This window comes from Pongo abelii, chromosome 4, assembly GCF_028885655.2.
Source record: "Pongo abelii isolate AG06213 chromosome 4, NHGRI_mPonAbe1-v2.0_pri, whole genome shotgun sequence".
Lineage (NCBI taxonomy): Eukaryota > Metazoa > Chordata > Mammalia > Primates > Hominidae > Pongo > Pongo abelii.
The window spans coordinates 185,054,250-185,115,197 of record NC_071989.2 but is presented as its reverse complement, the minus strand read 5'-3'; the positions used below and the strand labels follow the sequence as shown (position 1 = coordinate 185,115,197).

Sequence of the window (60,948 nt, the reverse complement as noted above, 5' to 3'; positions counted from 1 at the left end):
CGTGGGGTCATCTGATTTCTCCTGTGGGCACTGAGTCACCACCATCCTCGGGAACCCTGGGAACATTCCCAGAAGACCTCCTTCTCCCAAACCTCAGCTGTGCCCAGACCCCCTCCCCACCCACGGCAGAGGCTGCATGTTGTTGTAGGGGTGTCAGGAGCCTTGGGTCCCAGTCACAGTTCCACCATGAGTGTGAGATGTGAGTGCTGGGCCTCTGTTTCCCCGCCCAGAATGGGGAGAGGGATGTCTGTGTTCTCCAGTGGGTGGCTCAGGCCGTGTGTTGGAGGAAGAGCCTCGAGGAAGAGAGGGCTGTGCCTGTGTGGGCAGAGATGGTGGCGCCTTCGAGGCCAGGGCTGACTCCCATCTCTGCTCCTCCTTCCGCTGCTCCTCCAGGCCACTCCTCTTTTCTGGGGGCCCAGGAGGAGAGGTGTCTGCAGAGGCCCTGCGCCCCACACTGGGTCCCCTGCTCCACATGTTGGGAAGAAGGAATTTAAGTCTAGAACTGAGACTGCACTGCCATGATGGTGACTGTTGTCCTCATTGGACACCAGGGAGGTAGCTGTCCTTGGCATTTATTGAGTGCCTGGTGTATGCACTAGGCTGTTCATTTATCTGCAGAGCCCAGGGTTTTCTTGATGGTTTGGCAGAGAGATGCTTAAACTCAGGGCACTAGGAATAGGACAGGCTGTCGCGTTTTCCAGATGGAAGCACTGGCTTGTAGTTGAGTGCAGCTGGGCCGTGGAGCCATGAGCTGAGGCAGCTGTTCCCAGAGTGAGGCTCCTGTGGACCATCCTGTCACTCCAGCCTGCTCCAGACCTCTCCACACTTGCTTAGTGCAGGGCATCAGGCCATGGCGGATGGGCGACCTGATGCCTCATTCTGCCCCTTCCTTTTATGTGTAGACACAGCCAGTGTCCAGCATACATGTTCCAATAGAGGTCACAAGACGAACAGAACGGATTCTGTGGCAGTAAGGTACCAACGTGTAAACAGCACCTGCAGCCATGCCAGGCAGGGGTTGAGTCACACGCCCCTAAACAAGGAATAAACTGTTCTGACTGCCACGGGGTTTCTTTTTCTCTAGCAGCTAAATAAGCACTATTAACAGTCATAGCGCACCACCAGACACTGAGTAACTGGCCCCCAAGCCCTGTTCCACCAGCCATAACTAGAGCTCCAACTGGACGGGAGACCGATTTCAGTAACTCTGTCCCAGGAAGAGACCACCCGCCATGGGCTGGCTCTGGCCGGTTTACAGAAGCTGTGCACTTGTGTGCCTTTGTGTCCTGAAAAGACCTTTTGAGGTATAGGGCCTAATTGTAATACATTTAAATATTACGTCTCCACCCCATAGTGAACATGGGTCCTATGTTACATGTGTGTTTGTTCGGTATGCATGCATCAGGACCATCCTCATGAATATTCACAGCTCCTCCTGTAACCTGTCGAAGGTTTCTATTCAGCCAGCCTGTCCAGCGTAAAGCTCCTGCCCCAACTCCCCCTCCTTCCATGTGCCAGGCTCTGGCCTTGGCAGGAGGCACGCTTCCCAGCCTGCAGGATGGCCACCTTGTGGGCTATAAACTTTCATAAGAAATCACGTCTCTGGTTGTGGCAGAAGCTCCTTGGTTTAATTAGGTCTTATACCAGGCCTCAGCGACACGAAGTACCCATGTAACAAACCTGCACGTGAAGCCCCTGAACCTAAAATGAAGTGAAGAAAAAAGTCTCCTCTTGTTTTCTGAATGTATAAATGTTGTGATTTTTTTTGAGTTAACAGAGTGAATGAAATGCTTCCTTTGTAGAGCAGCATTTCAGGTGTACGTTGGCTTTCATTACCCTGTTACTCCATAACCCTCTGGTTAATTTCCCTGAATGTGTGTGTTTACTTGTCAGTCAACTCACAGTGGCTGAAGCAGCAGGAAAACACACATGTGTCTTACCCTTGACCTGGGTCATACAGCGGCAGGTCTTTTATCTCACGTTTGACAGGTATCTCTGTGCTGGAGATTTTCAAACAGGAATTTGTATGTGGCTTTTTAAACATGTTTGCAATTTCTCTGCTATTCTCCTCTTGAGAGGTGGGCATCTATGCCTCTTCTCATGAGGCCAGGCACTAGTGCTTACTTGTCACTGACAGGTGATGTGGAGATGCTGAGAGACTTCCCAAGCTACGTTTGAAAAAGCCACGAGCCTCTTTCTGGTTTACTCCAGTCACTCACCTGTGGCGCCCTTGGCCACTAAGTCAAGGCTCTGAATATCCAAGGCCGCCCCACTGCTTGGAAGCCCCGGACACCAGAGAGTCTCCCGTAGGTCCTCCAGCCAAGCCCGATGACCCTGGCAGACCCAGGAGTGATGTCCCCTCTGGATGATCCCAACCCCTTGCTGTGGATTCAGCCCCAGCCAGTGAGCCTTCTCTGCAGGCCCCAGACATCAACATGTAGCAAGAAGATATCTTTTCTGTGTCTTGCGTGAATTCCTATCCCCCTGAAGCATCAACAAAAGAAAATGGTTGTTTTATACCAGCATTTTGGGGTGTATATATATTTTTAATAAACTCTCAATAAATGCACCAGGAGTAACACCCTTGTAGCACATTCACAAGGTACAGAAGACGACACACTGAAATCTGGGTTTCCTCCTCTCCCTCTTCTGCAGCCTGCCAGCTCCTGCCTCTGAAAGAAATGGCTGTTTCATTTTTGTACATTTTTCCAGATTTATTAATTGAACAATCATATAGCGCTGACACCGTGACAAAGCTTTCTAAGGGCTTTGCCTACCAATGTGAAAGACCCATCTAGTTTTCATTCCCTGTAAACACTCAGGTGGCAGCAGGAAGGAAAGCCGTTTGCTCTTTTTAACTGTTCCTTATAAACGAGCTGCTTTTTTAGAAGTTGCTTTTGAATGCTGTTCCTCCAGTGAGATGGTTTTATTTTTTTTAATGTATTCTCTATTTTTTAAAACAATTTCTTCCCCAATTTGCATTGGAGATGTGAATCTGTTTTCCAGTTTTTTCTTAAGTCTCACCACTGTCTCTTTCTCTGTCTCATGCATACATATATATATGCATATACATGTATATGTATGTATGTATATATGCAAATATATGTATATTATGTGCAAACAAACACACATCTTTCTGTTCAGTTGTTAACAATTACAATTCTCCATTTAGACAGGTAATATTACTTATTCCTTCCCAAATCCTGTCTGTCACCTTCTCAATTAGGTAATCCTTGAAAAATTGGCAATGTCTGTATTAATGCAGTTTTTATACCTCATCAATGCCCATTTGATTGGATAGTTCTTAAAGCTTGTGATGAATCTGCAGTGACGAAAATTTTCGCTGAACCATTTCATATCTTAATGGGTATCCACTTTGTTTTAAACATGGTAACTCTCTCGTTTTTATTCTCTAATTTTCAGTTGTTGTGTCTTTTGGGGGCCTTGTCAGTTGCCTTCCAAGTGCTAATTCTCATGACGAGATAAGAATGGCTGTGACTGGGTGTTGATTGATGAGCCGAACACATTTAATCCTGGAGTTTGAGATTATCAGAACTCCCCATTTAGAAAATCATCCTTTATGTTTTAGAAAATCATCATTGTATGTTGAACATACAATGCTTCTTTTTTCTTCATCTCCGAGTGAACAGCCAGTCTTTCATGTATACATTCACAGAGAAATCTCTCAAGAACTCAAAGAGATTCAGAAATTAGTAAGTCTGCAACTTAGTTACATACAGAGAAAAACAGTAGATAATATAGATAGGTGATAAGATATTTTATACAATTACTATGAGTTATATTCTTAGAGATCGACTTTTAAAAATTGAATTTAGGCTGGGCCCAGTGGCTTCCTCCTGTAATCCCAGCATTTTGGGAAGCCGAGGTGGGTGGATCACCTGAGGGCAGGAGTTCAAGACCAGCTTGGCCAACACGGTGAAACCCCATCTCTACTAAACGTACAAAAATTAGCCGGGCGTGGTGGTGCATGCCTATAGTTCCAGCTACTCGGGAGGCTGAGGCGGGAGAATCACTTGAATCTGAGGGGTGGAGGTTGCAGTGAGCCAAGATCGCACCACTGGACTCTAGCCTGGGTGACAGAGCGAGACTCTGGTCTCAAAAAAAAAAAAAAAAAAAAAAATTGAATTTATACTAAGGCATTTTAAACTTTCATCTGGAATAAATTTAAAATTGTTGAATATGGAAATTGCTGATGACTCAGGAATAGTAAGATGGGATGGGGATAGTATTTCAAATCAAGGAAGGAACCTCATTTTATTCTGAATGTGTTAGTTTTCACCCTCTTCACGCTGAAATTTTCACTATCAAATATATTTGGAAGGCAGGTCTTTTTTCCTCATTTAACAATTATTTCATACACAGGGAATAGTACTGTGGATGTGGGATTCAGATTTTGAAATGAGGCATGAACTCTGAGTGGCCTCTTGTCCTTGTGAAAGTGCACTGGTCTAGATAGTGACAGTTGGACCCCAGAGTGTGGCACGTGTTCCTGTGTTCATTTGAACATTCTCTGATGACCTGTCGCTGAGGTCATGTGATGATGCGTATCCTGTCTTCCACCTCAACTGCCGCTGGCTGTGTTTCAACTGCCGCTGGCTGTGTTTCAACTGCTGCTGTGTTGGGACTGCCCGCTAGACTACTCACCAAAATGGGAGGCTGCCTCTGCTGCTGTGGTGAAGGTGGGTTCATTTCCCTCTTCTCACTGCAGTTTCTTCAGATGGGCCACTTGTACTTAAAATGTTTTCCTGATTTATTTATTTTTTCCCCACCTCCAGTTTGTCTACAGATTTACAAATTGGTTTTAGAGTTTTATGACTCAATTTGTATTTTTGATTCTGCTATCAAGCTTTCTGCCTTAAATATTTTCCTCTGTTTAGAAAAATGTACTGTTTCCAAGGCCAATTTTATACACACTTCCATAGAATAGACCCAGAAGAAACGCAACAGCATTTCCTTAGTCATATCGGGAGATCTTGATACCGATTACAGTGTGAGACGTTCCGTGAAAGGCAGATGACAGGCCAAAGTCTTCTAAATTGAGATGTGAAAATCTTAAATCAAACGTTGAAACAGCTGGAATCCAGAGATTTTTAGAAAATAAACTGAGATCTTCTGGTGGGAAACACAGTAGCCTAGTTAAGAGGTTTTGAGGGATTGTTTTAAATTAAAGACATTTTAAAAACATAAACACAATCAAGTGGATATACAAAGTTACAAAATAGAAAAAATTATTAGAGGTTATAAAAGGTTTATGAAAATCTTACTTTGTAGTCAAAACTGACTGGGGTAGATAGATTTATTGATAAAGTCTTATTAAAATTAGCTACAATGTTAAAAATACTGTAATACCAAACTAAAATTTTGGTTTAAAAATAAGCTTTTGTTAAGGTAGATAATTTGTTCTCAATGAAATTATAAGAGGTAATAATTTTTTCTTCTGAAATCTTTTCTTTGTTAAACTTCTCAGATTTATACCTCAGAGGTTAGAATTTTTCTGTGTCTCTTTACACCTCAGTTACAGGTCCCACATCATTGCCTTCTGTTTCTTTTCCCCTGGAAAAGGCGCATCTTTATACTTGGCTTTGATGATAACTCTCTCCTTTAAATTTTCATCCGCCCCCACCCAGGTTCTAATTCTGCTGCTGTAATACTAAAATGCTCATTTTAAAGGTCTGAAATACTAATGTTTGTCTCAGTTGTAAAATGATTTTGTACTCTTGGCCTTTTGCTATGTCTTAATTGTTTCAGGTGATCAGAAAGCCTCCCATGCTGTTGGTTAGAGCCAGGTATCCCCCTGCTCAAGTTACTAGCAGTTTGTTTACACTTCTCTGTAATACAGTATTCACTCATGACTGAACACACGCTGTGTCTCATTAAATCGAGTACCCTTCTCATGAGGTGTGACTTCCAAGTTATTCAATAGGCTTCATTTAAGCACTGCCCATTCCCAGGCAGGCCTTAGTTCAGCCTGCTCAGATAGTTGCTCAGACGAGTAGTCAGTGAGACAGTGGGGGTCACAGATTTAATTCATTCAGTCACTTAAGCGCCAGCCCTGATGGCCACATTTTCAGTTAACTGCTCATGCAGGGTTGGTCAGTTGAAGGGAAGTTGATTCTTGGCACAGCCATCAGGTGGCGGTTGGCTTAGAATGTTCTGAGTTCTGAGCCATCTTGGGGACCAAGTAGACCGTTGGTCCCTTGGGGTGGTCACTGGTCATGAGGGTGCTCACCACCAGGCAGCTGGCAGTGTGAAGCTGCTGGGGAACGATGGCCAGACATTTGAATTTGTTCAGGAGGCTTTGTTTGCAGGCAAGTGCCGTATTTTAGGTGAAGAATGAAAATCTAGAGACAGAAGTTTTGCTTTGTTTGAATGATTTGAGCTCTTCTCTGGACTTAGCCCCCTCCAGGCATCCACCTTCCTGAAGAGACTTTGGGGCAGGAGGATTGAGAAAGGGAGTGAAGAGAGCTCCTGGTCAGGGTTCAGGCCATGATTTAGAGGTCTCAGGGGTTCAGGGATCTCTGTCCCTAGAAAACCATCCACATTCTTGTCCCAGATCCATCACTTCTGAGTGCTGTGACTCTGGTCAGTTCACTTCAAATCCCTCATTTCACCTCCCTGAGCTGTCAACTCTGGGCGGCAGCCCCTGCCCTGCTTATCCCTCCAGGCTGATGTGGGCATCACAGGAAAGAACAGAAACTATCTTGAGCTCTAAAGCATCAGGCCCATGTGAAGGAGAAAGAAAATTTCATCCTCTACTGCCCTGGAGCCCCCCAAGTGCCTTCTCTATATTAACCACTGCCAAGGGCCTGGCTTATTTCTTCAGACATGTAATGATTGAACACTTTATGGCACTCAGGAAACACCTGTTTTCTTCAGAATTTACCCTGTTTAATTACTTTTAGCCTTAGAATGTAACATAGGCCATTATGAACATTTCCACACTCAGAAGAGGGAACTGAGGCACAGAAGGGTCTATAGAACTTCTCAGTTCATGTAGCTTCCAAATAAGGACTTGAGCCCAGACCTTTGTGCACCAGTTCCCCGTGCTCTTGGTCACTCCCATCTGCCACCCTTCCACCTTGTCTCATCTCTGTACAGGGATTTGCCTACACAGTCGGTCTGCACCGTTGTAAGTGCAATCCACAGTGCAAATTCTTCCTAACGCCCAACTCAGATTCAGGAGGCTTATCTCTGCAGATGGTGACAGTGGACAATGGATCAAACATTGAACCCAGTGGTCCGCAGCCTTTCTGACACCAGGGACCAGTTTCATGGAACATAATTTTTCAAAGGACGAGGGTGAGGTGGGAGGATGCGTTCAGGATGATTCTTGCACATTTATTGTGCACTTTATTATTATGTGGTAATAATTAATGAAGTAATTCTGCAACTCACCATAATGTAGAATCAGTGGGAGCCCTGAGCTTATTTTCCTGCAACCAGACAGTCCCGTCTGGGGGTGTTGGGAGACAGTGACCCATCATCAGGCATTAGATTCTCATAAAGCACATGCAGCCTAGATCCCTGGCCTGTGCAGCTCACAGTAGGGTTTGCGCTTCTATGAGAATCTAAAGCCGTGGCTAATCTGACAGGAGGTGGAACTCAGGCGGTGCTGGGAGTGGTGGGGAGCGGCTGTAAATACAGATGAAGCTTTGCTCCCAGCCGGCTGCTCACGCCCTGCTGTGCAGCCCAGTTCTGAACAGGCCACACACTATCGATGGCCCAGGGGTTGGGGACCCCTGATTTAACCCATTTCCCATTTGGAAAAGAAAAGTGCAGCTCGCTGGCAGCACAGTGTTCTCGGGGAACACAGGAAATGGATTGAACCGTGAATAAACGATTCCTCATTTCTCTATGGTCTTCTGCAGCAAGATGTCAACAGCTGTCTTTATTTTCTTACATTTCCCAGATAATTGCTGGGATGAAGTGGAATCCACACAGAGAGTCAGAGAGGATGTGTGCCCTGATCATAATTTGCCTCCTGCAGAGCGGCGACGTAGAGGTACTGTGGAAATTCACTCACCCTTGCAAGCATAAGGATTCCAGATTCTTCAGTGTCCCACACTTCAGACCACTCTGACATTGCTACACTGTGTCTTCTTTATTTCCTGTGTGCAAATTGACTAGTGTAGCACTAGTCAATCACTAGTCTGACTGTATTTCCACTTCAAGTTTGGTTCACTTTTAATCGTAAAGAACATCTCAATGCAAGGTTTAGATATTTAGCTGACTGTTAGACATTGGCTAAAATGGAACTCTTCCTGAGATAATGTTGCGCATTTTCAAACAAATGCAGATCATGTGAAACTTGTAAATTCACATAAAAATTGAAATAGTACAGAAAGTTCCCATATACCCTCCCCCCTCAGTATCTTTTTTGTGATCACATCTTACATGAATATGGTGCATTTGTTATAGTGGCTGAAGCAATAGTGATATCTTCTTCTTAATGAACGTCTAGAGTTTGCAGTAAGGCTCACCCGGTGTTGTTCAGCCTACGGATTTTGACAAACTCATAATGTCATTCATCACCCAGACAGAAAAGTTTCGCACTCAAAACATGACCGGTGCTGCGCCTCTTAGTCCCTTTCTTCTTTTCTTAGGATCCCTGACTACCATAGATCATTTATTTTACTGCCTCTGTAGATGTTCTTTCCCCAAATTCTATAGAGTTGGAGTCATAAAGTATGCAGTCACTTAGGACTAACTGATTTCACTTAGCAATATACGTGCAAGATTTTTCCTATCTTTTTGTAGCTTAACGGCTTACTAATTTTTATCAGTGAATCATATTCCATTGGGTTCCTGTAACAATTTGGGTTGGTGCACTCACCACCTGAAGAGCATCTCAGCTGCTTCCAGTTCAGGCGATTATGAATACAGCTGCCCTCATTCTCGTGCAGATTTTGCAATGGGCATAATTTTAAAATGTAACTGGGTAAATGTTTAGAATTTTAATCAGTTGTCTATATAATAAGACTATGTTTTCCCTTGTAAGAATTAGGTAGAATTCAGTAAAATCATTTTTAAAAATGCATTTTTAAGAAAGTTCTTATTGATTTAATTTCTGTAATAGATATAAGCCTACTCACATTATCTGAGTCTCCTTTGGGTACTTATGATATAGTTTCTGCCTTCGAAGGAATTTGTTATTTTTATCTAAGCTGTCAAATTTGTGAGCATAGACTTATTCTAAGTATTCTTTTATTATCTGCTTGATATTAATGGGATCAGCAGGAATGATTCTTCCTTTTATTTACATTATTTGTAAATTGTGTCTCCTAGCTTTTCTTGGTGGTTAGCCTGGCTGGAGGTTTATCAATTCTATTTATCTTTCCTATGAAGCAGCCCTTGGTTTTGTTTCTTTTATCATTTCTATTATAATGATTTCTGTAAATAATTTTTTGTTCTGTTTTTATGTCTGGTTTACATTACACTATAGTTTTTTCTCTAGCTTTCTAAGGTGGAAGGTAAGAATACAGAATTAAGATTGTTTTTAGTTTTGTTTGTTTGTTTGTTTTTTTAAGACAAAGTCTTGCTATGTCGCCAAGGCTGGAGTGCAATGGCACGATCTTGACTACAGCAACCTCCACCTCCCGGATTCAAGTGATTCTCCCATCTCAGCCTCCCTAGAAGCTGCGATTGCAGGCACCCGCCACCACACCCGCCTAATTTTTGTATTTTTAGTGGGGGCGGGGTTTCACAGTGTTGGTCAGGCTTGTCTCAAACTCCTGACCTCAAGTGGTCCACCCGCCTTGGCCTCCCAAAGTGCTGGGATTACAGTGCGAGCCACTGCATCTGGCCTGTTTTTAGTTTTCTATACAGCATTCGGAACTAATGCTCCGAAGTGTGCACTTAATAATTAAAATAATACAGATTATGTATTTTTCACCACAATAATGCTTTAAAATCCAATAATATCGGGTGACTGAAGCAGGAGAATCGCTTGATCCCAGGAGGCGGAGGTTGCAGTGAGCCGAGATCACACCACTGCACTCCAGCCTGGGCAACAGAGTGAGACTCTGTCTCAAAAAAAAAAAAAAAAAAAAAAAAAAAAAAAAAAAAAAAAATCCAATAATAGAGATGATAAGTTGCAGAAGGAGCATATGTAGATTCAGGAATGTTAAACATAGTAACTTTTTTTAAAACAGAGGACATTTTCCAGGCCTCTTTCTGTGAGCAGACCCTGTCGTGGAGTGATGTTGTGCATTTGTGTGCTGCCTGTGTGAACACTGCCTACTTCACAGTGATGAGGGTGGCTTAGCCAGGGACCCGAGGCTGTGTCTCCCAGGGCTCTCCTGATGGTGTCCTTTGCCTGCCTTCACCACCAAGGAGGGTGGCCCAGCAGCAGCTCTGCCCGTGCTCTCACCCACCTCCTCCACACACCCCAGCCCTGTGTCCTCAGCACCCAAGGCTGCCAGAGGTCCTTCAGCAGCTCCCACGGCTGACAGTGACTCTATGTTTCCTAGGATTCTTCTACCGCCTGAAATGGCGATTTCCCTCACTGGATTCTTGGGACCTGATCCGGGCAGCACACTCGGTAAAGTCTTCTTTCTTTGTCTGAGATGGGAATTTTATTTCTTTTGGATTCTTTCTATTTTCTCCGAATTAAGATCTGTCATTCTTACCACGGACTTTACAGATGAGCCGCAGGATTTCTTCGTGGGCAGAGGCATGTGAGGGCCCATTCATTGCCAACTTGGAACTTGTTCCAGATGGCACTCGTAGATGACAGTGTTAGTGACAAACTGCATGGCAGAGAGCATTGTCCTCAGGAGAAATGCATTCCTGAAAACAGCGGTGACTTTGCAACCAGAAATCATGTTTGAAAATCTCATACAACAGTCTTGTGCATTTCCACAAGTGTCTTCTAGGCTTTATTTGGGGGCCATTGCCTCGAGCACTATCTCCCGACCAGTTTTCTAATGTCACCAAGTGGAGAAAAGACCCATGAACACAGGACACAGCATGGTCTGACGCTCACGGTGTGTTCCTTTCTCTCTGCAGACACAGTCAGCGATTGACCTGTACGGTACGTACTCTGGGATCTCCCATTTGATAAGGAAAAATCTTAGCTTTGAGAAAGGTGACACTTTCCTCCCTACTTTTGCTGGAGAACCACCCTGGTTTGAGCTTCCTGCTAGAAATGAGGTTTGGGCAGTTCAGTGTGAAAAAATGAAGAGTTTAGTCAGCAACTGTGGCCATCCACTATAGTTCCCAGAAGCAGTGATGTCATTTAAATAGGAATAGGGTGCATTGGGGTGGGAGGTGTGGAGGAGAGAGTCCGTGTGGAGTGATGGTGAATGTATTTGGGAGTGCGTGCATTTCTCTAGAAAGCATGTTCCTCTGTGCAAGGCATGACCCAAAGATCAATGTTCTAGAAACAAAATTCCATCCCCGCATCAGTCAACACTTCATGCTTTACCACAGCTGTACCTGAAGGTTAGTTTAACATCCCCTGTCCTCAGATTGGAGATGGTAGAGAGATGAATTTCCCAAGCTCTCTATTTCCTGAATGGGAAAGGCGAATGTGAACTCAGGAATGGGTGAAAGGTTGACATGATGCTACTGCGCAGTCCTCACGTGGCCCTGATATAACTGGTCACCGCACCAGGGAGTTCCAGCATCTGTGTGTGCATGTGAAAGTATGACAGCCTAGAGAGATCCCAGACACTGCCCGGCATTGTAAGATGTTCTCAGTGATGGCGAAAGGCAGGGTAGCAATACGGTGGACTTTGGGGTGGCCCTTCATGTGAAACCCACATAGGGGAGTCACAGGCTTTTGGCTGCAGTGGTGGTGTCATTTGTCAGCTCTTGTTCAAAAGCAGAGAGTAATCAGGGATATGTCTTGTTGTATTTAAAGATATGATTGGACCCAATGGGGGGGCTCATGCCTGTAATCCAGCACTTTGGGAGGTTGAGGCAGGAAGATTACTTGAGCCCAGGAATTTAAGATCAGCCTGGGCAACAGAGTAAAACCACATCTCTACAAAAAATACAAAAATTAGCCGGGCGTGGTGACGTGCTCCTATAGTCCCAGTTTCTCAGGAGGCTGAGGTGGGAGGATTGCTTTGGCCTTGCAGGTGGTGTCTTCAGTGAGCCATGATTGTGCCACTGCATTCCATCTGGGAAACCGAGTGAGACCCTGCCACCAAAAAAAAAAAAAAAAAAAAAAAAATCAGGATTATCACAAGCTCCAGCTTAGTAACACACATACCTAAGATCCAGTGTCCAATATGATGTCAAAACCACTTGGGTGTTAGCCTGGTGCCCCTCTTCCCTGCTGAAATCTCAAACAGCTGGGCTAGAGAGGGTCAGCACCCCCACATTCTTCCCCCATGACAGGCTGTCCCATTGTCAAAGCCAGTGTAAGTATGAGCAGTAATGGACTCCATGGACACACACACACACACACACACACACACAGAAAAGAGAGTGGAAGGACAGATAGCACGTGCTAAATAGGAGTTATTTTCAAATGGGAAGAAAACTGAGTATTTTCAAAGCCTTGTTTCATTGCCTTAAAGAAATGGTGAGGAAATAAATAGAATATTTTGGTTACGATTAAGTCTTCTCTCTAAATAAAGGTTGCTAGGTGGGATGATGTTTACAGCAGCACACAGGTGAATTCTAGGGAGGAACTAACCTTGGAAGGACTCAGGAAAGGAGGGCAAGTGAGCTCGGATCAGATTAGGAGGCAGGAGCCCTGAGAGGCTGCGGGGACACACAGCCTGCCCTGGGTGGTGTGCCCTGTTCGAGGTGGGCTATTTCACGTTGATGAGGTGGCCTGGGGATAGAAAGCCTTTCTTCCCTGCTCCTCCCTTGCACCTCCTGACCGTCACTCTTTGTCTTCCTAGATTCCACCGAAGATCCCCAGAAAACGCCTCCATGGAAAGTGAAGGTGAGACCCCCTGCATTTGTCTGAGGAATACAGTTGCTTTCCTGGCTTTATCTTTCTGAATGAGCCTAAGAGATGAGCATCCGACCTTATGTATCATAGGTGACTTATACAGTGTCCTTGGTGGGGAGAATTTAGGGTGAGAGTCTGTTCCCCACTGAGGCTTGATTTTAAACAGCAGGAGAATATGACAGCATCAGCCATGCGCTGTGTGGTAGTCAGCTTTTTCCTTAGCCGCTTGATTGTCTTCTTAGAACAAAATTACTTAATTGCCAAGCAACATGGACTTAGAGGAAACATCCCCCAAGAAAAACTTGTGTCTTTAGCATGAGTCAGTTTGTCCTGTTCTTCTTTTGGGTTCCTTGGACTTGAGCACTGTTTGCCATCTGGTTTTCTAATGTCACCACGTGAGGAAAAGACCTGTGCACACAGGACACGCATGGTCTGGCACTCATAGCAATATGTTTTCTGTTATTACAGGAGGCCTGGATAGAGCAGGAGAGTGGTACGTATGCGGGAATCCCTCCCGTGTGAATGAAGGATCCAGGTGATGAGGAATGTGCCACTGTCTATCTGGCTTTCCTGTAGACAGGCAGCCAGAGTTGAGCTTCCTGTTGTGACTGAGGACCTAGGCTGTGGTGGGAGAAGTGGTTGTTCCAGTGAAGGATCTATGGGCACATTCTGCAGTCCTTGAGAGGAACCGCATTCTCTGTGTGTGGGGCGGGTTTGTGTGCACGGGACTGGTGTGTGTCTGTGTGAATGAGTGTAGTGTGATGCTGACTGTGCCTGGGTGTGTGTGTGTGTGTGTGTTTCCCTAGATACATGTCTCCCCTTTATTAGTGTCCACCTTGTTAATATAAAAATGCCATCACTCTTGCAGCCTGATAAGAGGCACAGGTAATTATTAGTGAAAACGTAAGCTTGCGATGTGTGCAGTTTATTGCATGCAAGGAACACTTCAATTAATCCAAAGGAAATCCTGTCAACACCCAGAAAATGTTCATTGGGTACTAATAGAACAAAACTCTTAGGATCCCTACTAATTCATTTTTATTTTTCATTGGGAATCCCCTTCTAAACCTCATTTTTCAATAAACCTCACCTGGTAACAGGCCTTCCCATTTCCTCCTGGCATTGCAGTGGTCGTGACACCTCACTGTTGCCACTTCCCTCCTTCACAAGCCTTTTCTACTAAAGTCCGCAGAACTGGTCCTCCACGACCCATCTTCAGCATGGATAGTGGGGCGGGGCTTCTTTCTTTGCAGGGAGACCCTGGGGTAGCCCCATGCTGTGACCAGTTTTGGTAGGAGACTGAGGAAAGAGGAGCCTGCAGGCAGGGTTGGGGTAAAATCACTTGACTCACTTCATTGCGGCCTCATATGGACCATCAGATAATGTGACCCAGAATAGAGAACGCCAGGGTCATGTAGAGGCTCAGCCTCCAGCACTCAGCCTAGTTATGGTTTCTGTGTGTTCGGCTCAGGAAACAGAGCAACAGGACAAGAGGACCAAGGGGTTTGCCCAAGGGTCTGAGTGGCAGGGTGAGCACTTACCTTCCTCCTAGCAGGATGTAGGGAGGCTCATGAATTGCAGGTGGGGAAAAGACAGACTCAGCTGTGGGACAGCAGAGGCTCCATGATGCTCCCGTTGCACCCACTGTTGACAAAGTTACTTCTTTGCCTCCAAAGTCCTGTGCAAAAAACAACTCAGGGTGGTTGGTTTCAGTCCACATGAATCTAAAATGAGCCAAATTATGGTTTGAGTTTCTTTGGAGTGTGCATTTGGAAGAAACTTCTTATATGTCATTTGGATTGCTACATAGGTGACAATATTTTTCCTACTTTTCAATAGAATGAGGCTGTGTGATTTTAAAATGTCCCTTGTTTGTCCCAGGAAGTATGTCCTCATAGCCAAATTCCCCTAGTCATCTTTACGCTCTAGAGTATAGTTTTTCTGTGGTACTGAGGTGGCCTTCTGTTGTGTGTGATTAAAGGTACCCGTCGGTGTTACCAACACTGAAGTTCTAAAACCTCATGGCCAGCCGCCCCGTGGGCTCCATGAGAGAGCAGAGCACAGCCTGGGCCTGGGCCTGGGCCTGAAAAGGAACATGCTTTAGAGGAGCAGGAAGAAGGCATGAGGATATCCAAGCCATGGGGGAAAGCCAAGGTTGAAAGGTCAGGAGAGTCGGCCAATGTCGTGCCCTGGGCGCAGCCAGGATGTTCGGGCCCATCTGACGGGGAAGGAGCAGAGCTTGGACTTCAGGGCTGGCATGAGCACTGCCTGGCCATCTTTCCAAGAGCCTGGAGAGAGGAGCTGCTTTTTCATTTGTCTTCTCCATCTTTCCGTGTTAATGGCAATAACGCAATCAGAAATTAGTGAGAAGCAAATAAGAGGAGTGAATTCCCAAAATAACCTGACTTGGACGCGGGGGATACGATGAGCAGGGTTGGACATCAGAGTCAGGCCAGACAGAGCCGTCCTCAGCCCTGCTCTCCCTGTGGCTGGGACAGAGAACAGCATTTACTTTTCACCAGCTTCTGGAAGTCACCTGACAGCTGGTCCTTGTGTAGATACTGTTGGCCAAGGTTGGTCTATCCCACAATCCCATTTACCTGGAGGGAGCCTCACAGCTCCTGGCCAGGGCAGCTGCTTCACACTGGTTGCAGCAGAGGTAGGAGGGGAGCCAGTTCCAGTGCAGGATGAGCTAAGCAAAGGGTGGGGCTGCCCCAGAGGCCAGGTGTTCCTTGCAAATCTCCCTTGGATTGAGCTGCTTGCCGGAAATGAGGTTTGGACAGTTTGGTTGGAAAACATTGAGTCTAGTAAAGAACTGTGAGCATCCCAGTCTGGTCCCTGAGGCAGTGGTGTCATTTAGATGGAAGAGGGCGGTGTGCATCAGGGTGGGAGGTATGGAGGAGGGAGTCTGTGTAAAGGGATCATTAATGTCTTTGGGAGTGTGTGTGCATTTCCCCAGAAAGCATGTTCCTATGTGCAAAGCACAACACAAGGATTACTGTTCTAAACACAAAATTCATCACCATCGTACGCATCACATCAATCAACCCTTTCATCCTGCACGGCAGCTGTATCTGAAGGTAAGTTTCCTGTTCTCGCTCCTCAGATAGAGATGGTGTGGAGATGAATTTCCCGAGCTCTTGGTCTCCTAAATGGAAGAGACAAATGTGAACTCAAGAATGGGTGAAACATGGATGCGATGGGCTACTATTGCGCCTTCATCAGACAGCCCTGGCGTAACTCATGACTGCCAGGGAGTTCCAGCACCTATGTGTGCATGTGGCAGTATGACAGCCTGTAGAGATTTTAAGCACTGTCATTACAGGATGGTCATAGTGGTCACCTAACACCGCGTAGGAATAGCTACATTTTACAGTGGAATCTGGTGTGGTCATTAATGCGAGGCACACTTGCAGAGCTCAGAGGGTTCTGGCGGCATGATGGGTTCATTCCCCAGCTCCTGGTGGAGAGCGGAGAAGAATCAAGGACATATTCTGTTGTATTTAAGAACATAGTAACCACAAGCCTTAGAAATGCTCCAGTTCACTAGCACACGCACCTAAGGCACAGCACCAAGCAGGAGCTCAAGGAGCAACTTGGGTGTTAGCCTGGTGCCCATCTCCCCTGCTGGAATTCCTGCGCAGCTGGGATGGAGAGGGTCAGCGCCCCCACCTGCTGCTTCCAGGACGGGCTCTCCCAGTGTCAGAGCCAGTGAGAGCCTGAGCAGTAGCAGATCCCTGGACACGTGTGTTGAAAAGGGAGACCGGAAGGACAGATGGCACATGTGACATGTCATGTTTAAATAGTAGGATAATTGTGAGTATTTTCAAATCTTTAATTTTCCTTAAAACAGATGTTTGACAGATAAATGTTGTAGAATATGTTGGCTGAATTACGTATTTTTTAAAAGAAGGGCTGATTTTATGATGTAAGACATCTTCTAGGAGGGGTGATCCACACAGCAGCGCAGGTGGGTCCTGGGAGTAAATGCCCTCAGAAGGGACCAGGAAGGCAGCACAGGCCGGGAGCTATGGCTCACGCCTGTAATCCCAGTACTTTTGGAGGCCATGGTGGATATATTGCTTGAGCCCAGGAGTTCGAGACCAGCCTGGGCAACCTGGCAAAACCCCATTTCTACAAAAAAATACAAAAAATGAGTTGGGCACGATGGGGACATCTGTAGTTTTAGCGACTTGGAGGCTGAGGCAAAGGATCCACCTGGGCTTGGGAGGTCGAGGCTGCAGTGAGTTGTGATTGAACCACAGCACTCCAGCCTGGGTGACAGTGCGAGACCATCTCAAAAAAAAAAAAAAAAAAAAAAGTACAGCTTAGCTCAGGTTTGAATAGAAGGCTCCCTGAGATGCTGTTGTTGAAACAGCCACATTGTATGGTGTACCCTGTTTGAGATCAGCTTTCACACAGATGAGGGTGGCTTAGCTAGAGAGCCAAGGCTCTGTCTCCCAGGGCTTTCCTGATGGTCTCCTTTGCTTTCCTTCTCCACTAAGGAGGATGGCCAGCAGCAGCTCAGCCCGTGCTGTTAACCCACCTTTTCCACACACGCCAGCCCCCTGTCCACAGCACCCAAGGCCGCCTGTGGGATTCTTCAGCAGCTCCCATGAGCTGACGGCGACTCTTACGTTTCCTAGGTGTCAAGCCTGTGGCAGCAGAGCTTCCTGGGGAGGGGTCCTCAGAGCAAGTCATTGCCGTTTACGAAGTAAGATCTTTCTTTGATTCAGATGGGAATTGTATTTCTCTTGGTTTCTTCCTATTTCATTTGAATTAAGATATGCAAACCTTACCATGAACATTATATATAAGTTACAGAATTTCTTGGTGGGAAAATGTGAGAGTTCATGACCAACTAGGAACTGGCTCCAGATGGTGTGCATAGATGACACCTTCAGTTACAAACTGTATGCAGATAACATTTTCCTCAGGAGAAATGCTTACTGTTTGAAAATAATGGTGACTTTGCAACAAAAATCATATCGAAAGTCTTAGACAAAACTCTTGTGCCTTTCCACAAGTGTTTTCTAGGCTTTATTTTCGGGCCATTGCCTCGAGCACTATTTCTTGTCTGGTTTCCTAATGTCAGCAACTGAAGAAAAGACTTGTGCACACAGGACACAGCATGGTCTGAGGCTCACAGTGTTTTCCTTTCTCTCTGCAGAGGGACTCAGCACTTTGGGCAAGTGGTATGTACTCTGGGGTCACCCATTTGCTAAGGAAATATCTTAGTGTTGAGAAAGGTGATACTTTCCTTCATGCTTTTGCTGGAGAGCCACCCTGGTTTGAGCTTCCTGCTAGAAATGAGGTTTGGGCAGTTCAGTGTGAAAAAATGAAGAGTTTAGTCAGCAACTGTGGCCATCCACTATAGTTCCCAGAAGCAGTGATGTCATTTAAATAGGAATAGGGTGCATTGGGGTGGGAGGTGTGGAGGAGAGAGTCCGTGTGGAGTGATGGTGAATGTATTTGGGAGTGTGTGCATTTCTCTAGAAAGCATGCTCCTCTGTGCAAAGCATGACCCAAAGATCAATGTTCTAGAAACAAAATTCCATCCCCGCATCAGTCAACACTTCATCCTTTACCACAGCTGTACCTGAAGGTAGGTTTAACATCCCCTGTCCTCAGATTGGAGATGGTAGAGAGATGAATTTCCCAAGCTCTCTATTTCCTGAATGGGAAAGGCGAATGTGAACTCAGGAATGGGTGAAAGGTTGACATGATGCTACTGCGCAGTCCTCACGTGGCCCTGATATAACTGGTCACCGCACCAGGGAGTTCCAGCATCTGTGTGTGCATGTGAAAGTATGACAGCCTAGAGAGATCCCAGACACTGCCGGGCACTGTAAGATGTTCTCAGTGATGGCGAAAGGCAGGGTAGCAATACGGTGGACTTTGGGGTGGCCCTTCATGTGAAACCCACATAGGGGAGTCACAGGCTTTTGGCTGCAGTGGTGGTGTCATTTGTCAGCTCTTGTTCAAAAGCAGAGAGTAATCAGGGATATGTCCTGTTGTATTTAAAGATATGATTGGACCCAATGGGGAGGCTCATGCCTGTAATCCCAGCACTTTGGGAGGTTGAGGCAGGAGGATCACTTGAGCCCAGGAGTTTAAGATCAGCCTGGGCAACAGAGTAAAACCACATCTCTACAAAAAATACAAAAATTAGCCGGGCGTGGTGACGTGCTCCTATAGTCCCAGTTTCTCAGGAGGCTGAGGTGGGAGGATTGCTTTGGCCTTGCAGGTGGAGTCTTCAGTGAGCCATGATTGTGCCACTGCATTCCATCTGGGAAACCGAGTGAGACCCTGCCACCAAAAAAAAAAAAAAAAAAAAAAAAAAAAAAAAAAAAAATCAGGATTATCACAAGCTCCAGCTTAGTAACACACATACCTAAGATCCAGTGTCCAATATGATGTCAAAACCACTTGGGTGTTAGCCTGGTGCCCCTCTTCCCTGCTGAAATCTCAAACAGCCGGGCTAGAGAGGGTCAGCGCCCCCATATTCTTCCCCCATGACAGGCTGTCCCATTGTCAAAGCCAGTGTAAGTGTGAGCAGTAACGGACTCCACGGACACACACACACACATACGTATGGAAAAGAGAGTGGAAGGACAGATAGCAGGTGCTAAATAGGAGTTATTTTCAAATGGGAAGAAAACTGAGTATTTTCAAAGCCTTGTTTCATTGCCTAAAGAAATGGTGAGGAAATAAATAGAATATTTTGGTTACGATTAAGTCTTCTCTCTAAATAAAGGTTGCTAGGTGGGATGATGTTTACAGCAGCACACAGGTGAATTCTAGGGAGGAACTAACCTTGGAAGGACTCAGGAAAGGAGGGCAAGTGAGCTCGGATCAGATTAGGAGGCAGGAGCCCTGAGAGGCTGCGGGGACACACAGCCTGCCCTGGGTGGTGTGCCCTGTTCGAGATGGGCTATTTCACGTTGATGAGGCGGCCTGGGGATAGAAAGCCTTCCCTGCTCCTCTGCTGCACCTCCTGACCGTCACTCTGTGTCCTCCTAGGTTGCACGGAGGATCCCGTGGAAGAATTCATAGACGAATCAGATGAGGATGCCCCAGGACCATCGAAGGTCAGGCCACCTGCTTTTGTCAAAGAAAAAAGATAACTCCTATCTGAATTAAAATAAGATATGAGAATCTGACCATATGTGTCATAGGTGACTTACACAGTGTCCTTGGTAGGGAGAATGTAGAGTGAGAGTCTGTTCCCCACTGAGGTTTGATTTAAGATGGCAGAAGAAAATGACATCATCAGCCACTCAGCAGCTTGATTCTCTCCTTGGGGCAAAATCACTTAATTGCCAAGCAACATGGACTAGAGGAAACATCCTCTAATGAAAACTTAGGTTTTTAGCATGATTTGGTGTGTCCTGTTCTTATTTTGGGTTCTTTGGGGTGGTCTCATCGTGACAGTCAGTGTCCTGGGTCTTCAGTGTCTATGAAGTCCCTCTGCAGCCCTCCTGCCCACTGTCTTGGCATTGCCTCAATTGCTGGTCCCCAGGCTGCAGCGTTGAATCCTGTTGAGCAACCCCGCAGGGTTTAGGAAGGGAGCCCGGCTGAGGTCAGAAGAGTTGGCGCCACCCTGCAGGGAGGGTTCTCAGTGACATCTGGGTCTGCTCTGGCTGCCCCCCTCTGCCCAGGGGCTTTTGCTGCACTGGGGTCTCTGGACATGTGCACTTGTTTTCTTCCTCCCAGATACCAACAAGCCCTCTCCCAGCACCTGGAGAAGTGGAGAAAACCTCTGAGGAGGCAGAAACGTGAGTGTGCAGGGGCGGCATGACCAGGGGAAGGCAGACAATGCCTGTGTGCCCATGGCTGCCCTCACTCTCTTGTTGTCCCATCAGAAAACCTAGTGACCTGAAGGATGAGACTACTGAAGAGCCTGAGCTCACTTGTTGTGGCCTGACCTGTTGTGGCCATTGTACTGATGCTGGAAATCCCTAAAGGCAAGTGAAGGATGGCCTGAGAACATCCTCCAGGGAACAGACACCCTATCCATAGCAGCCCCTGAGCCCACTGGGCTGAGCCCTCCATAGGCTGCTTTAATGAGGGAGGGGATGAGGTGCCGGTCAGGCTATCAGATGCAGGATTCTGACGGCCATGCAGCGTGTTCTTGTCTTCAGTGCCACTTAAGCTCATTTGAGGGGACCCAGCCCTGCTCTCCATGTCCCCAGAAGACAACAGGGAGGGAGCTTCACCAATTCAACGTGAGCAGCCACTGGGTTGATCATGAATCCCCCCGTTGCATGCCTCCTGGGAAAGGTGTGAGAGGGAGGGAGGCAGCCCCAGGCTTCTTGCCACACAAGCAGCCCACCCAGCCCAGCACTGCACACCTGCGAGCACTCAGTAGGTCCTGGCATCAAGAAGGGGAAAGGCCAGGATCCAAGACCTGCTGGGATGTGCCCAGTCCCAGGGATCCCCCCAGACTCCATGGAGCCCTCGGTGCCTGGGGTGGCCTCATGGCCCCATTTCTCAAGATGAGTTTGGAGGCTTCTGTGTGTAGAGAGCTCTGGTTTGGGCATCAGTGGTTCTGTGTCTGTGTCAGATGCCAACAAAAAAACCCTTGAAGACAAGTCAGGGCCATGCTCACTTAGGAGGAATTGAGGGGCAGGATTCAGGAAGTCACTGTTTTAAATGTATTTTCCAATTTGAAATTAACACATATATGAGTGTGTTTTTGTGTATTTTGTATATATATATGTGTATATATATGTGTGTGTATATATATGTATATATGTATGTGTATATATATGTGTATATATGTGTATATATATGTGTATGTACATATATATGTGTGTATATATGTGTATGTACATATATATGTGTATATATATATACACACACACACACACACAGAGTCACACACACCCAGTTTTTTACTCTTTAAAACAGTGGTTTCCGTAATCTTTTTATGCTGGAATGTATTAAGTGAGAAATGTATGTTTTAGCAAAGCATTAATGATTTTTTAAATGAAAATGCATAGACAGGGTTGGTGGGGATGTTGGAAGGATCAAGTCTTATTGGGCGATAACAATGACGTGCTCCAGGAAGCAGCACACGTTTAATGTGCAGCTCTTCTGTCTGGATGGCATGGAGGGTCTGGGTGGAGGGGCAGGTCACAACTCCACCCTGTGTCATCAGACCTCCTGCTGCTCCCAGGGCCCAGGGGTGTGGGGCTCTGCCTGTTGATTCTTGCTCTTTGTGTTTCAGTATCTGGAGGTCCAGTCCCCTGAAGGCGCCCATGTGCGTGCCTGGGCTCAGTACCTCCTGCAGGACATTTATAGACACTCTGTGCACAGACAGCCCCCTCAGCAGAGAGCAGCGCACAGACCTCAGTGCCCTGTGGATGGACTCTGGGGAGGCCAGGGGCCCAAGGCCACCTTCCAGGGCCGGAGGATCCCTCTGAGACCTGCACACCCACCGCAGGGAGCACCCCACCCTCCACCTCTGTGCCCCCCCAGTGAACCTCTGTCTGTGTTGCAGATTCGTCCAGAAGGGCCGCCACCCAGTGGATTTCCCTTGCCCCTCAGCCGTCTGGAGCGTATGAGTTTTGGAGAACCCTCTTCCTCTGTATATGCTTTTGACTTTCCTGGATTGATGTAAAAATACTCTTTTCTTTGACCTGTTTATTTTTAAGACACGATGTGATTGTGTCAGCTTATATTTTATTGCTGAAGTAAATTTTCAAATGTTTTATTAGTTTTTTTGGATCTTCGTCCACTCATTTTGGAGTTTTTGTAATTTTGATAGGTGTTCTTTTATGCTTTGTATTGTTTTCTTAATGACTTTTACCTTAGTTTTTAACAAACCCATAGTACAGTGTTATACCCAAGCGAGTTAGAGAAAACGCCACACTTTGAGACGAATTAAGAGTCCTTTATTGGCTGGGCGCGGTGGCTGAAGCCTGTAATCCCAGCACTTTGGGAGGCCAAGGCGGGCAGATCACAAGGTCAGGAGATCGAGATCATCCTGGCTAACACGGTGAAACTCTGTCTCTACTAAAAATATAAAAAATTAGCCGGGCGTGGTGGCGGGCGCCTGTAGTCCCAGCTGCTCGGGAGGCTGAGGCATGAGAATGGCGTGAACCTGGGAGGCGGAGCTTACAGTGAGTTGAGATAGCACCACTGCACTCCAGCCTGGGCGACAGAGCAAGACTCCGTCTCAAAAAAAAGTCTTTTATTTAAGCCGGCGGCCAAAGAGACGGCTAACGCTCAAAATTCTCTCGGCCCCGAGGAAGGGGCTTGATTAACTTTTATACCTTGGTTTAGGAAGGGGAGCGGAACTCAAATGCAATAATTCTACAGAAGTAAAAACATGCAAGAATCAAAAAAACAAATGGTTACAGAGAGATAAACAATTTAAAAGACAAATGGTTACAAAAAAAGCAACGGAACCAGGTGTGGGGCTCTAAATCCTTCATTAGAGTTAGATATGGATGCTGTGCCAGACACGGACTCAAGGCTTTATGCTGTTATCTGTGAGCAAAACCCTGGGAACTTCATACATTGTTTGTTGCAGTGCCTTATCAGTTAATTGGGCTCCTTTGAAATGCTGAGGATCTGCTTACACAGGTTAACTCCTTGAGGAAGGGGATTGGGTAAGGAGCCCTTAATGTGTTGTAAATCAAGAGGCCAAATGGAGTTTGTCTGGCTTTCCCAGCTAAGGGAGAGTCTTATTCATATGGGAAACAAGGCTGGGTAATTAAGGAGACAAAAGGGAAAATTTAAAAATAGCGAGTTAGAGTAAAAACAAGGTTAGGCATTACAACAGTAAGTTATATTAAGACAATATTTTGGCCAGGTGCAGTGGTTTATGCCTGTAATACCTAGCACTTTGGGAGGCCAAGGCGTGCAGATCACGAGGTCAGGAGATCAAGACCATCCTGGCTAACATGGTGAAACACCATCTCTGCTAAAAATACAAAAAATTAGCCAGGCATGGTGGCGGGTGCCTGTGGTCCCAGCTACTTGGGAGGCTGAGGCAGGAGAATGGCGTGAACCCGGGAAGCAGAGCTTGCAGTGAGCCAAGATAGTGCCACTGCACTCCAGCCTGGGAGACAGAGCGAGACTCCACCTCAATTAAAAAAAAAAAAAAAAAAAAGAGACATAGTATTTTTAATGTTTTTTAATAGCTCATATTCTGTACATCTTTTCACATACATAAACGTTAATGGCTGGGCACAGTGGCTCACGCTTGTAATCCCAGCACTTTGGGAGGCTGAGGCAGGAGAATCACTTGAGCCCAGGAGTTGGAGACCAGCCTGGGAAACATGGTAAGACCACATCCCTACTAAAAAAACAAAAAGTATATGTATATATATAAAATAATCTGGGCACAGTGGCACCTGCCTGTAGTCCCAGCTGCCTGGGAGGCTGAGGCAGGAGGATTGCTTGAGCTCAGGTGGTGGAGGCTGCAGTGAGCCATGATCACACCACCGCACTCCAGCCTGGGGGACAGAGTGAGACCCTGTCTCTGAAAAAAAAGTGCTTATTTATATTAATATGAGTTAGAAGTCTACTTGTTTATAGCAGAATTAAACTGGTTTATAGCAGATATAAGCACTTGGAGGAAAATGCTGCACTTTCATTCCAGGCCCTGAGTCCTTAGTAACTGGCTATGTGCCCTTTGGGGCTCTACCGTTCCTGGCTGAGGAGCAGAGAGATCAATTGCTCCAATGTAACGGGTGAAGAGTTCCTTAGGGAACGGCTGCTGGGCCCAGCTTTGCTATTGTCTTCGCTTTCTAGTAAGCCTTGTGTTGCTGAGGTCCAGCTGCATGAGTATTAACACACTAACGGTATGGCGAGCGTCTCCGAGCACGTGCAGGCAATTGGCGAGAAGCTTAATATGTGTGAGCAGTGTGAGAGAAGCCTTTTAAGTGTGTTTTCCTGGGTGGGTCAGGTGAGGGAGATGGCATGGGGCTAAGAAGGAAACTGATTAATTCATGTAAAACTGCCATCCCTTCATCACCTGAGATGTGATGTGCAGGCACTGAGCACACTGCAGGTTGAGAACATACTTGGGTCTTTATTGCAGCCTTGTGCTGTGCTCTTCAGAGCCGTGAGTGTGCTTCTCTTGCTCACCATGTGGTTTCTTACAGATTGTTGTGTTTGATGCTGGAAAACATTCTGAAGACAAGACTCCAAACAGTGACGTATGCCACACTAGCTGATTAGAAAATGAGAAACTTATGTTATCAACAGGCTTGGAAGGTTCTTGTGGTCCTGCAGTCACCCACATTTCCCTGGTCTTCACCTTGCCACCCCGCTTTATTCTCCTTTTCTGTTGCAGTAGCTATAATGCCACAACTTCTTGGTTTTTTTCTCCCCTTTTGTCCCTTCCTGCCAGCACTCAAACGGCCACTCCTATTAAGTGATGGAATTCCAGAATTTTTTTCTGTATATTAAACCTGATACGATTTCACTCAGTTTATCATCGTTGGGGTGCAAAGTAGTCACCTAGAGGTGCCACTCAGTATATAGCACTGTGTTTAGACATTTAGGGAGCCATGAAGTATTTAGCCTCTGCTCTCTGAGACTTCAGCCAGGTGCAAAGAGCAGATACAGAGCTGAATGTCAGGTTGAGTTACTTACATCCAGCAGTACCAGAATGTGCCTGGGAATCGTGGGGGTGAAAAATTAACTCTGACTGAGGCAGGTATCTCTGATGCTTTCTGGAAGGAGGATGGGGTCTGTGCCAGGCCTTGGATATGGGAGAAGGAGGAGCTGTCAGGAAGCAGCAGTGGCCTCAGCAATGGCACTGTTTTGAGGAACGTGGGCTGTGTTTGGGGAACAGCCAGGGGTTTTGTGTGGCAGGTTTACAGCACCTGTAGGAGGCTGCATTGGTAAATAAGCCCAGAAAAGTAGGCTGGGGCCAAATTACGCATGACTTTGAAGGTCAGTCTGATGAGTTGAGTGGGATAAATAGAAACTGTAAGTAGCACCACCTCCATTGAGGACAGGTTTTGCTGCCAAAAGATTTTTTAGACTTCGTTGGATTGTGTAATTGTGGATGAAGAATTATTGACCTGCATGTATTTGATCTTTGATTGTTTTAGTATGCCAGATTCTTGGAGGTGAAATTGCTAAGTCAAGGTGATGAGTGTTGTTGAGGCTTAATGTTGATTGTAAAATTAACCTCTAAAAAGGCAGTGCCAGCTTAGAAGACCATGACTGACTGAGAGTTCTTGTTTTATCTTGACCTTGCAGAGCTGGGTGTTACAACATCCAGAACCCCTGCAGTGTCCTCTTTCTCTCCCTCCCTCCCCCCTGCTTTCCCTCCCTCCCACCTGCTCAACCTCCCTCCCCCTCTCTCTTCCTTGGTTCTTCCGTTTCTTCCTTTTACTTCTCCTATGTTAGGCACTCATTTTCTGAAGAGCCTGCTGCTCTCTTCCCATTTATTTATGATGCCACATTTATCACATTCTTGTTTTTTTTGAGACAGAATCTCACTTTGTCTTTGAGGCTGGAGTGCTATGGTGCAGTCTCGGCTCACTGCCACTCTGCCTCCTGGGTTCAAGTGATTCTCCTACTTCAGCCTCCTGAGTAGCTGGGATTACAGGCATACGCCACCACACCCAGCTAGTTTTTATATTTTTAGAAGAGACAGGGTTTCACCATGTTGGCCAGGTTGGTCTTGAACTCCTGACCTCAGGTGATGCACCCAACTCGGCTTCCCAAAGTGTTGGGATTACAGGCGTGAGCCACTGTGCCCAGCCACATCCTAACTTTTGATAACATGCCAGGATCTTTCTTTGCTGTCCTCTCAAAGAGGTTAAATATTATTTTCATAATGAGTTATAATTGAGAAGTTTTCTCATGTCAAATATAAAAACAAAATAATATAGTTCATTGACTCACTTATGTCTTACCAGCCTTTTTATTACAAATTATTGTATAGTCAACACTTTAAAGTGTGTCCAATTTTTTCCTAAGTTTTATCAATAGATGATGATATTGATGATGAAATGTGTGATGATGATCATTTAAAGGCTTATTTTGAATAACTGGCAATTCCATGAGTGACGGCATTAAACATATGAAGATCTAGAAGGACTGGAGCCTCCAGAAAAAGACTGGATATTACCTGCAAGTGCTCCTAGTCAGGAATGTTCCAGTCTTTATGGCTTTTCCAAAATTCGACATTAGAAAATCACTATCATTCTCATTGGATGCTCACATGAAATTTAAGCCTCTGGTTTTCTTTGGACTCCATTTTTTTCCAGGTATGAATTAATGAGGAATGCCTGCCTTTTCTTTCTTCTTCCTACCTCTCCCTCAACCTACAGAAAATTCAAAGGCTACCACAAGGGAGATTTACATATTCTTCATCCAGATTCACCAGTTGCTAGTGTTTGCCACCTTTGCATTTTTTCTGTCTTCATACTTTCTTCCCCGAATCATTTGAAAGTAAATTCAGAGAACGTGATATTTTACCCCAATACTTCAGCATCTATCTCTTGTGAATCAGGACATCTTTCTCCATAATCACAATTCTATTATCTAACTTTGATACAGTAATTTAAATTAATGTACCGTCCACATTTAAATGTATGTGATTATCTCCCAAATGTCCTTTATTTGTATTGTTTTCGATCCACAATTTAATCAGAGATTAACCTCGCCTTTGGTTGTCATATTTCTGTATTCTCTTTTAATTTGGAGTCATTCTTTCATGATGTGTGAAACATTTTGTGAAATCTAGCCTCTTTGTTTTTCAGAGTGATTCGCAGTCTAGATACATCTGATTGCTCCCCTGCCTGGACTAGATGAGATTAAGCATTTTTGCAAGAATACAGATGAAACAGTTTCCAATGAGTGGATTCAGATTAAACATGGGCAGCGTGGTGTACTTCTCATTGCCTCACACCAGGAGACGTTTGAGTCTGTCTGTCCCATGATGTGTGATGCTGTATTTGGTGATTTTGGCTAAGGTGGAGTCAGCTAGACATCTCTTTGTGAAGGTAGCCTTTCCCCTTTGTTATGAGTCAGTCATCTGTGGGATGAGACATGAAAGCCCTGTGAACATCCTGTTCCCTGACAACCCTTCAGAGCTGGTTTCAGTGCCACTGCTGAAGCCTCTGGGAAACGTTGATTACACTCACGGTGACAGTGGCAATTTCTTGAATTCCTTCTCCATTGACTGCCTGCGTTATTCAGTGAAGCAGACATTGCCTGTTCCCTACATTTTCCCCTTCAAAATGTTTAATTTTAATTTAAAAGATTAATACAGCCAGGATATTCTTTCAACAGGCAAATAAAAACCGCAGTTTAAACTCTTCAGTTTCAATCAGAAACTAACAGCTCTTGGATTTCCCAGGGCTCACACTCTTCTGAAACAACTCATGAAGAGCCTGAGGAAGCAGTTCTCACTGGTAAGTGGGCCAATTTGTTTGTCTCCCTGAGACTAGTAAGTACGAAACAGTTCTTTTGTTCTTAAATTCTAAGTTTGACTTTACCTTTAAAAAATTATTTCTTTGGTATGATTTAGCACGTATTAACCCCTCCACTCCCTCAAGTCTAAAACTTTTCAAAAGAACTTTTAAGAATACTTGGATAATTGGTGGTGTTAGAAATACCATAGTCTGTATTTCTTGGGCTGAATGTTATGAATGATTGTATTCTACCCAGACATCGAGAATTAGACGTTGAATTCTCTCATATGGTAGTAGTTTATCACGTTTATTATTGCCTCTTACTGTTGTGTATTTTCTCTCTATGCAAATTGTGGAGTTTGTCATATGAATGCCAAGTATTAGGTTTACATAAAAGAATGATTTGATGAGAAGGATGCAGTTATTAGATTGCTCAGATTGGACGTTGCTCCATTAACTGTATTTTTCAGGTAATTCTGTAGTTACTGGAGGTAGTAGAAGGCACACAGATCATGCCATTTCCCTCTAGTACTTGGATAATTGAGAAAGAAATGGCAGAAAAATGTGAATGGTATTTCCAGATCTTAGCAGAGTAAGTTATGCTTTAGATGTCCTATGAAGGGAATAAGGGGTCTTTTGTGTTTGTAAGATACCGGTTTTTTTCAAAGAAACAATTCCTGTTGACATCTGAAAACTATAGAAAAAGTATAAAAAATTACTACAATAATGTTTCTGTATGTAAGTTTCTTTCACATAATTTTCTTACATTTAAATATTTAATGTCTTGAGTTTAGATCATTCATGTGGAAAGTTCTTTGGCCCAATGTCAAGACATTAAATAAAAAGCAAACAGACCTTTTACCTCACTCAAGCATATTTGTTTTTCATTGTTTCTGTTTTTTCTGTTGGTTAATAGCACCCCGTTTTTTCTGTGCTTGAGACTTGGTCATCATTTCTGACCGTTACCTATTCATTATGTCCTTTGTTAGTAATGTACGACTCACGATTGTAGAATGGCGTTTACTATTTGGAGGGAGTGTGTGTGCTACGGAGACAGTCATTCCATCCTCACAGAATTCTATGAGTGGACTAAAGCAGCAAGAGACAGGATTGTCATCTTAAGGGAGATGAGGTTCAGAAGGTCTAAATCCTGTCAGTGCAGCCTCAGGGCTGTGCCTTAAAGATTTTTCTTTCTTGTTTGTTTGATTTACCCCAATTCAAGTTCAAGGTGCTAATTACCACATCTAATTCATTGCCCCATCTACAGTGTCTCACTACTCTGTCATGCTTGAAAGCAGCAGATTAATCTTGTTACAGTGGCTTTTTCTGTATATAATATTCTCTATGTCCCTATGTTTCAAATTAATAGTTCTTAAGGTACTGTTTCATCTGGTCCCATGTTATATGTCTCTTTTACTTTCTACATTTTTCTCCCTTCTGTCCCTAATCCAAATTATAACCATCTTGCCAGTCTTCGGTCATGTCTTGGGTTACTTTTTAATCATTCTAGACTACATGAACTGATCTGAACTCCTATTACAGTAACTGTATTCCACAGTATAGTACTTTATTATGGGTAGAAATGCATCACTTATCTAGAAGTTGCCTATTCAGCAGCTTCAAGAATTTGTAGTTAACCAGAGGAAGCAGTTACATAGGAATAAAATACAAAGGCATTTTCTCAGGCAGCCAGGATGAGTGTTCCAGAGTCCATGGGTTTTCCTCCCAGCGCTGTGCTGTAGACGCTGGGACATGTGCGTAACCATGATGTGCAATACCATTGACGTGTATGTGTGGGCAACAGTGCAGAGTTTTGTAATTTTAATATATTTAGTTAATGGATTTCCAGCCCTCAGCCAGCTGGAGGTAGCAAATTAGGAGTAAGAAAGAGATAACAGGCCAGGCATGGTGGCTCATACCTGTAATTCTAGCAGTTTGGTAGGATAAGGCAGGGAGATTGCTTGAGCCCAGGAGTTCAAGACAGCCTGGGAGACCCTGTCTCTACACACACACACACACACACACACACACACACAAACACACACACACAGCATGCCTATAGTCCCAGCTACTTGAGAGGCTTAGGCGGGAGGATCACTTGGGCCCAGGAGGTGGAGGCTGCAGTGACAGAGTGAGACCCTATCTCACAAAAGGAAAAACAGAAGAGAGATAGCATCTATTAGTTTTGATTTTTGTCAAAATGTGATTGTTGATAAGCTTTATAAATAGGTCAATCTGTGGTGACTTAATTTTGGGCTGAGATCTTGTTCTGCTATAGTACAGCAACTATTTGATAAATTAAATGACTATTGAAAACAATATATTTAGTTTGAATACGGTTGAGTCTCACAAATTGTTGGGGAATCTTGGTCAGGTTGTTTCAAATGAGAGAATGGTCAGGAGCCTTCTCAGTGATAGGTGTGCTGCTTGGTGGTGTAGGTGATATGTAGATAATCCTCCCTTCTGAAAACTTAGTAGGAAAATAAAAGGAATACTTGGATAACTGTAAAATAACTTGATTAAAGCAGAATCCGAGTCATTGAATCATGTAGTGCCTACTGAAAGAAGTTCTCAAGTTCTGATTGAGTTCTAAAAATGTTTGGCTGTTGGAATTCTTCATGTGTGAGTAAAAACATAATTTCTGATGATCCATTTCTAGTCTATCTCCTAAGAAAGTATTTAACCTGGATCAGGCATGATGGCTCACTCCTGTAATCTCAGCACCTTGGGAGGTGGAGGCATGAGGGTTGCTTGATGCCAGGAGTTTGAGACCAGCCTGGGCAACATAGCAGGACTCTGTCTCTATAAAAAATCTAAAAACTAGCTGGATGTGGTGCTGCATGCCTGTATTCCTAGCTACTTGGGAGGCTGAGGCAGGAGGATCACTTGAGCCCAGGAGTTGGAGGCTACAGAAAGCTATGATCTAACCACAGCACTCCAGAGCAAGATCCTGTCTTTAGAAAAAAAAAAGAAAAAGCCAAACAAACAACAAAAAAAGAAAGTGTTAAATCCATAAGGTGTCCGCATATGTAGGAGCCTCCCAGCTCTCTGATCCTGAAGCCATGAATGGAGGCAGGTAGTGTGGAGGCCAGTGCAGCCTCGCCTCTGGCAGCTGAGGATCAGGGCAGAATGTGGAACGAACATCCACATCAAAGCTTTATTGCTTGGGTGGCATAAAAATCTCTACCTGTAGGTCAGCCTTAAAATACATTACTTTATAAAATGATGATGATTCCCCTAATTTGAGGCCATGCAGTTTGTGTTACCTGAGGGAACCATACTGTGTCCTTGATTTAATAAGTAGCCTGCCTTCCTTATTATATGACCTCTACAGAACTTAGAAATACAAGCTACCATATTAAGCAAATTTCTTTCTCACTTTCTGTCTTGATGAATTTGCCTACTCTGGGTAACCTCATGTGAGGGGAATCATACAACATTTGGCTTTCTGATTCTGGCTTATTTCATTCAGCATGATGTCTTCAAGGTCTACTCATGTTGTAGCATATATCAAAATGTCATTTTTTATGGTTGAATAATATTCCATTGTATATATGACTTTTTTTTTCTCTCTTCATCTGTCAATGGGCAGTTGGATGTTTTGAGTCTTCTGGCTTTTGAGTATAATGCTGCTATGAATATTGGTGGACAAATACCTGTGCAAGTCCCTGCTTTCAGTTTATTTAAATATACATGCAGAGGTGAAATTGTTGGGTCCTGTGGTAGCTCTATGCTTAATGTTTTGAGGAACTGCTACGCTGTTTTCTACAGCAGCTGCACCAGTTTCCATCCACCAGCAAAACGGCAGGGTTCCAACTTCTCCACATCCTAAATGACACTTTTACCCCCTTCTTTTTATTGTAGTTATCCTAATAGGTGTGAAGTGGTGGTACGTCACTGTGGTTTGGATTTGCATTTCCCTGATGACTAGTGATGCTGAACATCTTTTCATGTAATTATTGGCCATTTGTATTACTTTCTTGGGGAGCTGTTCATTTAAGTCCTCTGCTCACTTTTTAATTGAGTTGTTTGGCTTTTTGTTGTTGAATTGTAGAGTTCTTTATATCATCTGGATATTAATTCCTTAACAGATATATGATTTATAAATATTTCATTCTATAGGTTGTCTTTCACTTTCTTGATATTAGTCTTTCATGTGCAAAAATTTTTAATTACGATGTAGTGTTATTATCTATGTTTTCTTTTGCTACCTGTGCTTCTGTTGTCATATCCACGAAGTTGTTGTGAAATTCAATGTTGTAAAGGATTAAGCCTTCATAAACACATAGGATGGATGCCTTTCCATTTGTTTAGGTTTTCTTTCTTTTAACAGTGTTTTGTAGTTTTCAGCATGTCTTTTGCTTCCTTGACTAAACTTATTCCCAAGTACTTAATTTTTTTAGATGCTATTATAAGTGGAATCGCTTTCTTAATTCATATTTTAGATAGTTTATTATTGGTGTTTAGAAACACCTGATTTCTGTGTCCTTCAACGTTGAATTTATTTACTAGCTCCGGTAGCTCTCTTGTGGATTCTTTGGGATTTTATGCATATAGGATGATGTAATCTGCAGAGAAAGATACTTTTACAACTCTTTCCAATTTGCATGCCTTTTATTTCTTTTCCTTCTAATCACTGTCTGTGATTTCCAGTACACTATTCAGTAGCAGCAATTTAAGCAGGCATCATTTCTTGTTCCTAATCTTATAGGGATAACTTTCCATCTTTATCATTCAGTATGATGTTAGCTGTGGGTTAAAACAAATACCCTTTATCATGTTGAGGAATTTTCCTTCTATTTCTAGTTTTCTGAGAGTTTCTATTATAAAAAGGTGTTGGATTTTGTCAAATGCCTTTTTTTTTACATTGTTTAAGGTGATCATGTAGTTTTATTAATGTGATTTATTACATTTATTGGCCTTCTTATGTTGAACCACATTGTCATTCCTGGGATGTAGCCCACTTGGTTATGGTGAATACTTTTTTTTACATGCTGTTTGATTTTTGAATACCAAAAAAAAAAAAAAAGAAAAGAAAAGAAAAAGAAAAGAAATGTAGCTCCTTTAAGTCTCCTAAAGGCTGCTTCAGCCAGTGGGTTTGAAACAGTGATGGGCAGCTTCTGTGTACCTATCCCGGGCAGTCAGAAGCAGCAATCTGCAGTCAGGACATAGAACCCTGATAAAGCGGAGGCAAGGTTCTATTGCCAAATGTGGCTCCAGCCATCTGCCCTAGAAACACAGATGACTTTCTCTACATTTGTTGGCCGTGAGCCTGGGGCTGGGTAGCCGCTGTTATGCTGAAGCCTGAGGTTGGTCCACATTAACTGCAGTTTACCAGCTAAGCTTTTTCCCTGGTAGCTGGAAGTGTTCAAAGAGACCTCAGAGTTCTAAAAGTTACTCCAGAGAGTCTTTTTTCAGTACACTATGGTTGTTGACTAGGTGGAGACACACATTTCTGGCACTTTCTACTTTGCCATCTTTCCTGATGTCACTTCTTGTTATCTTTTCATTTCTAACGTTATAGACAAATAATCAGAATTTGGTTTGGAAAATCTAACTAATTTAAATGTTTAAGGTTATATATATAATATATATATTTCATGGATCTAAGAATATGAACTAAATGCATTTTTGAGGGGTTTTAGCTTTACATGGTTTTAGTTCAGCATTTTATGTGATTCCATTTTCTCTTTTTTAGCATATGAGACATAATTCTTTGTTCCCACTGTTTTAGTGGTTGCTCTAGTATTTGCAATATACATCAATAATTAATCCATGCTCACTTTCAAATAACATTATCCTGCTTCCACAGTAGTTTGAGTACCTCATAGTAACAAAAGATTTCTAATTCCTAAGCATAATGTGCTTAATGTAACTGTGTTTTTCATCTTTTTCTAAATTGTAACTTTCTCATGCTAGCTGGACACCATATATTAAGTAAAAAGAAACGGCTTTCAACATGTTGCGGTAAGACGTTGGAGAGAGGAAGCATTCCACAGTTCTGGGATGTGGTCTCAGTCTGTAAGTGAGCCTGTGCCTTTGGACTGTGCACTTCACAAGTGTGTCTCAGTCTTTCTCCCTCTCAGGTTGAACAGGGTGGCTAGAGGGAACTGGAGGTGGGTATTTCCCTTCCTCTAGGCTAGTTAGGCTCAGCTAAACCCCAGCAGGTTAGGCTCTGGTTGATCAGTTTTCCTGAGGCCTGACCTGATTAAGAACAAAGTGCAATGTCATGTTTCAAAGTGGCCCCTTTCCCCCTCCCTGCTGGAAGTCCAGAGGGATTTTTCTCCAATATTTGCTGTGAGAACCTGGTCATGTTCCTGGAGATAAAACTCACAAAAGCATAGGGGCCCACCTATGACTGGGCCCCCTGGAGTTTTTGTTTTGTTTTGTTTTGCTTTTTTTTTTTTTGTATTTTTTAGTAGAGACGGGGTTTCACCGTGTTAGCCAGGATGGTCTTGATCTCCTGACCTCATAATCTGCCCGCCTCGCCTCCCAAAGTGCTGGGATTACAGGCGTGAACCACCGCGCCCGGCCTGGAGTTTTTAACCCTCAGACTTTTCCACACTGAGCATGCAGCAGTTCCTCGATTGCATTTTCGGCTTTCCTACGCTGGCTGCGGCTACTGTGGGGGCGTCTGCTTCGGAGTTTATGCTCCCATATGTTATAATTCTCTGCATTCATCTATCTGTCTCTCCAGCTTTGGAGGTGGTGGTTTGTGCTGTGACCTCACTTCTCTGAGATCTCAGAAGAACTGTTGACTTGTCAGTTTGTTCATCTTTTTACTTGTTGGGATGGAGTGGTGACTTCCAAGCTCTTGATGTGCAGGACTGGAAGCTAGAAGTTACAACTGCATTTTTCATTCAAGATTATTTGAAGTTGCTTTGCGGGCGAGACAGCTGGTTTTTCACATTGTGCTTCTTTTTCATCTTTGCAAGTGTTGTATATGAAAAGTAGTTGTGTAGTTTTACATGGTATTTCTTTGTCATCTTTGTCCTTTTTCTATTGGGGTATTCATATCTTAACTATCAGTTTTGTAAGGTTTCTATGTTATGGAAATATATTGATCTTTATGCATTTCAGCCTTTAATGTGTGTGTCAGTTTCCTAGGCTTGCCAGAACAAATTACCACAGTCATGCTGGCCTAAAACAACAGAAATTTATTCCCTCAGGTTTCTGGAAGCCAAAAGTTTGAAATGAAGGTATTGGCAGGGTGGTGCTCCCTCCAAAGGCTCTAGAGGAAAAACCCCCCTGGCTGTCTCAGCTTCTGGTGGCTCCTGACATTCCTTGGCTTGTAGCAGCATCATTCCATTCTTGTCTTCCTGTTCACTTGGCCTTGATGTCTCTGTCTGAAAATTTTCCTTCTTTTCTGTGATAAGGACATTGGTCATTGTGCTTAAGATCCACCCCAAATCCAGGAAGACCTCATCTGAAGATTCTTAAGTAAATTGCATCTGCAAACACCTTGTTCTAGAATAATAATATGACAATTGATAGTTACCAGGCTCAGGACTTGGATGTATCTTTTTGAAGGGACACAGTTCAGACCATTAGAGTATTATACTTAGATGTTATCTACTGAAGACTATAAGCTAATTAATCTGTATATTCTTCTAATACTTTCACATCTCAATCTTTACATCAGCATGCTTTATTTAGCATTTTAATGTTGTAACTTCCGGAAGCTGAGCCTTATCAGGCCGTTCCCTTTCTTGCTCATCTTACAGCAGAAGGGACTGCTGTTAATAGGTTTTATTGGTCCTTGAGACCACGGTGACAGCCAAATGTCCACAAACAGTATTGAAGACATCTGAGCCCCTTTTCAGCAGTTATAATTTTAGGAGAGACTAAGACGTGCCACTTGGAAAGATGTGATGGAGAGCGTAATTTTAAGGCACTGGCTAAATTTGCTGTGTCTGATACAAATTTTATTGGACTCCTCAGGGGCATTTGTAGTATCCACTATTTTACTCCTATGAAGAGATACTAGCATCTGTGTTTCCAGGGGCCGTTACTCGTATTAACTTTAGGAGGTTGGTCACACTAATGGGCTGACCACCCTTGTAGAGACATTGATGGGTAATGATAAAAGTTAAGCTGACATTTCTATCATTCTCTCATGAAATGGATACACAAGACCCACTTTGGTATCTGAATCTGTTGATGTCTGGGGCCCAGAGGTTGGGAGCCCGTGATGTAATGGAAACCGGAGGCCCACTTTCAGTATCTGAATCCGTTGATGTGTGTATTTTTCATGACCACATCATAGCTTTTGGTGCTTATGTTTGGTTCACATGTAGTCTGGAATACAGTCAATAGTGTATATTGTTCCTTCATATAATAGAACTTTTATATCAACTGTATAATTTTTCCCATAAATTTTAGTATGAGTTATGAAACATAAAACTTATTATTGCTCTGTTACTGATTCTCTCTTAAAGGAAAATGCAAGAAAATATGTTCCGGTGAAGACCCTCAGGCTACCAGTGTGACACTCAGCTCTGTTAATTTTCATGATGCAAATGCCCACAAAAGTGGTTTTGACCTAACTGACCCTGTATGAGGAGGCACAGTCTCCTCACCAGCATAAGCATGTGGCATCAGATGCAGAGACAGTTTTGGACATGGATGGATGCTTACACACTGAGACTCCTTCAGTGTCCCTTCAAGAAAATGTGGACTCAGTGTCTCTGAAGCCTATTAGTGACCATAGAATTAATTTCACTAATACCTTTTGTTCACCAACTTGTGAAAAGAGAACATGTGAATATCATAAGTCCGTTGAAAAAAGACAGTAAGTAGGCTTGAAAAAACAGAATAGAAGAAACATAAGTTTTCATTTTGATCAAGGTTAAAATGATGCAGTTAAGGAACAGCTGCCTTCCACCTAAATGAGTCACTAGATGCTAAAACACTTTTGCTTATCTGTAAACATGTGAATACAATTAGGTTTATATTACTCTGAAGAAACTGTATTATGTTATCTAAATTTGTAACGTCACATTTGAGAGACTCAGTGATTAAAAACAGCTATTTTCACTGTAGTGAAGTATGCCTTTGATTCTGATTTTCAAACAAAAGGAAAACACACTTTTAGTAAAAATGTGTGTCAGAGAACACTATTACAGTTTTTCCACTTTTATTAAGTGGTTCTCTGCTCACTCCCTTTTTCCCCACCAGAATTGCAGATGACTCAGGTATTCCTATTAACAGATAAGTTATTCCTTACCTAACCTCTTTTAAGATACACAAGCGCATAGATTCCAAGTTTAAACCTTTCAAAGTAGGAAAATCTCCTCCTCAGTGTATTCCCCTGTCCTCATGGCTGTGATACCCGGAATCTTATTGAAATAGGTTCACTGGAGGCAGTACCCACAGGGTGTTCATAACAAACATGGAAAATATGTCGCTAGTTATCAGGGATGCAGTTTTTCAACAAGTTCTTTGATTTGCGTCATGTCCTTTCACTTACACCTAACTTGATGAAAAAATCCAAGAACATCGAAAACTAATCATGCCCAAATTGAAAGGCCATATTTGTCCTATCTGAACTAACATTTATGTTGCAGTAGTTCTGTTGCACTTTCACTCTGTGATAGGATGTTAAAATCATATTCTTCCTCTCACTTTTGACTGAGGCTTTTAGATAGATTCCAACCACTTCCAATAGGTACTAACCACTCCCAAATTCCAAGCTTGTGGTATAAACTTTAAAAGTACATTTAGGTTTTCTCCCGAGTTCCTGACACAGAGCTTCACAAACCCTAGGAACTTCCTGAATAAGAGTCTTTTGTTACTCATACAAACCCCTTTGGACCATACCTGAATTTATGCCAGCAAGATGGCTCATGGATGTGGGGCGGGAAGACGGGCTGGATGGCTTCAGGATAAAGGCTGTTTGCCAGAAAAACCAATCATGTAATTAGGGGGTTGGAATTTTCACCCTCCCAGTCTCTGGGGAGAGGAAGGGGGCTAGAATTGAGCCCAATCACATGGCCAATGATTTAAGCAATTACACCTATAAAATGAAACCTAGATAAAAACTCTCAGCAATAAGGCTTGGAGAGCTCCCTGGCTGGTGAACCTATTGATGTGCTAGATGGATAAGACCAGTTGGAGAGGGCACAGAAGCTCTGTACCCTGGATCCCTCCAGACCTTGCTGCCCTGAGTATCTCTTCACCTGGCTCTTCATTTGTATCCTTTATAATAAACTGTCATTGTAACTATAAAAAAAGAGAAACAGATATTTGTATGTTTTGGATAGGGTGTATATTCATGTGGACTGTGTCAATCTTTTAGGTTGAAATATTTAAGTGTTTTATAGTTCAGACAAAATTTTGAATATACTAGTATAGGGAGAATTGCTCAGAAATCGTACCTTTCATCAGAGTTCTAGTGGAAATGTACCTTTCTATGTCTTAGCATTCTTTCCCTTTATTTCTCAGTCTCAATTATTGACTTGTTTTCATGAGCACAGCTGGCTTGTCTGCCATAAAAGAGATATTTTCATTTGGGGAAATGGATTTTTCTTTTTCCAACAAGTTTTGGGCAGATTTGAGTGCTGTTGATAACTAAGGCAGTCATCTAGATAAAACAATTATGTGAGAATGTCTTATCATTTTAGTTGTTACATGTGTCAATGGATAGTTTTGGAATTCTGTTTTTTAGAAATGAATGTCACACAGAATGTGGTTTATGAAAACAAAGAGGGCAGACGGGTCATGGACCTTGCCTGTCACACATCTTTTATGAGCAAACGAAATGTGATGAGATGACTGAAGAGTTGAGATCTGGTTGTAAGTATATGATGAGCAGATTTGTTTTATGGTTTTCATTGTTTCTGATGGTGTTTCTGCGGTTGCCCTACTCAGCCACATCAGATCCCTTTGGGACTATGATTGTATTCTGGAAGCTCTTCAGTTACTTTCATAGGAACCAAGGTTTGAGTGAGCTGGTCTTCATCACAGTAGAGGCCGAACCATTTGTTGAAGCAAAGCCAATGAGCGAGAAGAGCACTCTTCTACTTCTGTGTAGACCCCATAGTATTGCAGGGCTGGAAGGGACTTCAGGCTTTGCTTGTCCACCTTAAAAATTCTGTCCTGAGCGAAAGAAATGTTCTGGTAAATGAGTCATTATAAACAGCAGCCCATTTTAGAGTAAAGGCTAAGAAGTGTGATAGAAATGATGGAAGAAAAGTGACAAAAAAGATAAACCTGAAGGGATAAGTGCATGAAAGGAAGCAGTTAGGCTGCTGATCAGCATAATCTCGACAGTGAAAGTACAACCTGTCTTAGGTCTGCAGAACGGTGGGTCATGGCGTTTTGAGCCTTAGCCTGTGAAGATGCTGTGCCACCAACCGCAGGGCCTGGGCTCCTCTATAACTGGAAGAAGCCACGGTGCTCTCTGGCCTGCCAAGCCCAGCCTTACTGTGAATAGGCTCAGAAGGGGCCATAGGAGAAATTACTCTACCCACTGCTTGTACTAGGCCCTCCCAAATGTCCAGTGGTGTGGAATGACCGCGATAAGTCATGCATTATTAGAGCCACATGCGTTTAGACACAGGAAAGGGATGGGTCCACATGAGAGTTAACATCTTTGGCTTTTCAAGCACAGGCAGCAGCAGGGACAGAGGAAGGGCGGGGCCCTGCAAGCCAGCTGCACCTCCAGTCCCCACTCTGCCTCGTGACTAATGTATTTAGATTTTCATTACAAAGTTTATACAAGTCCCTTACATTTTCAAAAACTTAGTTGACTCTGGTCCTTTATCTATGTAAATTTCAGATATGACTGGTGTATACCTCCTGTTTATTTTCCTCATATTATATGTTTTACAAAGCAACAAACATAAATTTTCTAATAGCCTGCATTTCCCAGTTGCAAAATAACTCCTTTGTGTAGACCACATCTAATTCAGAAAGATAACCCGTGTAGATTCCTTTATTACATTTACCTAAGTTTATACCAGCATGGCTTGAATTTGTTGTATTCAGTTTATCTGATTATTTTTAAAATTTTGTCACACTCAGAGTGATACCACCAATGAGATGAGCACCACAATTATTCAAGCCAGCCCAGCCCCGTCCGAGGAATAGGCTGTGGAAAAATGGAGAGAAAAAGTTCCATTTCAGAATATAGGAAAAGGAACATAAAGGAACATTACCATCTATGATCCCAAACAACTCTGATAGGACAAAATGACTGCAACTACTTCTCTGAGTAGCAAGCCTAAAGATGTAAAACCTAACCTTAGATCGAGTGAAGATCCTTCCTCCAAAAGTGGAGATCTGTTGGAACCCAGTGAGGTGGATTGGACGTCAAACCTCAAGAAAGTGGACCCGATCAGGCTGGCTCTCCTGAGCAAGTCAGGTCTGAGTCATCAGAACGGTGCTCACACCTCCCTGTGTCCTGCCGGGAGACTGTAGATGATGATCAAAGAATCATCACTAAAGCTACGTCAACTGCACATAGTGAGCTCAGAGGCCAGGACCTGTTCCCAGCGGAACCATTCATGGCTCTGCAGCTGAGACGCAGAACATGCCTGCTGCGGTGCCTGCACTCTTGATGTGACCCCTCCCAGCACAGCTTCCTTCAGCCTGAGGTATTTAAGAACACTCCCTTCAGCTGGAAGTGTCGCCTTGCCTCAGTGCCAGGCTGGCAGGGCCATAGCCTGTGGCTTCTCAGGAGGCTGTCCCTATCCAGCTGTCACAGGAGAGCATGTGCAGAACTCTGTGGCTGTGGAATTTGGGACCAAATACCGGCTCTGGATGGATGGGTACCTCTTCCATCTGCAACCCATATTTTGATGCCTCACATCGGAAGCTGCTAAGCACAGCAAAACCTTTTCCTGTGCATTCTATTGGTACAAACTGGAAAGAAAGCACGAGATTCAGGAATGACATGAGTATTGGGTGAGATGCTTTTGCTCTGTTATTGTTGTTGTTATTTCCTAGTTGAATTCTTTCAAATGACCCCACAAAGCTCATTTGTTTCAAGGAGTTACTGGTTGGCCTTAATTTCTTGTAAGTTTTGTGCTTTGTCCTAAACTGAGAACACCACGATATATTTCTGTGCAAGGGTTCCTGAAGATGGCTTAGAACACACTTAGCACCTATACAGGTGACAGGCTGCCTGCAGCTTTGTCTTCCTTACCTCTCTTTTGCTCTGTTGTTGCAGTTTTGTGATTATTTCAGCTAGGAAATGTCCAGTTTAGAGTTGAATCCTGGAGTGAGCGAGTGCTTCCAGCTTGTGAGTCTCTGGGTGGCTGTGGTGGAGAGGCAGCACTCAGGTGCGTCCGTGAGGCAGCGTCTCTCTTGCTGATGGCCATGTGCTCCCATAGCTGGGCTCGTTGCTTTTCCTGACATGGTACACATGCTACTGGGGTGCTGCCTTCTCTGCCCTCCAGCGCAACTGCGTGAGGATGGGGCAAAGATGGGTTGGTAGTATTAGAATCGATGGGCTCTACATCTGGAAAGTCAGAGCCTCTATGGTTTTCTTTGAGGTTAAGCGGTGGCTTATGATCTGTGAGAGAAAAAAAGGAAGACATGACAGTAACATCAAATAATTCAATGCCTATAATGGTGAGTTTGATCTAATCTTCATTGTTTCTCCTGGACTGGATGGAAGCAGGAAGAAAATGTTGGCAGGCCTCTGCTGAGGCTCAGGCAGTGGCAGGGAGTCCTGCATCTGGAGCACTTTGAACTGTGGCTCTGAGCTACAAACAGGCCGTCCCATAGACTCATTGCCATTGAACCGATTGACCTGTTAGTCAGGGGTCTGGTGTCACTGGCGTCGTTGACTGTGCCTTATTCTCACGGGAGTATCTGCCTGAGGAGTGGAAGCTTCCTCCTGCCTGCGGTGTTGGGACGGCTTCCCAGACCCGCCTTCATGTGCTCAGTGCAGCTGACCCCTGGCTGCAAGTCAGCATCGGGGTCCTGAGATCAGTGTCAGTGGGGAAAAGGCAGCTTTCTAGGGCGCTCTCCAATGATGTAACAGTTGCACTAGGAGTCAGTGCTGGATTTCTCCTTTCTCGGGGCCCGGCTCTCCCACCCCTTTCCCCCTCACACCGGCATTGCCATGGGATCTTCTCAGGCCCCATTTTGTTGTAGTACTTATAATGTACAGTGAAATCTGAATGTTTTGTTTTTTTCTGTCATTATTTATATTTCATTGTTACTTATTTATAAAATTATACAAATTTGTTTGTAGCACTATTACTACAATCACTGAAAGCTCAGAGGTCCTGGTCGCTCTACTTGTTAATTTTGTAAAATGGGACTGAATATAAGTTACTGTCATTTATCAAAAGAGAGAAGGAGAGAACCAAGTTAATCTTGGGGCTATGCCTTCATTTGGTAAGGGGAGTCTTTTTGACCAATTTATCTGATGACTTTCTTACATAAGATCTTGAAATAGCTGGAAATGCAGTTTTAACATGAACTCTGATGGCAAGGGTCTCTCACCTGCTCAGTTGTAGCTGCTGTAACTCCAGACTCCACATCTCCTCTCCTGGTTACAAGGACCATTTGAATGGCAGGGAGTGGGGAGGGGAATAGGCTCAGCAGCTCCTGTTTTTCAATGTCCCGGTTTTGTGATTGCTACTTGCAAACTAGCATTGGTGGATGAGTTTAGTCTTCCCGCGTGCCTCTTAGTGAGCCTTGTTTACCTGGTAAAATAAGATGCCCTCCCCGTCCCCTTTCCTGGCTTTTCCCCTCTGCTTTCAGATCCTCAGCTTAGGTGAAAAGCAGGTGATTGAAGGAAAGGGTTGAGGGTGAAAGGTGGGCTGCGAAGACTTTTTAGGGACACCCAGGAGTCTGGGAATGAAGCGCTGCTGTCTCCGGCAATGGGGAGTAGAAGAGAAGATCCCCACGGAGAGAGACAAGGGAGAGGTGGCCAGAGTTGTATCATCACAGTCGGGGTGGGGTGGAGCTGCGGGACCTCAGCGATTAGCCTGACTCTGTCCCCACCACGCTGTGTATTGATGTTTCTCATTCACCTTTTCTTTTTTGCCCCAGAAACTACTAGTTCACTTTGTCAGCTGTTAAGATATATTTCTTCATTTCTTCTCCAGGCCCATGAATTCTGGGCCCTCAAATCGTAAGTGAACATCAACTTACAGCCAGAGCTCTCTTGTCAAGAGTACTGAGCTTGCTTGTGTGACCCTTGGTTAAAGCACACTCTGCTCTGAGGCACACGTGGCTTATCTCCCTGCCTGGGTTACGGAATTCTTTCTTGTGCTCAGTCAGCTGTTAGGGCCTTACAGAAGAAAAGAGTCCTGCGTGCACCAGTGTGAATGCCTGTGCCTGGAATGCTTGCCCGCAGCTTCCCTGGGCTGGCTCCTTCTGGGAATTCCCAGACTTCTTATAAACAGTGTTCAGGTAGCACCATGGCTGCTCACACCCCCTGTACAGATGGCATTGTGATCGTCTCTCTCCTTGTCTATATCCTTCTCTGGAGCATAAGCTCTAAGGGTGGGAATATGGTATCCTCAGCACCTAGCTCTGTCTTTTGGACAAATGAAATATGTAGAAAATCGTTACCAAAATAATTAGATGAAGGACCTTCAATTTGGATTGCTTTCTCTGTTAGGATCTGGAAAATATTTGTGCAGCCATTTGGGCCTCAGTGTGAAGTGGTATTAAAAGGTGAAGTTCATTCTAGCTGGCATTTGGCTACCTCTGCCACTCTCCCTGTTACTGTGGGGAGTCTGGTTATGAAGGTGATAACTTGTAAATGAGTCTTTGTCCTACTTGGCAGCTTCTCCCCAGCCCCTATGTCCCCCTTCATGGTCAGAGTGTGGGATGGAGACAGATGGGTTGATTCCGTAGTCTAGGATGTTCAGCTGATGTCGGTGTCTCCTGTGAGCTTAGCAGGACTCTTCTAGCAGGTGCAGAGCTCTTACATGTACTTAGCTTGGGTTTAATTTCCTTGTAGTTCAAATCTTCTGAATCATTACTCATATTTTTGTTTGCTTAGCCTTTCAGCTTCTGAGAGATGGTTGTAGATCTGAAGTTTCTCCTACAACGAGAATTATACATCCTATCATTTTCTTCGTGGGTGTCACACAGCTATATTGTTACATATGTTTAAGTTTAGGATTGTTTTGCCTTCTGGGTGGAATGATTCATTTTTAAGTAACTCTTGGTCAGACATAGCGACCCATAGCGACATAATTCCAGCACTTAGGGAGGCCAGGAGCTTTAGACCAGCCTGAGCAACTCAGTGAGACTCTGTCTCTAAAAAAACGTTTGAAAAATCAGCCAGGCGTGGTGGCCCAGGAGGTCCAGGCTGCAGTGAGCTAGCATTGTGCTGCTGCACTCCAGCATTGGCGACAGAACAAGGCTCTGACCCTAAAAAAACTTTAAAAGTAATAAAATAAAGAAATAGGCCGGGCGCGGTGGCTCACGCCTGTAATCCCAGCACTTTGGGAGGCCGAGGTGGGTGGATCGTGAAGTCAGGAGATCGAGACCATCCTGGCTAACATGGTGAAACCCTGTCTCTACTAAAAATACCAAAAATTAGCCAGGCGCGGTGGTGGGCGCCTGTAGTCCCAGCTACTCGGGAGACTGAGGCAGGAGAATGGCATGAACCCGGGAGGCAGAGCTTGCAGTGAGGCAGAGCTTGCAGTGAGCTGAGATCGCGCCACTTCACTCCAGCCTGGGCGACAGAGCGAGACTCCGTCTCAATAAATAAATAAATAAAATAAAATAAAATAAAGAAATAAAAATTATCTTTATCCCTTTTGTCTTAGAGCCAGTTTTGTCTGGTGTTAATATTGTGCATCATCTTTCTTTTCCTTTTTCTTTTTTTTTGAGATGGAGTTTCCTCTTGTTGCCCAGGATGGAGTGCAATGGCACAATCTCACTCACTACAACCTCCGCCTCCCGGGTTCAAGAGATTCTCCTGCCTCAGCCTCACAAGTAGCTGGGATTACAGATGTGTGCCACCACGCCCGGCTAATTTTGTATTTTTATTAGAAATGGGGTTTCACCATGTTGGTCAGGCTGGTCTCGAACTCCTGACATCAAGTGATCCACCCTTCTGAGCCTCCCAAAGTGCTGGGATTACAGGCGTGAGCCACTGCACCCGGCCCATCTGTTATTTTCTTTACGAGCTTCCTTGTGTATCTATTTCCATCATTTTGTTTTCAGTCTTTAACATCTACTTTAGTTGAATATACCTTAAAAATTTAGCCAAAATTTTTCCTTTCGTTTCTTCCTTCCTTTTCTGCCTCCTCTTGGATTATATTTTCCTTTGTCCTTCCTTTGCATTACTTTGGACATTATGTGTTTCTATTCCTACTCATTTCATATTGCTTACCCAAATCGAAAGTGAATCAGGAGCTCTGTTCTATTTTCAAACAACACAGTCAGGTTTCTTCATTTAAATGCTCATCTTTTCCTTCCATATTACCTTTGACCAATATTTTAGTTCTAAATGGCTTTTGAAACTGCAACATTAAAAAAATTTTACAATAGCAAAGACTTGGAACCAACCTAAATGTCCAACAACAATAGACTGGATTAAGAAAATGTGGCACATATACACCATGGAATACTATGCGGCCATAAAAAGTGATGAGTTCATGTCCTTTGTAGGGATATGGATGAAACTGGAAACCATCATTCTCAGCAAACTATTGCAAGGACAGAAAAGCCAAACACCGCATGTTCTCACTCATAGGTGGGAATCGAACAATGAGAACACATGGACACAGGAAGGGGAACATGACACACCAGGGACTGTTGTGGGGTGGGGGGAGGGGGGAGGGATAGCATTAGGAGATATACCTAATGCTAAATGACGAGTTAATGTGTGCAGCACACCAACATGGCACATGTATACATATGTAACAAACCTGCACGTTGTGCACATGTACCCTAAAACTTAAAGTATAATAATAATAAAATTAAAAAATAAAAAGTCTACTAAAAAAATTTTACAGATTGATCAAGCTATTTATACTTCTTCATGCTCAGCATTGCTTCCTGAATCTTCTGCTTTTTCCTCTGTTGTAGACTTATGATCTGTATTTAAAACGAACTCATTGTGTAGTTGATTTCAGATTTCTGTTTCTTGAGGCACTAATGTTTCCACCAGTTACTTTTGTTGAATCTTCCTGACTTTCTTTGAGTGGATTCCATTTTTTTGGTATTTAAAAATGCTTCATGTAAGTTCACATTGATCGAGGCTGCTTTTCTGCTTTAGGAATCCCATGTGTCCTGCTCTTTGGAAATGTCCCTAGAGGATACTTTGCAGAAATGCTGGAGGCACCGAAAGCCTTCGTGATTTTCAGCCTGGGGCTCCCATGCCTGGTGGGGCCTTGGCCCAGGCCTTCATGTTCCTATTAACAACCTTCGATGCCACCCACCTCTGGACAGGTTCCTTGTTATCCCCACAGACATGCGATCAGACTTTTTTTCAGTTTTCTTTCTATTTCTAGAAAGAATGCTTCTTTGACTTTCTGGGCTTTATGTATAGAATTCAAATTTCATTTTAGCCTCTCCCTGTCCACAACAAGAAGCCACACCACAACAAGCTTGAAGTCACATCCATTGTTCTCTGGAGGGTATTGAAGCTTTAGCACCTTGAGGGTCAATCTAGACCCAGACTTTTCTGAACCACCGTGGAAGCCAGCTCCCTCTTGCCAGGCGGCCTTTGATTTCCTTTTATTTATGGTTGTATAAGGCAAAGCAAAATGTGTGTGTGTTAAATGTATTCAGCCCTCCGCATCTGTGCATCCTGCATCCTCACATTCTACCAAGCTTGAATCAAAAATATCCACATCCCCTCATAAAAAAGATGGTTGCATTTGTACTGAACATGTACAAGCATTTCTTCCTTGTTATTGTTCCCTACACGATAATGTATAACAACTGTTTACGTAGCATTTACACTCTATTAAGCATTGTGAGTAATCTAGGAATGATTTGAAGTATGAAGGAGAATGTGCCTAGGCTGCAGGCAGGTACTGTGCCATTTCATGTCAGGGACTTGCGCAGATTGTGGTGTCCAGTGGCATTCCCATGTCTTCAAATATCTCCATATGTGGGGGTCTCAGGGTCTCAGTTATGTTGGTCGCCCCTGATTAAGGAAGTCAGTTCTTCATGATCATAGGTGCTTTCTGGAAGCTTTAAATACATCTATTTTGATATATTTTAAACACTTTTAAATAAAATCGGAAAATGCGAAGATACTAGGGGTATTTTTGAAAGGAATGGAGAAGTCATTATTCTAATAGTAGGACTCATTGTTAAAACTTTCTAATAATAGAGGGGAGGTCTATGTAATTTATACAATTGTCACTTCATCTCAAGATTAAATAGCCTTTTCCAGGCGGCAGCAGCTCAATTCTCTGGTCCATTTGGGTATATAGACGACCTCAAAAAAAGAATTTAACATTTATCTTTGTAGAAAATAAGCAATTGGAAAGTTCTCCTTAATCCTGACTCTTAATTTATGGCTAGAAATGGCAGTGATATGAACATAAGTAGTGCTATTTATTAATATATTGCTTTTCGTAAATCACTTCCTTTTTTGTAATTAGGTAGAAACAGAACAGAAAGCCATTCTTGATTTTGGTGACTGGAGTTGTGGAGGCTGGAAGTCTGTGCCAATAAAAGCACTGAATCGGACACACACCACTTACCAATCAAGTTGATTCTCAATGTTGTGAGTATGAATGTACGAGAAAAAATGCTGTTCACAGAATACATTCTATGAACTGAACTATTTTTGTTAAAGATTTTGTTAACACATTTCACGTTCTTATTGCTGTTGGCTTTACTGACACTGAATCTTATCTTTCGGAACAGAGCGCCGTGGCCTGGCAAGATCGGACGTTTTCCAAGGAACCCGGATGAGCTCCTGTGAGAGCTGCTCCCTGCACTGATGTGGTCCCTTGGCTGGCAGGCTGCTCTGTGATCAACCAGGTGACACCTGCCTGTTATGAGGGACAGGTAGGAGAGGATGGGCTTTCCATCAAAACAAACAAACAAAAGATCAGTTTTTCAAACTGCTTTTCTTTCATTCAGATTTCATCTTAATACTAGTATATATTAATTTTTAAATTTTTATTTCATAAGGTCCAGAATTTCTGATATCACTTCTTTTCCAGAGTCCCAAGAAGGAACTCGGCTCTTCAGGTATCATGTTTATGTTTTCTGGGAATTGCTTTTCTGTGTATCTAAATAGACTACAAATTTGAGACTGATTTCCTCTGTCAGTACATGTGAATGCTTCCAGTCATCTGTCAAGTATCTTCTGTTGTTCTGACAATGAGGCAGATGCTGCTGTTTTGGGTCAAACCTAGGTGAACGTGCATGACCACAGCAAGTACCACTGAAGACCTATTGGGATGTTTTCTCTAAATTGATCTCATCTCATTTACCAGTTGGATGTGCTCTTGCTTTTTCTGCTTCTCCACTCATTTCCAGTCCTATTTTAATTCTTTAAAAAATCTTCTTGCCTACATTTTTCTGTGGCCCCTAAGGACATTGTGTTGGACTGCTGATGGCATGTACAATTCAATAAGTGTCTGGTCTCTGAACTAAAAGAACAACCTTTTTGAATTTTAGAGATTCAGGACTCAGGAGAAGACTTCATAGTGAGAGTTGATGTAGAAGTTGACAGCCCAAACCCCACACCAGTTCTTGGAAGTGTTGCTCTCCAAGAAAGAGCTGAAAGAGCTACAACTCCTGCTCCCAGGGACTTACAGGTACCCTCAGTCCTCCCCTCTGCCTTCATTGTCTTGCATTCAGACTGATGTCGCTTTCATGGTGGCAGATTATTGAAAGGTCTGTCTCACTCCATCTTCTAGATGATGCATTTGGTGGCCATCGTGGCTCCATCCACAAAACAGACCTTACCTCTGAGAAATGCTGGGAAAGTTGTAGTTTATTTAGATATCAACCTATGAATTATTGTCAGAGCACCATAAAGTAGTCTTTCCTGAGACTGTGAGGGTTCCCTGGCTTCGGAGGGTCCCGGTGCTGCCTGCCCCTTCAGAGTGTCCTGAGGACCAGATGATGGAATCGCTGAGAGTTTTAAACACTGGTTGTTTCTCTAGTATGAAGTGTATGCTATGGTGCTCTCAGTGTAGACTCCAATGTCTTGAATGTGAAAAGCAAGTTCTAGATTGATTTCTGAAAAATGTGCATGTCAGCTTGTCGCTGGAATTGGGGAAGAGTCACCCACACACTTTGACCTCTTTTCTGAGACCCGAAGGTGAGTGAGAGTATGTTAGTGACAGGAAATTGGGGTTGCAGTTTGTGGGACATCAGGTTTGTTATGGAAGGAAAAGAAGAAAAAGAGGTGCTTTCCAAAAGAGCAGGATGAGTTGAGACTCTGATGGACTGGGAGAAAGGGAAAAATAACCTCTCTTGGCAAATGAGAAAGGAACGTAAGGCAGGAGTCACTGAGTGAAAGCTGCCTTTTTGTAAGTCCGCATTTAATTATGATTCTGTCACTGTTTAGGTCCCAGAATGAGGAAGTCCCTCTTTAGTGGATCCAGAGAATCTATTCCTTAAACCTGGAGAAGAACATGAGGTTATAGTTTCTTTTTCTCCAAGGGATCCCACAGTTTGGGAGGAAAGGTAACATAAATATGTTTATAATGACAAGGTTTTACTCATCTCTCAAAACAGCCACTCTCTTGAAGGTGCTTCAAAATCCACCATCTGAATGACAAAGTCCACATCTTACTTTTGCTTATAGATGCTATGAATCTGTGTAGTAAACTCTTTCATTTAGCTTCAGATTTTCTTTTTGTTACTGAGAATCTCCTTTGAAACCAGCTGAATAGATATTAAGAAGTCATTATTTTTAAGGATTTTCTGACAAAAGTAAATAATGAACAAAAATTTTGATTTTTCTCATTCACTTTTCTTATTCTCCCAGAAACTATTTGTTGATTTTGTCAGCTGTTGAGCTATATTTCTTCATTTCTTCTATGGGCCCATGAATTCTGGGCTTTCAAATCCTAAGTGAATATCAACTTAGAGCCAGAGCTCCCCTGTCGAGAGTACCAAGCTTCCTTGTGTGACCCTTGCTTAAAGGGCACTCTCCTCTGAGACACACATGGCTTATCCCCCTACCTGGGTTACAGAACTCTTTCGTTTGCTCAGTCTGCTATTAGGATCTTAGGGAAGAAGAGAAGAGTCCTGCCTGCCCCAGTGTGAATGCCTGTGCCTGGAATGCTTGTCCTCAGCTTCCCTGGGCTGGCTCCTTCTGGGAAACTTTCCTCCACTCTTCCCAGATTTCCCATGAATGGCATGCTTGTAGCACCATGGCCGCTCACACCCCCTGTGCAGATGGCATTGCGATCGTCTCTCTCCTTGCCTATATTCTTCTCTGGAGTACAAGCGCTAAGGGTGGGAATAACATTGTATCCTCAGCACCTAGGTAGGTCTTTTGGATGGCATTGCGATTGTCTCTCTCCTTGCCTATATTCTTCTCTGGAGTACAAGCGCTAAGGGTGGGAATAACATTGTATCCTCAGCACCTAGGTAGGTCTTTTGGACACAGGCGATATAGAAAATAGTTGACAAAAGAATTGAATTCAGAATCTTCAACTCAGATTTCTTTCTCTGTTAGTATCTAAAAAATGTTTGTGCAGCCATTTGGATCTCAGTATGAAATGGTGTTAAAAGATGAAGTCCATTCTTCAGGAAGTAAACCTCTGCCACGTGGATCATGCTCAGACATCCTATTGAAGTTTGTCCAACAATTTCTTGCTTTGGAAGGTGTCCCTCTTGGTGGAACACAGTAAGTGTCAAAAATGGACAAATAGTCAATCCACTGTTTGTACATGTATTGGAGAAGATCCCAAAGTAATGTTTGGAGGACAATTTTGTTGTAACAGACAGTGTTGAGGCTCAGTTGTACAGAACTGGAAAAGCCTTTAGATGTGCATGTGTCTAGATTCAGCCTTTGTTTAACATACATTCCAATCCTGATCCTGCCTTCACCAGCTGCAAAGAGTACCTGATATGTGACCACAGCACAGGAGCTGCTGAAGAGGGAGTATTATCACCTGAAACTCACAGCCACCTGGTATTTTCAAGAGCCAGCCAAGACAGATATTTACAGAGAGCTGTGGAGAGAACATGCAGTCCATCCAGGCATCTCATTGAGCTAAATTTCTCAATCAGTCACTCCGTGGTTTTAGCAGACCCCACAGAAGTGGTTTTGATGCTCCAGCCTTGGGTGTCAAACTGTGCCCATACCAAATGGAGCACCTCAAAAGGAGCAGACCCTAAGAAATGGGATTTAGTATTTACTGTAAAATTGGGTTTTTGAGACTCCGCATATTATACAGATCCACCTCTAAAGGTCTCAACTTTCTCTTTTAATACAAGGCAGAGAGGTATAGACCACAGCTTAAATAATTTATTAGCTGCTGATTTTCCCCAAATTTGAATAAGACCCTTCTTCTAACAGACAAAATGTGGGTGAGATGGCAACATAATTCACAAAAAACTGGTGCCTCTTCTTTTTTGAGGTGGTTATGGGCTTGTGGAACTCAGCTGGTCATACTCATCTTATAAGTGGACTGGAAGGTGTTTGTGGGGTCGTCTTTATCCTCTGGGATGTATCCTCACCAAATTGGACTGTCTTCCATCTAACTGGGAAACTGTCAAGACTCATTATAGAAGCCATCTGCTTCCACCAGATAGCTATACCTTCTTCACAGGCAGCCACGATCAATGTTGAGCTGCAAGTTAAGGCCTTGGCCGAGCACACGGCTGCAGTTTTGAGTAATACACACCATGCCCTTACCCTCCTGAGGACACCTCTCAGATTAGGCAGGTGGCCTTACCAAACCACATGGCAAAGCCATTTTAACAGCAGCTCAAGGGGGAACTTGTGCTTTGATCAAAACCAAATGTTTCAGCATGTTCGAGACTATTCACATAATATTACCCAGGCTAAGAAAGCTTTAGACACTCATATCTCTGCCATTGATGCACTGTCAGTCAACTCCATATCGGCTTGGTCCCAACAACTGCCTAGTCTTTGGAAAGCCTTCCTGTCAGTTTACCTGGGATAATTTTACTTATTTTGCTTTGATGTTGTTGAGTATATGATGGTTGTACTCTTTGTATAGGAACACAAGATAAGCTTACTCCATACTTTCTTAAATTGGACACTTACTAATCTTCCAGGTTTCACCTTTTGCTGGAACTCAGAGCTACAAATGATGCTTAATGTACCAACACTTTCTGACTGAGCTTCTCTCTGCCCTGAATACAAGAGACCCTAATAGTTACGTGGAAATATCATCGCCCCTGTTCAGCATGAAGAAGTTATAAAAGAGGACCTTCATCCTTCTGCAACCCTTAGGATTAAGGGTCCTCTTGTAAAAGGGAGGGGGGAAATATGTAAGAAACATTCAAACCAGAGCGACTCCATTTTGAACAAGGGCTAAGGAAAATGAAGCTGGGTTCTGTTGGGCTGCATGCCCATAAGGTTAAGCATTCTTAGCCTCAAGATGTTTACAATTGAGGGAACAGATTAATAATGTTTCCTAAACAGACTCATGACTTAACAGACTCAGGAATGTCTTGATACTTTGAGAACAAAAGAACTTCTAGTTTTAAATATGCATTGTACCTAGGATGGATGCTTTTCTTACTTTTGGAAATGCCCTTCCCTGTCTATGGAGTCACTATTCATTCAGTCGTTTATTAAAGTTGCTTCTATTTTGCACTGTGGACTTGCTCCAAATTCTTTCTTGCATGAGATCCAAGAACTCTCTCTTGGGGTCTGGATTCGGACCCCTTTCTGGTAACAGGTGGATCTACCATTCTGGGGTCTGGAGGATGGTAGCCCTCTTCTCACAGCTCCACTAGGCAGTGCCCCAGTGGGGACTTTATATGGAGGCTCTAACCCCACGTCTCCCCACCACACCATCCTAGTTAGAGGTTCTCTGGGTTTTGTATAAATTTTCTGAAATCTAGGCAGAGGTTCCTAAGCCTCACTGTGCACCTGCAGGCTTAACACCATGTGGAAGTTGCCAAGGCTTACAGTTTGCACTCTCGGAAGCAGCAGCCCAAGTTGTACCTTGGCCACTGTTAGCCATGGCTGGAGCTGGAGTGGCCAAAGTGCAGGGCATCATGTCTTGAGGCTGCACAGAGCAGCAGGGCCCTGAGCCTGGCCCATAAAACCTTTCAGTCTTCCTGGGCCTCCAGGCCTATGATGAGAGAGACTGTCATGGAGGTCTCTAAAATGCTTCTGAGGCTGTTTTTTCATTGTCTTGTCAATTAGCAATTGACTCCTCTTTTCTTGGGCACATTTCTGCAACTTGCTTTTAATACCTCCCCCTGAAAATGGATTTTTCTTATCTACTGCATGGCCAGACTGCAAAGTTTTCAAATGTTGAAGCTCTGCTTCTCTTTCAAATATAAGTTTCAGTTTCAAGTCATTTCTTTACTCAGGCATATGAGCATAGGCTTTTAGAAGCAGTTAGGTCAAATCTTGAATGCTTTGCTGCTTAGAAATTTCTTCCACAAGATACCCTAAATCACCTCTCTCAAGTTCAATGTTCCACTGATTCTTAGAGCAGGAGCACAATGCCACCTGTCTTTTTGTTGAAGCATATGAGAGTGACCTTTACTCCAGTTCCCAATAAGGTTTTTATCTCCATATGAAACCCACTCAGCCTGGACTTCATTGCCCATATCACTAATCTGCATTTTGGTCACAACTATTTAACAAGTCTCTAGGAAGTTCAAAATTTTTCCTAATCCTCCTGTCTCCTGAGCCTTCCAAACCCTTACAGCCTCAGATTATTACTAGTTCCAAAGCTGCTTCCATATTTTAAGGTATCTTCAAAACAGTGTCCCACTCTCAGTACCAATTTTTGGTACTAGTTCATTCTTGCATTGTTATAAAGAAATGCCTGAGACTGGTTAATTTCCAAAGAAAAGAGGTTTAATTGGCTCATGGTTCCATAGCTTGTACAGGAAGCATGGCAGCATCTGCTCAGCTTCAATTATGGTGGAAAGTGAAGGGGAAACTGGCACATCACATGGCTGGAGCAGGAGGGGTGGGGGCAGGCACTACACACTTCTAAACATGATCTCATGATAACTTGCTATTGCCACAAAAACACCAAGGGGGATGGTGTTAAACCATGAGAAACTGCCCCCATGACCCAATCGCCTCCCAAGAGGCCCCATCTCCAACACTGGGGATTACAGTTGAACATGAGATTTGGGTGGAGACAGAGTTCCAAACCATATGACTCCATGAGCATTAAATATATGCAGAAAAAAGCATTTGACAGATTCAACATCTATTAGTGATGAAAACTATCAACAAATTAGGTATATAAACAATGTGCAACTACACAATAAAAGCCACATATGACAGAGCCACAGCTAGCATCATCATCAACAGAGAAAGAAGATCCAGAAAAAGACAAGGATGCCCTCTCACCGCTTCTATTCAGTATAGTACTGGAGGTGTTAGAACAATTAGGCAACAGAAACAAAAGACATCCAAATTGGAAAGAAAAACGTTGAGTTGTCCATTTGCAGATGACATGATTTTTTTTTTCTTGAGACAGTCTCTGTCACCCAGACTGGAATGCAGTGGCATGATCATGGCTTACTGCAGCCCCCACCTCCTTGCCTCAAGTGATCCTCCTGCCTCAACCTCCCGAGTAGCTGGAACTAAAGGCATATGCCACCACACACAGCTTTAAAATTTTTTTTTTTTAAGACGTTGTCTATGTTGCCCAGGCTGGTCTCAAACTCCTGAGCTCAAGCTCCATGACATTGATCTGGGCAATGACATTTTGGATTTTACCCTAAAAGCACAGACAACAAAAGCAAAAATAGACAAATGAGATGACAGCAAAGTGAGAAGCTTCTGCACAGCAAAGGATACAGTGAACAGAGTGGAGAGAAAACCTACAGAATGGGAGAAAATATTTGCAAACCACACATCTGACAAGGGGCTACTATCCAAAAAATATACAGAATTCAGAAAACTCAATAGCAAGAAACAAAGAAATTGAAGGCTGGGCGTGGTGGCTCAAGTCTGTAATCCCAGCACTTTGGGAGGCCGAGGTGGGTGGATCACGAGGTCAACAGATCGAGACCATCCTGGCTAACATGGTGAAATCCCATCCTACTAAAACCACAAAAATTAGCTGGGTGTGGTGGCAGGCACATGTAGTCCCAGGTACTTGGGAGGCTGAGGCAGGAGAAATGCTTGAACCCGGGAGGCAGAGGTTGCAGTGAGCGGAGATTGCACCACTGCACTCCAGCCTGGCAACAGAGCAAGACTCCGTCTCAAAAACAAACAAGCAAGGAAAAAACAACTGAAAATGGGCAAAAGACTTGAATAGTCATTTCTCAAAAGAAGACATACAAATGACCAACTGGTGTCTGAAAAAAATGCTCAAATCACTAATCAGGGAAATGCAAATCAAAACCACAAGATATTTCCTCATATCTTTCAGAATGACTGTTACCAAAAACACAAGAGATAAGAGTTGGCGAGGCTGTGGAGAAAAGGGCACTTTGCACATTTTTGGGAATGTGATTAGTACAGCCATTATGGAATACAGTATGGAGGTTCCTCAGAAAATTAAAAATAGAACTACCATGTGATCCAGCAATTTAATTCTGGGTATATATCCAAAAGAAATGAAATCAGTACTTTTGCACTCCCATGTTCATTTCACCATTATTCACTATAGCCAAGATATGGAATCAACCTAAGTGCCCATCAACGGATGAATGGATTAAAAATGTGGTAAATGTACACAGTGGAGTACTATTCAGCCATAAAATGAGGGACATCCTGTCATTTGTGACAACATGGATGAACCTGCGGGCCATTATGCTAAGTGAAATAAGCCAGATGCACAAGACAAATACCACATATTCTCACTTATATGTGGAAGCTAAAATGATAGAACTTAAAGAAACAGAGAGTAGAATTATGGTGACCAGAGGCTGGGGTGGCTGAGATCGGGAGGGCAGCATATATGTTAATCAAAGGATATAACATTTCAGTTGGATAGAAGGAATAAATTTAGTAGATCTAACCTACTACACAGTGAATTACACTTAATAACTTATTGTACTCTTAAGAAATGCTAAGAGAGTAGGTGTTAAGTGTTTCAACCACAAAAATGATCAAAGTGAGTGATAATACATATGTTAATTAGCTAGATGTAGTCATTCCACAATGTATATATACTTCGAAACATCATGTTCTACACGGTAAATACATACAACTTAAATCTTTTTTAGCATTAAAAAGAAAGGAATATTTCCTTATTTTTCTTCCCAGCCTACTAAAAGACGGGATGGGTAACAATCTGAGTTCTAAAAAAAAGCTTCATTATATAGATAGGACACCAAATGTTTGCCTTGCCTTTCCTCTCAGCCTTGGGCCATAGGAAGCCAGTTAGGAACAGTGTCTATCCGGAGTTCCTGATGTAGGGAGATTAAAATATTTCATAATCTTTCAAGTTTCATCAGGATTCATTTTCTAAATTTTAGTTTAGGTTGAAATTCTTCCATAAAGATTAAAGACCCTAAAGAAATCAAGCCCCATGCTTTTATTTTATACAATGTAGCATTTTGATGAAATTTCCTGTATAATAAATGTCATAGTATATGGGTAGGTGATTGGATGGTTTTAATTATCACTATTAACTGTTATTCACCAAGTCCTACTAATATTTCCTTTATGTTTAATGTATTTAAAGAAAAATAACTTTGTTCTGAGCAGAAGACAGTTAGCTTTGCTTCACTACTTAAAATTAAGCTGCATCATTTTTACCTATGTAGATTTTGTACACTGTGTTCAGACATAGTACCATATAAAATTATATTTGAGCCATTATATAAAGTAAGACATTATTGTTCATCTAATAGCAAATCTCTAATAGAAAATAACAGAAACATATTGTTGGATTATACATATCTTCTAGAAAATGCCTGTACCACTATATTCTGAATGAGCTAAAATAATAAAGATTCATAACTCTATATAATGTCCAGATAGTCTTGTTTTGACTTCCTAATTTATTTGCTTTCATATTCCTTGATTTTATTGCTCTTTGCATATACCCTGGAATAAGTACAGTATATTTCATTTTGATTTTTAAAGAGAAGCTTATACTTTTTTGTGCTGTAAAATCCAGTAACATCCCAGTTTCCAAGCTATGACATTTTTATGAGTAATTTTTGATATTTAATCAGATTTGACATTTTAGAGTTTAATTTTATGAGCATGGAAGTGACAGAAATCATATTAATTCTGATAGTAAGTTCTTATAGACATTCCGTCAATGTTATTTATTAAATCTAAAAAGCACTTATTTAAAAATCTGAGACTAGGTGCAAGAATAGCTAAAATCTCTTATACAGTTATTAATATTTTATTAGACAATGGCATGTTTGAAATAATACTATAATATATTATTTCATTCTATACATTAAAATTTAACTGTGTTTATTTGTCTTTTTTCTGCTATAGAACTTAACTGCAAGAAAAAGTATTTGTTTTCTTTTTTAAGTTCTGGAAATGCTTTAATTGGACCCTTAATGTTAAATATCCATTTCAGTGAACAGATTCCATAGTACTGGACATAATATAAATTTTTAAAAACTTAGTTGTTGGCTGGGTGCGGTAGCTCACGCCTATAATCCCAGCACTTTGGGAGGCCAAGGGGGGTGGATCATCAGGTCAGGAGATCGAGACCATCCTGGCTAACAGGGTGAAACCCCATCTCTACTAAAAGTACAAAAAACGAGCTGGGCGTGGTGGTGGGCGCCTGTAGTCCCAGCTACTCGGGAGGCTGAGGCAGGAGAATGGCGTGAACCCAGGAGGTGGAGGTTGCAGTGAGCCGAGATGGCGCCACTGCACTCCAGCCTGGGTGACAGAGCGAGACTCCATCTCAAACAAAACAAAACAAAACAAAACAAAAAAACTTACTTTTTAAAAATTTAACTTTTAAGTTCAGGGGTACATGTGCAGGTTTGTTATACAGGTAAATTGTGTCACTGGGGTTTGTTGTACAGATTATGTCATCACCCAGGTATTAAGCCTAGTACCCATTAGTTATTTTCCTGGTCCTCTCCCTCCTGCCACCCTCCACCCTCTGATAAATTATTCCAGTTTTATAAAGGATAAAATTTACCTGGTTTAAAAGTTTTGTGTTCAAGAGTTGTTTAGGACTTGTGTGCCTAACACAAGTAGTTACTTGTAGTGGGATTTTTAAGGAATCAGAGAGACTGATGGGGTTCAGGAGGATATTTATTAATTATTTAGGTGCACTGGCCCAGTCAGATTAATATTCAAAGGACTGGGACTACAGATTTGCGCTATCGCGCCCGGCCCTAAACTTTTTAATCATATAAGTTTTATGCTCTGTACAGTTCCTCCTGTTTCCACTTAATTTTACCTACTTAGCCAAATGCCCAGTAGTCATTTTATCCTTTGAATGTTTCAGGTAGTCTCTCACCTTCTTCCAATTCTTTTTTGTTCATTAATTTTTTTCCACAGGGTCTTTAAGTATATATGTGGCTCTGTACTTAATACTTCAGCTCCTCAGTCAACAAACTGTTTCCCAGTTCTTTTCCCTGTGACAAAATGCATGCATTTCATATTTACAATCTGGCAAGTATAATTTCCTTTATACATTAGCCTATTTACAATTGATATTATATAATCAAACTCCATTTAACACCATTTGATATTGAATTGCAGTAGTTTAAATGGGCAAACTTATTTGATCATATTAAATTTGAGTGCATATTTATTTTATGAAATTTGAACACTCCTTAAAATAGAGAATAATATCACATTTTAATTTGAAAACATCAATAGTTACTGAAAGCATTTTAACTATGAAAATATGTGTGTAACAGTTGCAAAGGCATGGAATCAATCTAAATGCCCATCAATGGTAGACTGGATAAATAAAATGTGGCACATATACACCATGAAATACCATGCAGTCATAAAAAAGAACTAGATCATGTTCTCTGCAGGAACATGGATGGAGCTGGAGGTCATTATCCTTAGCAAACTAACACAGGAACAGAAAACCAAATACTGCATGTTGTCATTTACAAGTGGGAGCTAAATGATGAGAATATACGAACACATAGAGGGGAACAACACACACTGGGGCCTATCAGAGAGTGGAGGGTGGGAGGAGGGAGAGGAGCAGGAAAAATAACTATTGGGTACTAGGCTTAGTATCTGGGTGACAAAATAATCTGTACAACAAACCCCTGTGACATGATTTCACCTGTGTAACAAACCTGCACATGTGCCCCTGAACTTAAGATGAAAGTTAAAATAAATAAATAGGCCAGGGGCAGTGGCTCACATCTCTAATCCCAGCACTTTGGGAGGCCAAGGCAGGCGGATCACGAGGTCAGGAGATGGAGACCATCCTGGCTAACACGGTGAAACCCCGTCTCTACTAACAATACAAAAAATTAGCTGGGCGTGGTGGCACACGCCTGTAGTCCCAGCTACTCGGGAGGCTGAGGCAGGGGAATGGTGTGAACCCGGGAGGCGGAGCTTGCAGTGAGCCGAGATTGTGCCACTGCACTCCAGCCTGGGCAACAGAGTGAGACTCTGTCTCAAAAAAAAAAAAAAAAAAAAAAAAAAAATAAATAAATAAATAAAAGAAAAAATAAAAGAAAGTCTGAATAAATTAAAACATGTATAAACAGCCTCCCAAAGTGCTGGGATTCCAGGCATGAGCCACCATGCCCGGCCAGCTAGCATAATATTTTTACATAATTTTTTGCTGGTAGAATTTTCACATGGCATTATGACAGTAGCACTTTCTTTGTGTAGGTATTTAAGATTGTGTGCTGAAAAATTAATAGCATAAACATACTTTAAATTAGATAGAGATGACTAAGGGGCGTCAAGAAAGGGAGGCAGAGCCCGGGGTGCAGGCCCTCCTCTCCCTGGGGACAAAGAGAAGTCAGGGCCAGGCCTCCTGGGCAGTTGCAGGCTGGCACATCTGCCTTGCACCCCACCTGGCCCCAAATTCCCCTTGTGGGACCTCAGGAGGGTCCCCGTTTCTACTGTGCTGGATGAGAAGTTCTTTCCTGCTGCCTGATGTTCTGGATCCTGAGCCCACACCCAGGCCCAGGCAGGGCTGAGTCTCCTCTCCCTGCAGCCTCCAAGGCCAGCAGGCCCCAGGCTTCAACTCTGTCCTCTACTGGACGATCCTCTGGTCAGGTTCCTGGACGTGCACGTGGAAAAAGATATGCACCCATGGGCATGTGTGTCCACATATGTGGAGACAGGTGTGTGCATGTGTGCATGTATGCAAGCGTGCAGGGTGCACCCATGTAAGATCCCCTACAGACCTTTTTCCCAGGAGAAGGCTATATCCCCCCATGGTGTCAGGTGTCCACTCAAGCTCCCCAAGCGTGGGGTGGAGAGACAAGGGAGAAGTGGTTTGGATTCTGGGCAGAACTGCCATCTCAGATGGGCCCCGAGGCCGTCACAGAGCCGAGCCAGACATTCAGCTTGTGCACGTCAGCCAAGGTCTGGCCAGAGTGGTCTCTGGGAAGTGTGGGGAGGGGGCTATTCAGACCCACCCGCTTACCTCTTCATTCTCCTGGGAGACA

At 43.3% G+C, this 60,948-nt stretch overlaps 1 protein-coding gene across 3 annotated transcripts; it reads left to right on the top strand.

Annotated features, from left to right (window-relative positions):
- The first annotated feature begins 662 nt into the window (after positions 1-662).
- Positions 663-53,026, top strand: LOC112133423 (uncharacterized). 3 transcript variants are annotated; one of them, XR_008521415.2, is made up of 14 exons: positions 663-4,700; positions 7,931-8,023; positions 10,491-10,561; positions 11,029-11,053; positions 12,879-12,922; positions 13,400-13,424; positions 17,578-17,645; positions 18,102-18,126; positions 19,955-20,022; positions 20,648-20,709; positions 20,797-27,174; positions 27,670-27,912; positions 28,202-28,323; positions 36,762-37,364. XR_008521415.2 is itself a non-coding variant. In XM_054546880.2 (11 exons), the coding sequence occupies exons 1-11, from the start codon at positions 4,559-4,561 to the stop codon at positions 20,894-20,896; spliced, it is 723 nt and encodes a 240-aa protein (XP_054402855.1). In that variant the 5' UTR covers positions 663-4,558; the 3' UTR covers positions 20,897-27,913. The 3 variants fall into 3 exon arrangements, 1 of the variants encoding a protein (XP_054402855.1); XR_008521416.1 differs by lacking the exons at positions 663-4,700; positions 7,931-8,023; positions 10,491-10,561; ... (5 more) ...; positions 19,955-20,022; positions 20,648-20,709 and adding exons at positions 38,990-39,117; positions 40,348-41,229; positions 47,865-47,989; ... (4 more) ...; positions 50,912-51,082; positions 52,483-53,026 and having other exon boundaries at positions 20,896-21,159; positions 22,437-27,174; positions 36,762-37,114; XM_054546880.2 differs by lacking the exons at positions 28,202-28,323; positions 36,762-37,364 and having other exon boundaries at positions 20,797-27,913.
- Positions 53,027-60,948: the final 7,922 nt, after the last annotated feature.

Bases quoted from the DNA above. Each gene is read 5' to 3' on its own strand.
- LOC112133423 (XM_054546880.2), top strand. From the start codon at position 4,559: ATGATGCGTATCCTGTCTTCCACCTCAACTGCCGCTGGCTGTGTTTCA. The intron at 11,054-12,878 runs GTACGTACTCTG...TTGTCTTCCTAG, and splicing joins GTCAGCGATTGACCTGTACG to ATTCCACCGAAGATCCCCAG. The intron at 13,425-17,577 runs GTACGTATGCGG...TACGTTTCCTAG, and splicing joins CTGGATAGAGCAGGAGAGTG to GTGTCAAGCCTGTGGCAGCA.